General features: G+C 39.9%; 4 protein-coding genes across 7 annotated transcripts; 1 reads left to right on the forward strand and 3 right to left on the reverse strand.

Moving 5' to 3' along the window:
* Nucleotides 1–623: 623 nt before the first annotated feature.
* si:ch211-1i11.3 (mitogen-activated protein kinase kinase kinase 5) lies at nt 624–17185 on the reverse strand. Its single transcript, XM_034112750.1, has 28 exons — nt 16733–17185; nt 16509–16648; nt 15566–15753; nt 15267–15435; nt 14481–14587; nt 14135–14305; nt 13815–13927; nt 13140–13299; nt 12840–12990; nt 12512–12616; nt 12156–12205; nt 11451–11546; nt 10086–10170; nt 9765–9898; nt 8895–9022; nt 7800–7936; nt 7565–7670; nt 7299–7456; nt 6357–6558; nt 5994–6153; nt 5499–5664; nt 4513–4698; nt 4311–4416; nt 3969–4218; nt 2615–2727; nt 1594–1691; nt 1415–1491; nt 624–1219 (listed from the first exon to the last, which is right to left on the reverse strand). Exons 1-28 carry the CDS (start codon nt 17067–17069, stop codon nt 1123–1125), a joined length of 3990 nt encoding a protein of 1329 aa, XP_033968641.1. The 5' UTR covers nt 17070–17185; the 3' UTR covers nt 624–1122.
* Nucleotides 17186–17940: 755 nt separating this feature from the next.
* Nucleotides 17941–20809, reverse strand: snip1 (Smad nuclear interacting protein). The gene is made up of 4 exons (XM_034153457.1): nt 20484–20809; nt 20144–20276; nt 19050–19645; nt 17941–18880 (listed from the first exon to the last, which is right to left on the reverse strand). The coding sequence occupies exons 1-4, from the start codon at nt 20642–20644 to the stop codon at nt 18622–18624; spliced, it is 1149 nt and encodes a 382-aa protein (XP_034009348.1). The 5' UTR covers nt 20645–20809; the 3' UTR covers nt 17941–18621.
* On the forward strand, nt 20211–23249 carry dnali1 (dynein, axonemal, light intermediate chain 1). Of its 4 annotated transcripts, none has more exons than XM_034153460.1 (6): nt 20211–20315; nt 21270–21358; nt 21822–21958; nt 22038–22207; nt 22448–22626; nt 22893–23191. In XM_034153460.1, the coding sequence occupies exons 2-6, from the start codon at nt 21278–21280 to the stop codon at nt 23157–23159; spliced, it is 834 nt and encodes a 277-aa protein (XP_034009351.1). In that variant the 5' UTR covers nt 20211–20315; nt 21270–21277; the 3' UTR covers nt 23160–23191. The 4 variants fall into 4 exon arrangements, with proteins under 4 accessions (XP_034009351.1, XP_034009352.1, XP_034009350.1 ...); XM_034153461.1 differs by lacking the exon at nt 20211–20315 and having other exon boundaries at nt 21000–21358; nt 22893–23057; nt 23160–23249; XM_034153459.1 differs by lacking the exon at nt 20211–20315 and adding an exon at nt 21000–21133.
* Nucleotides 23250–23297: 48 nt separating this feature from the next.
* On the reverse strand, nt 23298–35325 carry gnl2 (guanine nucleotide binding protein-like 2 (nucleolar)). Its single transcript, XM_034153456.1, has 16 exons — nt 35103–35325; nt 33644–33728; nt 33444–33538; nt 32735–32874; nt 30468–30652; nt 30051–30117; nt 29792–29950; nt 29577–29690; nt 28189–28317; nt 27196–27300; nt 26707–26865; nt 25849–25956; nt 25213–25748; nt 24807–24877; nt 23895–23974; nt 23298–23756 (listed from the first exon to the last, which is right to left on the reverse strand). Exons 1-16 carry the CDS (start codon nt 35164–35166, stop codon nt 23613–23615), a joined length of 2241 nt encoding a protein of 746 aa, XP_034009347.1. The 5' UTR covers nt 35167–35325; the 3' UTR covers nt 23298–23612.
* Nucleotides 35326–71684: the final 36359 nt, after the last annotated feature.

Consider the following 71684-nt stretch of genomic DNA (forward strand, 5'->3'; position numbering starts at 1 on the left):
AAATGATGACTAAGACATTAAAAATGACTAACATTGTGATTAGAAGCCAGGCCCAGTCTCTCAATGAAGTCATATTCCTATTAGTGCTGACAACGAGCCATGGTTGAACTTATCAAAATACTGAACATCCTCTTATCTCACACAGGACCACTGAGATTACTAGGCAATAATGATACACTGGAAAAAGTGTGTCTTTTTTTAAATAGGTGTGAAATGTTTTTGCTGACAGCTCAATCCCACAACATTTTGATCCTGACCTTTCCCTCCTCTTGTATTACCATTTCTTACATTACTTAAGCCCAACTCGTGAATCCTTAAGCCTAAATGTAACACTGTTACCTTGAAGTGAGGAGTAGTACAAATGATTTATGAGGAAAGCAAGAAGTCTGAGGCTCAAACAGTAGACCTACACAGTAGCACAGCTAAACAATAAAACACACACACACACACCATGTAATAAACACAGACACACAAAGCCTGTGTTGCTGTTTCTAAGGAGATGTCAACATTGTGAAAACAGATGAGGGAACATGTGTGGAATTTTTAGACTTTTCACCGCTTCGTCACACCTCCCAACCTACATGACGCTGCACCCACTGAAACAAATGTAGATAACAAGTCAGTCCAAGAGATTTTAAGTTCCTGTTTATTGCGCATGAATACTAACAGGATGTACAAACAATCAGTTTTTTCCCCAGACATTTGACTTAAATAAAGTATGCACTCAAAATCTTACGCACAAGTTTTCTGTAACACAGAGTAAAATAGCATCATCAACAGGCACCGTTAAGACATATTTATCATGTTTTTTGCAGATAAATAAATACTCTTCAAGACAGCTGCTTTAAAAAAGGCATAATAAAATCCCACTTTTGAAAGCCCTGCAAAAATATGAAATATTGGAAATATCTGAAATGTAAGTGAAGAATTTGATGTGCACTAAAACTGCAAGAATTAGTCAGTCTCTTTTTAAGAAATTACATTCACAGTTCAACAACATGACTAACATCTATTCTGCTTTACATCACATCCCTGTATGTCCACCACTGCCTCTCATCCTCCAGATGAAACAGGGCCAGCCCGTCAATAAATCTGTCCTTTGATGTTCAACATCAGCAGCCATTAAAGAAGAGTGTCCTCACTGTCCTCATTGTGTGTGCTGAGCTGTGTCTTCCTCCGAGCTCTGATGGCGGCCCAGATTCGACACAGCATGCCACTTCTGAAAAAGCAATTTTGGACAAAATGAAATACAGTGTTACAAGCGTGCCATCTCTAACACCACCGGGGCTTTTTGATGAAACTCAATCTAACGAGGTAGACTGCATCCTTTCTACGACACCATCTCTGGGTGAAATCCCCTCTTACATTTCTGCATGGAAAGATAGAGTGAGGGTGATGCGTGGCGGCAGCTCACCTTATTCCACAGTACATCAAGTCATCCCTGGAGGCCATGAAAAGGAGACAGTCCAAGGTGAACTCATGAGAGAGCAACTAGAAAACAGGATCACACAGGTTTGGATTAATCATGTGTAAATGACTAACACCTAGAAGCTTAAGGAGTAAAGAAAAGGGCTTATTTTAAATTGAGTTTACCTTATTTATAGTGTCTTTATCTACAGGGACAGACTCGAGCCAGCGCACCAAAGCCCTCACTTCTGGATTTGAGCCTTTCTGTTTAGCCAATCCACCGTCTATAATGTAAACAGATGACAAACATTCAGACTGGCTGGTGCCAATTACAATATATTATGGTGTTAATGTTACAAACTATAAAAGCACTTGTCATGTTTCTGCACGCAGACTCTAAAATCATTATCCAAACTGCCAAGTCAAGTTTGATCACATTAGCTGCCGGTCTTAAGGTCTACGCCTCCGACAAGAACCAGTCAGGCAGAAATCCAGCGCCTGAAGCTGAGGTGTGGCGGGGATTCACTGGTACAAGTGTTGAGAAACAGTAATGGGAATCACTGAGTGTATTGATAATCCAAAGAGGGCTTGGTCCCTTGATGCAATACTGGTCATGCTTCAGCTTGCACGTTTAATCGTCTGACCTTACGCTGAGCTCTTACCAACCAGATAACGACTCCTTACATTAATGGCACACGACTTAAGAAACACAAAACAGCAAAATGACTCTAAATTTTACAAGCAGGGGAACCATAACACACATGCTGACTTTAGCTAGATTAAGATGGTTGATATGGATGTTTGACCTAGATAAAATCAATAAATATTCTTGAATGTTTTTTAAGAATGTGATGTATTGGATTGGTATGTTTGTATTGACTTAAGTCATTCAAAAGATTGGATAAGTTGTTCAAGCCCATTTTATATATTAGATATTGATTGATATTACAAAACTGCTGTCTTTTAGTAAAAATTCCCTTTTTGTGTTTTCATCAACACGTTGTTTACTGGATAGGTGTCCTGTGTGGAACATTTCCATGAGAAAACACTGGCAATAAACCTACATAAAAGGTACAGACTTGATTTCGCCAATTCAATCAACAAATTAGCTTCTCTTTTTTTAACAGAATGTGTATTTTTCAAAGTAGTTGTATTAACTCGTCTCCTTTAGCCATAACCCTCTCAACATACATAACAAAAACGTTACCTTCAGTGGCTGCTGCTTTCATCAGTGCATCTATCTGTTCCTGCTTCCTCCTGACAGAGTTCCTCAGTAGCTCCTGATACTCACTCTCCTTCTCATGCAGCTGACTCAGCAGTCTGAAACAAAAACATCCATCATTACTCAGCAGAAAGCAGTGCCAGCCTAAAATCGCAATAATCACTGTGTTTGCTTAATAGAGAAGCCGGTGTTGGAGGTATTTTTTAAATGGTCAATAGCCTGCATTTATAAAGCGCTTTTCCAGTCCCATCCACACACACACACACACACACACACACACACACACACACACACACACACACACACACACACACACACACACACACACACACACACACACACACACACACAACACACAACACACAACACAAACACACACACACACAACCACACACACAACACACACACACACACCCAACACACACACACACACACACACCACACACACACACACACACACACACAACACACACAAACACACACACACACACACACACACACACACACACACACACACACACAACCAACACACACACACACACACACACAACACACACCACACACACACACACACCATCACACACATCACACACACACACACACACACACACACACCACACACACACACACACACACACACACACACACACACACACACACACACACACACACACACACACACACACACACACACACACACACACCATTTGGGGTAAGGTGTCTTGCCCAAGGACACTTCGACATTTAACTGCAGGGGCTGTGGATTTAACCATCGACATTCTGATTGGTGGATAACTACTCTACCACCTGAGCCACGGCGGCCATTGTATATTTCCACAGCAAAAACGAATACATTTTACAATCCAAATGTCAGTTTATGTAGCCTTGTAATGCTACAGAATAAATGTACATTATGATAATACAAACTGCTATTCACAGCTCGGTGGAAGTCTTTCAAAAAAAACTCAAAACCCATGTGTACAATGTAGCCTTTTAGGAAGCAAACTCCTGCTTTGTGCTGCACTTTCTCAATGCATTGCGATGCATTTTAACCTGTCATCTGATGGTGTGTTGAATTTGCATTATCCTCCTTTTAATGCACAATTTCATCGTTGTACCTTTAATCTAAAGGTATTTTTTACATGTCACATGATGTATCACTTGTATATATAGACTCTTATGGCACTACTTCTATTTTATTTTATTGTATTTACTTCCACTATTTTATCTGTTTTATTGTGTTGCACTGTTGGAGCAACATCTCTCAAATCAACTAAATTGATGCAGCATGTAACAAGAACATAACATCTTATACATTTAGAAAACACCTGAAAGCTACCTGCTGGTCTCTATCCGCATGTCTCTCAGTTTCTCACTGAGGGGACAGTTGCTGTTGAGGACCAGGTCTGTTGGGGAGTCGGGGCTTGCAGTAGGCAGGATCTCATAAATGGAGGCTGTTGTCTGCTGCATGTCTGGTGGGGCCCACACCTGGTCCGGGACAATGACTACAGGGGTGTCTGGGTCAGCAGGATGCTCCTCAGAAGTGCTGTCTTCAGTCTCAAAGGAGGACTGCAGCTGGATTTTCAGCTCTGAGAGGTGGGAGGAATGGAAGAGGCACAGATGATGAGTAAATAAAAAAATAAAAACTACTAAACTCACACAGTATAAGATGAAGGACTACCTGGTAGCAGCACAGTGATGGCATCCTGCACCGCCTGTCTCAGCAGATTGTCCAGAGCAAACATCCAGTGAGGCTTCACCTGCTGTTGCCTCAACACCTTCTTCACCTGGAAACAGAGCAGGAAGTTCAACATGATTGAAATGTAACTTAGTCTATAGCTCACAGGAGTGTAATCACCATTGTTGACTCTGAAGGAACTTACTGCATCTTGGAAGCTGAACAGCACCGCCTGCAGGCCGTTCAGTAACACTGCAGCAGCCAGCAGGGTGGCTCTGAGGCGCAGCAGGCTGCTGGTCAGCTGCTTCCTGTCCGGGGAGCGGATGTTGTCTCCCAGGCAGTGAACGAGCTCAGTGATCTGATCTGCAGTCAGCGATGATCCCTCGCCATGCTTGAAACAGAAATAAAATGTTGGAAACATAAGGAAACACAAATTCTTCATGCCATAATACAATACCACCTGCGTGCTTTCCATAAAACACAATAAAACAGCATTAGCACAGCACACCATTAAGATGGCATCAAAAAAGTTAATTTGGAGAAAAATAAATATTCCATAGTCATGGCTGGGAATTTATAAAAAAAGATTTCATGTTTTTATGATTTTTTTAATTTGCTTAATAGGTTTTCAGAAATAAGCGCACAAACCCATTTCAGATGTTAGCCTTTTTATCAGTATGATATTTAAATTAATATAATAACTCCCTGCTATTATCTCTTCAATTTACACAACAGAGTATTTTAGGTTATTCTTTGACATAAAACAAATGTGAGAGAAACCGCCTAAGCTTACAATTGTCTTGCTGTATTTGTTCTGGGGGACATAACAGCTCTGGAGATATGGAAAACAAATGCCACACCCAAAAGTCTGGACAATTTGTGTAATATCCAACTAAGATCATATCCAGAGATTGTCATTTACACAGGAATGTCATTGCCGATTACACAGGAATTTAATTATTAGTGAACCAATAATGGTTCTAACACTAAGAATAGTTTGAAACGTTTTTTGGAATTTGTTTATTTAATCTTTTAAAATGAATTTAAAAGCTGAAAGAGAAACTAAATATTAGTGAGATGCCCTATACTTCATAGGAAATCCTATGTAGTGTATATGTTATGAAGGAAGCCATGAAGGTTATATATTTGACAATGTTTTGTCTCTTGTTTTTGTGACTTTACTTTACCCACCTGGGGCACAGACTCCTGTATATGAGAGACAACATGGCTGATGTAGTCGGTGAGGACTCGGTGTAGTGTGGCTCTCCTTTCGCTGTCCTTCCTCAGCATAAAAAGACCAACGCTCTCCTCTGTGGTGGCTGGACTGCCCATGTCTAATGGAGAGTCCTCTGGTATTCTGGACAGAAGGGGGCAATAAAGAGATCAATCACATCAGATCAACAGATTAAGATAGTTATGTATCTAGTGAAATAGAAATCACACTAAAAAGAAATAAAGATAAGACATTGATGATTCATTGTGTAAGTTATACATTGACTTTTGTAGACTGTGGCATTCGATACAGTGGCATTACACCCTTTTGACGCCTACACAGGATGTAGCCTCACAAGACTATATGACTGTAACCTTTATGTGGTTTGCCCCTGATCTAAGATCCTGTAAAACAATTGTTGATGTAGAGATAGTACATTTTTTATTTTTCTGTTGAGCAATAATGTTACTCACGACAGAAAGCTGTTGGTACTCTCAGAGGTTTCAATGACTCTGAGGGGGAGTTGGTGCATCCTGAGGTCAAGGGAACAGGACAGGTCAATCGAACCCGAGTACGAATCTGTGTCCTCCACAAAGATGGAGATAGGTACAGACAGGCTGCGCTGGTAGTCAGCTGCAAAACCAGACAAGATTGTGGTTAGATACGAGTTCAAGATATCTGACATTAACCAGGTTACAACATAAATGTCAACAAACATGTATAGAAATGACAAAGCGTTTCGTAATGGGAACAAAGAAAGTGAGATAAACTGGCTGATGAAGAACTAACAATATATGTGAGAAAGAAAAGCAGTAAGTGAGTGTTAAGTCTCTCACCAGCAGAAAGGTATTCTTTAGGTTCTGATTCCTGCGGGGGCCTGGCCTTCTTCCTGGGGGACGACCTGAGGAAAGTGTCATTCAGCAGCTCTGCGGCCGTGGCTCTGTCGTCGGGGTCCGGTAGGAAACATTTCATCATGAAGGCCTTCGCCTCATCTGACATGCACTCTGGCACCTTGGGGTGGATCTTGAACATGCCCACCTTGAAGGGATAATGTACATGTTACTGACAGAGTTTGATCAAATGTCATTCATACTTAAAAATATTTGTTTTATGTTTATTTAAACGACAATAAGTTATTTGTATTTGTTGTCCTGTGTGTCCTGGCTCTGTAAGGCTGTACTGATATTGTGTTCACGCAACAGTAATTACAAAATTCCGACCTCCGAAAAGCAATCACGTCAACAAACAAGTCTTCATTTTGACTGGGACCTTTTTACGCAAACTCGTAACTTTATAACTTAATTGGTAATAAATAATATGGAAGTACCAACAAAACAACTCGTATCAAATATTACAACAGAAAAACCCAAATGTATGTAATATAATTTATGCCGATTTCAATGGTTATTGTGGCGTTTACATCATCATGCTAACATGTTAATGTTTAACATTATCACCATTTGAGTTTAATCTGTTAGCATGCTAGCATTTGCCAATTAGCGCTAAACAAAGTCAATTCAAATTTTGACCTGATGATGGTCAAAATGGTCATAGTCATTACAACTCATCCTCCTGGTGACATTAAAGTATGTAACACCATCCATCCATCCATCCATCCATCCATCCGTATGTAACACATTTCATGGAAATCTATCAAATACTTATTAAGATATTTCAGTCAAACACCATCATGTGGGACTTTTTCCTGAAAGCCTGGCTAGCATGTAGAGCTATATATGTATAAACATCAACCTAAAATACAACTTTCTCTTATTTACCTTGAACATGGCTGCCTGCGGACTTCCCAGCTCATGAAAGGGTGGTTTGCCCGTTGCCATTTCTATAGTAGTGCACCCCAGGGACCAGATATCAGCCGGCTTCCCATAACCCCGAGGCCCCTGGTCTATAATCTCTGGGGCCATGTACTGCAGAGTTCCTTTTGAAAATAATCATAAAGGTGATCAAAATGCAACCACTGTTATCAGTCCACAGATAAAATGACAGTATATCCTTCTGATTGAGTTCAAAGTAGAGAGCATCTTACCAGCAAAGGTCTCAGTGCAGGGGTTAATCCCTGCTAACCGCTTGGAGGTTCCAAAGTCAGAGATCTTTAACACTCCACTATAAGTATTGATCAATACATTGTCACCCTGCAGCAAAAACAAAAAGCCCACATGATTTTACTCAAATACAAAAATCTTAAGACAATAAAACAAGGATGAAATTGTTCATTCATTGTTGGCCATTTGTCCGCAGAAGTCCCATGGTGCTCCGCTCACCTTAATGTCTCTGTGGACTATCTGATTGTCATGAAGGTATTTGAGCCCCTCTAGGATCTGCTTGGTGTAGAAGATGATGGTGGCTTCATTGTCTTTCAGGGGACCCCATTTGGAGCGGAGAAGAGATGACAAACTTCCTACAAGCAGTAAATATCATGTTAATTAAGCCGATTCATACTTTCTCACATCTACATGAAGGCAGTGATGGGAATAAACATAATTTCTTCTGTTTGTGCTGGTAAATGCAATATTCTGTTTTTGTTGAATACGTTAATTCTCAGCAACATGTGGCAATATCAATCATGCCATAGTCTGCAGAGATTTTTCTTCAATGAGTAGGATGTGGGAAACCGCCCACTTTCTTAAAACTGGCTTCCAGTTGATATTACACAATCACAACTCCACTGAACACAAGAGAGACACTCAACTTCCTTAAAACGGACTGTAATAAGGGCATCATCCTGTTACAGGGTCACACAAACACTAGGGAAATAAAACTTGAAAGAAGGGGCGGGTTTTCCTTTTGTTGGCACTTTTTAAGGAAGCAGGGCATGACTTCTTTGTAAGTCTATTTTCATTCCAGGGAAAGTATCAAATAACATTGTTTCATCTAGTGACACAAATTGACTTATGTATAACTATTAGTTTGTAGATCAAATGAAAACAGTTCAACACTGATGTAGAAGTCTGGGCCTCTTTGGGAAATTGAAAAGTGAAAGCGGAAACATTGAAAAAGCATGAGTAATTGTATAAGCAGAAGTGAATGCATACAAATAAAACAGAATTAGATTAAATTATCACATGTGTAAAGTTGGTCTTCAGGTTTTTAATGTTTGCATGTAGCCAAATATTAGCTTAAGACAGCATCAGTCAGTTCTAGTGACTTTCCTGTTTTTTGAAGGTGTGTGTGTTTAACTTTGAATTTGAACACCTTATTTTATATATATGTATAGCCTGTGTGTGTGTGTGTGTGTGTGTGTGTGTGTGTGTGTGTGTGTGTGTGTGTGTGTGTGGATTTGGCCAATGGTATCCAGTAATGGACAGTTACCCTCTACTGCTCTTTGAAGCCAAAAGTGTACATTTCAGGATTCATACCTCCAGGTACTTCGTCCATGAAGATCTTGATGAAACCATCCTGACTGACAGAGCCCAGGTACTGGACAATATTTCGGTGTTTTAGCCTCTTGTGCAGAGCTATCTCCTCGTGGAGGGGCTGGGAGTACCTGGAAAATTACAAAGCATGATAAGTGGAACAGTGAGGTAAAATCATTAGTAGAAAGGAATTTGGCAAAGTTGAACTATGATTTTTAGATTTATTACTGTATAAATAATGGTCACGGGCAGTTTAACTTCTCTAACTAAAGCCTATAGATTAGGGATAACGATATTATTCCAATATCTGTACACATTTGAATAATAATGCCATCAGTCAAATGTTTCTTCAACTTTGTTTAGTGTGTGTTTTTGTCTTTTTGGCAAATGAATCACATAAAGTAGGAGTGTAAGGAGGCGGAGACTGTGCATTATTTCCCTTTTTCAGTGTCATGGTGAGGTCAATACCGGTATGTCTCAACACTCCTTATCTGTTAACCTCTGCCCCTACTCATTTGACACAATATTTCCCAATTTGTTTTTTGCCAAGACCACAGCTTTATAAATACAAACAAATATTGTGTTGTGTCTTTGATACGAATGCAAATGCTTAAAAAGTTATTTAAATATTTCCATATATTTAAATAACAGATGAAAGAGGAACAAACAAAGAATGAAAAGTCGGAAAACTCATAAATCTCCCCTAAGATTCGTAAAAAGCACTGGGGATCCATAGCATGCCAGTGAGGAGTCTCTCTGCCAAAGAATTTCCCTTTAAGGAAAAAACCTTCTTGTGAGAAAAAGTGCAGCTTAAAGTCTGCCAGAAAGGGACGACTCTAGAGGAAAAACAGTAAAAGTGTTGGTTTCTCATACGTGCTGTCCTTCTCAGGGATTTCCTTGATGGCGATGCGCACTTGGTTGCTCGGGTCTCTCCCAGCATACACCACACCGTACGTGCCTTTACCCAGAAGCACCTTGTCGCCATTCTCATTGGTCTCGTAGACAAACTGTCCATAGGAGTGAAGACAGCATGAATCAGAAAGTATGAGCATCAGGAGAGATTTGAGGAATTTCACACGCAGGATAGAGAAATGTGAAGAGAACAGATGTTTCATTCAGGGACTTTTGGTCTTTTTCTAACTTGTTGAGGCAACTGAGACCTAAAATAGAGAGGAATTAAGGACTGTGACTGACCTCTAGTACTCCCTCTGCTACATGGTTCAGGTCCTGAGCGGGGTCTTCAGCCTGCTGCAGCAGAGAGTTCACCAGCTCGCAGAAACTAGTGACAGAAAAGTGTAGCGAGACATTTATATAGACGAGAATATGCTCTTATATGGTTAAAAAGGAAAGAAATACCAACAACATCCAACATGGTCCCCTGGTCTGGCCCTGTCCCCCCTATTTCGAGGGCCTAGGCCCCTTGTCATGTCTGCCGATATCTGTTTTTCTTATGTCTGTTTGTTTTAATCTGTGTCTATGTTGTTGTCAGTGATGTATTGTCTTATCTTTTTAAATGCCTTTGTGATGTGCTGCAACCCATTTTCCCCTCAGGGACAAATAAACAAATACTACTACATGCCCTGAGACTTCCAAAGAAGTTACCCATGAAAGTTAAACCCGATATGTGGAAGTAAACATAAACTTCATGAATAGAATCGACTTCCACAGGCTTTGACCACAGTGCAATGATTTACAAGTGTGGCCTTTTTGTTTATATAGTATACAAAAGCATACATGCACGAGTGCGAGCATGCGGGCGACGATATACACAGTCCTGAACGGTTGCCTTGATCAACAGTTGCAGGCGGCAATCTTTATATATACAGTCTATGGTGGAGGCAATGGCAGTGAAAAAGAAGACTAGCAACAAATCATGAATCTGTACAATGCAAAATGTACAATACTTTTAAAAGTTGGCTTTGCAGATGTTCTATGAGGAAGGAAATGTACTAAGTCTTACAAGTCTTGTTTAACGGAAACCTTGAGGGTATTTTTAAGGGATCAGTTGACCAAAATCTCAATAAAGCAATCATTCTCTTCTTTAAATAGCATTCAGCTATGCAGAAAGCTTCAGTTTTACTTCCCTTTTTTTGGAAGAGACTTCCGAGGGGAAATATCTACAGTCCTAAATTAACCAGGATATTGTATGAGGAGTTCTCTGAGGTCACTCCGTTATATTAATGAGGCAGTTAAGTTTTAGCAGTGGGTCGCCCGAAACTGAATCTATCAACAGAGGTTAGACATTTTTTTATTTTTAGTTGGCTTTGACTCTTTAAGTCGGAGAGAAAAATATGTAAAAGGGGATTTCCAAGAGTAAAATAAAGGAAACATGACTCATTCAATGTTATTGCATTAAACTCATCACGTAGCAACCTACTGTACCTTAGTCTGCAAAGGTGAATTACCTATTTGTGACGTCTGATAATGTTCCTGTTCCCTGTAATTATGGGCTGTTTCTCTCTATGCAGCCCGTCAGTTGGTCGGTGAGCAAGTCATTCGCATTGCCTCACTTCACACACTCTGACTGGCTGTGTCTTTGCCAACGTTTTAGTGACTCACCCTTTGCAGTGAAGCTCGGAGGGGAAGCAGAGCTGGAAGTCATCCGAGTTGTAGTGGACATACAGGAAGCAGCTCCGCTCATCAATCTTTGAAGCACTTAAGAGGGGAAGAAGCAAATAAGGATTTGAAACATTTATACTCCCTTATTCAATTGTTTAGGATATGCATTGCAGAGCAAAAACATAGAAGTGTGCTAACCGTAACCGCTTAAAACAGACTCAATCCCTTTTCTGAACCAGCAGCTAATGTTTGCAATACAGAGGGTATCAGTTTTGATTAAACAGACTCACCATTGATTCATTCAGTAAATGCTGATGAGTAAGGCCCTTCACAAAAGAGAAACATGTTTTTCTCGTATTTTCCCCAAACATTTACAATCTGATAAGGTTGTTTGTTTGGTGTTCTTTAGCGACCCAGCAGCTGACTGTCTTGGGTATTTGCTGAAAACAGCTCAAGTGGCAAATCGGCAGACAATACAAGGCCAAAGTACACAGCGGCAGTGATCAGTAGCCAGAGGGAAATCAAAGGACTATACGAACAACAAGGAGGCAAAGCCTGCCACTATATCAACAGAGCAGAAATCTGACAGACAGCCAAGGTTTCCCAGACAACCTTTGTGCTGAGGGCTTCGCTGCAGGCTTGAACACACCCAGAACTCAGAGCAGATATTTGAGAGATGTTAGCACATGCTGAATCACACTTTACCTCACTCCCCGAATTGCAGAGGCTGGGAAAGTCCAGTGGTGTAAGCCTTTCTGTGGAATCAAGTAGGGAGGATAAAGATTGTTGACTGCTGAAACACATGCATAGCTTTTATTTGCATGCATGAGAAATACAAGAGAGGGAAAGTAAACGGTCCTGAGGTATGAAGTAGGTCATTTTTCCCACACAGTGACGTTCATTGAACACACCCACAAAACTCATCCTATTAAACATTCACTGGGTCATGAATCAGTGTGAGACTTGCTTTCACAATATCATTTTTTTTGAATTCTGTTTGTATTGCAGGAAATATGTATCCAGATAAGAATGTGGTTCTAACAGAGGAGGGGTCAACATACCTTTAAGGGAGTGACGTGTCTCAACTGGACAGTGCGGCTTTCATCCTCCTCGCTCACACACACAATAGCTGGTTGGAGGATTTTACTGGGCTCCATTATGAGCACCTGAAAAGCAAAAAAGTCAGATTATGTTACCAATATTTTAAATAACCAAAAAACAATCCTTTATTTCTTATTAGAGGACAACATGTTCTCTCTTTTTACATGTTTTCTCTTTCTGTATCCATTCATTACAGCACTGAGTGTTGACCTTAAGATGAAATGGACAGAGGGTGCAGGAGAAGTCTGATGTTTACAGTAAGGGTCAACGTTATCAGTGTGGTCTTACTGGGCAGTGGCCTGTGGAGTCGGTGGGTTTACAGGTTTGCAAAAGCAGCTCCATCCAGAAGTCCAAAGTTTCCTGTTTAGGAGATTTCACCTCGGGAAGCTTGGCAAATTGACGGTACAGGATATACGTCTCCATGATGGATGCCACATACCTGAAAGAAGTATTAAACTCATTAATCCACAAAAACATAATATGGCTATAAAACCAAAATCCCTCTGAATGCTTTCTTATTCACAGGGATTTAGATTTTTTAATCCAACAATGTACATGATTACCACTAATCCAGAATTAAGGCCTCACCATACAGGAGCCTTGAGTCTGTAAAGTTTATCAGAGGCCATGATGACTTTCCGATGTTCGTTAGCGAGGATGTTTGCCCCAAGGTAGAAGCCGACATCCCAGTAATCCTTCATCTTCTCCAGACTGCCCTTTCTACCGAGCAGAGTGCTTAGAGTCCCACCTGAACACCAACACAGAGCAAAACAATTCATTAACAAATTCATACGAAATAACACATATATTTACAAACTAATAGGCTTATAATGTGTATCAACAGATGATGGATCTGTGTCCAACTATAAGCTCAGTCATTCTCTGGGGTGCCGAGCGGGTATATATAACAAAAGGCAATAGTGATGTAATACTACAGACATTCTAAAAATGAACAAATAAATAAATTAATTAATGATGTGTATTGTGAAATTGACATGAAATAAGCTTTTCAATGATTGGTTTTTGTATCTTAAACATTTAAAACCTAGCCTGAATTGTGGACTCTCACATTCAAATAATGGATTGCATCATAACTAAGTATAAGGGTAATACACCTACAGTATAAAGTGTAATGTGCAAGTAGTATAAACTCATTGACACAATAAATCCTTAGACCATAAACTTGTATTCCTGCCATATTTGATCAAAGCTGATATTTGTCATGGATTCTATCTGATAAAGAAAGCAGAAAGGAGTAAGCACCTATTTTGCGCAGTTCAATAGAAGTGTCAAATTCATGTCCAGCTGCCATCAGGAGGACCACGTTGTTGATGGCCGAGTGAAGAGTTGGCTCTGTCTCAAACCCTTTTGCATACCTGACAAATGATATAAAAAGAGCAATAATGGATTATAATAGAACACTGCCAGATAGGGGGAATCAGTTACATCAAAATAGTCATTCAACATAAACAGAAAACACATACAAGCAAGTACTTTTAAGTGGAGTATGTAGTAAAGTACAGAAAACATACAAATGCCACTTTTAGCAGTTTGTAATATGCACAAACACAAAGCGTGTGTACCAATAGCAGGCCTGGTCTCTGCTGCGCTCATCAGTGAACCCAGAGCTCATGAACATGTCTTTGTAGATCCTTCCACACAGGCAATAGATGTCTGACGCCACTTTCACCCCCGAATCCACGATGGGTAGAATTGCATCCAAAGCCTTAGCGCGATCTCCAGGGCGATTCCTCCTGAAATATTTGTTGATATCAGCTGTGATAAGCTTGAACAAAATCCATCATATCTACTATTCATACAAGACAAATACAAGCTACAGGCTGGGAATGGTACAACATTGTTGTATGTAAACAAGAGAAGAGACTATAATACAACTAACTATAAATGCAATGGGGGCTTTATGGGTACCTGTTTAGAGCAAAGATGTAGTTAAACTTGATATTCTGATGTCTGGCTACCAGACACATGGGCAGGTCATTCAGAGTCTCCACCAGTTTGATTATGGCATCGTAGTCCTGAGAGGGTACATAATTACAATGCATTATTGAACATGCATCTAATTACATTTAATAATGTATATGACTACTAGATTTATCAACAATAACCATTGAAACCTTAATTGTGGTCTACATCACACCTGACATGCAATCTGATCATGGGTTTTGGGTCATATCTGATTACTTTTAAGGGAAACATTGCTGATTTTCAACCAGATTTGTAGTTTCTACTGTTGCAATGTGGATAGTTAATGTGCATGTATAGAGGGTTCAGCTTTATGATACTGGCAACTGGAGTTACCCGCTCATTTGCCAGCTCGAATGTCCTTAACATTAATATTTTCACCACGAAACACTGGTTTTTATTGTGTTTTAAGCAAAAATTCCTTAAATGTAGTCAATTAATCAGTTAATGATCCATAAATCCCAAACATGTTGTGGTGTGATTACGTGAAGGTGTGCAGTTTTGTTATTCACTGAATCTTCAATATTAGGATAATTGTTATTTTTCTCAAACAATTGTAATATGACATTTTTGGCCCTGAAATGAATACATTTCTCAAACTAAATAATTTGAAAGATGACTAAAGAAATAGAATAACAACTGGTTGTAGCCCATAAGCTTTTACACACTCCATGTCAGAGCATTTACTAATATGCACACGTAAACCGTGCAGTCTATGAGGTAAACACACACCTGATTGTCTCTGTAGGACAACAGCAGGTTGGTGACTATATCAGGGGTGAGCAGCTCGACACTGTCCAAGCGTTTCTGGATGCGGCTCAGCTCCTCACTCAGGGCTTGGCCACTAAACCGCTCCCGTGCCATACGGATCTCGTGCCTGATCGACTCCCGGAAGTACTCACTGTCAGCACAAGAGGAGAAAACATTTTAATGTCTGTCTACAAATCAGCAAATGCATGTGCAATCTTGAGACGATGACGTTTTTGGTAAAGCACACAATGGTAGACAAAGCCCTGCTGTGTGTATCTGACCTGGACTGAACGTGCACATTGTTCAGCAGATGCACCAGTCTGTCCACCAGCGGGGTCAGCAGGGGCTCCAGCTGGAAACTAGGCAGCATCAACTCATTGATACCGTTCATCATCGCAGCATCACAGGCAAACACTTTTCCCTGAGGGGACACTACGTAAGGGAGGAACGTGTAGCTTCCACACTGCTCCTAAAGGGAAAAAATACACAATCATGCAGGGTTCAATACACACTAGGGGACCTCGATTGGGCTGAGGAATCATGGATGTGTTTTTGCTTTTAATGTTTAAGGTTTCATTTCATTTAACTCTATGAAAACAATGGATTTGGTTGTGATTTCAAATTCCTTTATCATCTACATAGTATTTTTCTATAAAATCTCTTTGTATCTATAACATTTCATGAATTACATGATTTCCTTTAGAGGTATTAACTGTTTTTTTTTACATAACTGTGATTAAGTGCCATTGGCCTGAAAAAAAACTGAAAATCATGTAAACATTCATTTGAACGTTAGTCACCTTCATTGTTAGGAAATAGTGATGGTCATTTCTCAATAATTTCTTACATTTTAAACACAAAACCATTCATCGATTAGTCATATCAGCAGAATGATGAATAATTACATTATTTATTAGTTGCAGCCATGTCCAGATCAACACACTTAGGTGAGTTTAGGGCAAAAATAAATTGTGTGTCTCTGTTGGCTCCATTATCTCACACTCATTAACTAATAATGGAAGACTCTCCTCAAGCGCCTCTTTAAGTGGTGCATAGTATGCCACACATTATCAGTTATTATTCCAATTATCAATATTAACTATTTTACACAGTGCACCTGCTTTTTTTTTGGAAGGGCAGTTTGTAATCCATTGATCAAGCCCTGGTGAAATCATCACATTGATTCACAACAAAAATGTAAAGAACGTGTTGCCATTAAGGTACCTTAACAGCCGGTAGATCACTATCTTGCTTGTAACAATACAGTATTATGTTATTGTTCATGCTGAAACTTTCTCTCACTCCCAGGTGGTAGAACAGGGAGGGCTGGCAGAAAGTGTCACTCATCTCCACCACTGCTACATCTGGGGGGGGTTAAACAGGACGGGTTAGTCAACGGGGTCGGCCTAGTGCTTAAATTACCCCGCAGTCAGCATGCCTGCACTTGCCTGCGTTGTAGAAACTATCCAGGATGTCCGTGGTGCCCAGGGATATTCTCTCAAATGGGATTGTTTTGAAAACTGCCTGTGCGTCCGCGCAAGCTTCCTTCAGACATTTCAGGGATAAGTTCTCCTCAGTCTGCGGCACGGACGCGTCCTCGTTCAAGATGTATGCCACGGAGACAGCCCTGGTCCGACTGCGTGGGGAAACGATCGGTCTAACCGAGCCGTTGGCAGTCAGCTCTATAGCCAGAGAGTCCTGCCACAAACTTCCAGCAGACACCCACACTGGATCTTTCCTCTTCAGCTCGCGCAGGCTCATTCTCCTGCGCTCCGTTGTGTACATGTTGTCACTTATCCCGCAGCTGAAACTCAATGCATGAACTTTGTAGTGACAACTTCCATTAGAAATCTAACAACACGGTTACTAGTTCTTGTAATTCCCCAGGTGTGTCAACGCCCCCGCTCACAGCACATATCCACTACCATTCCCGGACTCTTCCCTACTCGACCCGCCCTCTCCCTCCCTCCTCTCCTCCCCTGCTCCGCCCGCTGACATTTTCAGACTGACACTGAACGCCACACAAGCCTCGACTCTCGCATGACCTCTGCTGTGAAAGCTGTTATTCAATTCCGATGGTTATAGGTGAACACTGATGGGATGGTTGCTGTGTCCCAACAATAATGCAACATGTTAAAGATAATTATTTATTTCGTTCAAATAATGTCTTCTTGCATATCAACAATGAAAAAACCTGTCTTTGATCCGTTTAAAAAAATATATCAAGTTAGAGATGCAGAAAAAACATGTTATTTTGTAATTTCTCTTGCTTCTTCTTCTGTTGACCTGTCTGATTTTTCTTCATGTAATTTACTTCAAACAAAACAAACTAAAAGAGAGAGCATTCAGGGGTCAGGGAGAATTGAATATTATAGCTGAACAAGGTTTGAACATGTGGACATTTAAGGACAGATTCTTAAATATTTACTTTAATCTGAGGAAAGCTTGGAGTTCAGTTCCAAGCCCCGACACAGCTGCGCTAAACAAAAAGTAGATATGCTGAAAGAAAGTTTTCCACGAAATGTTCCCAGTAAATGTTGAATCACAATTTACAAGTGCTTAGTCTTAATGTTTGGTAATCTTACATTAAAATTGTTGACATATAACATGGAAATCTCTCTGATGAGGCGTCTACATTAAAACTCTCCAGACAATCCAAATGTTCACGATCTTTATTCAAAGTACATAGATGGAAATTTACTATGAATGCTGTCGGCTTCAAAAATTAAAAAAAATTAAAACAGGGAGTCTGTAAATCCACACAGTATTGGTGAAAGGAAACACAACTGAATCAACTAGTTTTCCCCTGCTCTACAAAGCAAAAAAGGCAACATCATTACAAGAATGTCTGTAATGTTTTTACTCTGACAATAAGCAATGCTTATTTGACATGAATCTAGAGAACACATTCCACGTATCGTACATTGATATATACAGCCTGGACAAAGACAAGAGATCAGTCTTCTGCTAAACTTTGTACGAGTGCTGTGATCCAAAAATATAAAATTAACTTTTTTTATTTAGCAAGAATCTTTATCTGGCACCGAGCACTTTGTATAGTGAGCGCTGTCAGATGTGAGATCAGTAACGCTTACACAGATATTACACAAACAACCTGAGAATAGGAAGTCTTCTCTGAGACAGTTGTGGCAGGTTTAAGCAACAGTTCGGTAATTACAGAATATACAAACCAGCCTTGTTCCATTATTGAAATAAAGTCCAACATTTACCAGTTCCATTAATTGTTCCATTCCCTGCAAAAACAGCCATTTGCTGAACACTAATGCAGATGTTATCTACCCTTAATGAACTGAACAAATGGGTTTTTGAGAACAATTTACTCATCAAGGCCCTCATCATCATCTTCCTCTTCCTCCTTGGTGTCCACCTCGGTTGTGTCTGAGAACTCGTGCAGGAGGACGTACTCGCGGCTGCTGAAGCCAAATTTGATAACGTCTTTTTCTTTGAGCTCGTAATAGCGTTGACCTTCGATGCGCTGGTTGTTCAGGTAGGTGCCGTTGCCAGAACCCAAGTCAATGATGTAAGGCCTCACCCTGCGGCCACTGGTGCCGTCTGCACGTGTAAACGGCATCAGCCTGCAGAGAAACAGACAGGAAGGAAGACCAGTTTAAATCATGCAACACATTTTTTTTCCCAAGTGTTATGCAGCATGCAGAGGAGTTCTATTTAAATGACACAGATTGAAATAGGAGATGTATAGCACAGCAAAGTAAAAAACACATAGCTGATAATTGTTACTCTTACCTATACTGGAAGACTGCATGCTGCTTGGAACAGGAAGGGTGGTCAATGGCGATATCAGCAATTTTTCTCTGCCGCCCCAACAAATAGGCACTCTGTCTGTGAATGTACATGACTGGAAGGGGTTCATCATTCTTGAAAGGGTACAGTCGCCATCTGCGCTTGGGAATGCGAGCCTCAGGTGGCTCATTGTACTTGATCACCTCCCCCCGGAATGTGTTGGTATCTTCCGTTAGAGCCCCGGACAGTCCAAAGTTGGGCTTCTCTTTGTCAGGAGGCGGGTCATCTGGGTCTTCAATTCCTCCTTCAGACTGTCCAAAATCCTGTTCTTGGTTTTCTTCACGCCGCTGGCGGTTTTCTCTGCGCCGCTCATCGTGTTGCCGTCTTTCATCTTGTTGAGAGCCAAGTGCTTCTTGCTCTTGCTGTCTGTCTCTGCCACGGTCTCTCTCTCGCGGTATGTCTATTTCCCGCGGTCTGTCTGTTTCCCGTGGTCTGTCCGTTTCCCGTGGTCTGTCTGTTTCCCACCTGCTCCGCCTTTCTTCTGGCTGCTCATTTCTTCTCCTCCTATCCTCCCCACTGGTCCGTGGCTCATCCTGCTCCTGTGAGATTATTTGTAAATCGACAGTTAGAGCAGGTAATCATGAGTTGACTTGCCTTCAATAACCATGTGTAGTCATTCTTCATTGGCGAATTCCCATGTGGTAGCTATGCTATCGGGCCCGATTAAACCAAATTCTGGCTCTCAATGTAGCGAGCAGAGCCAAGTTTGAACTACAAAAACATTCAATTGTTACGTTTTTTTAAAAAGTGTATTTGTTTATTTTTATCAAGTAGAAATAGCCATTGAAATAATATAATTTAAATGAGCGAGCCAGTGAGAAGTGGTATCTGTCGCAGGAACATAGTTGACATACTCTTAGGTACTATGCCAATACAGAAGCAGCTGTTTAAGGTGCAAATATAAGATAAACACTGGTAGCCTCCACTTGTATGTGCCACTTGGAAAGAAAAAGTGGAGTAACTTAAACCTCTGAATCAAGAAATATCCAATGATAAAAGCTATATGGCATGTTTCTAATAATGTAGGACCTAATCACCCGCTTTATTTTGACATCAGCACCACGTTGTGGAGGAGTGCGACTTCTTCTGTTTCTGGTGGATCTGCTTGCTCGTCTGACGGGAGAAGTCTCTCTTCTAACTGGTGAACGGTCTCTTGTCCTGGCGGGAGACCTACACGAAGAACACAAAAAAAGGCCCTACATTAACTTTGTAAAGACGTTTACATAGCAAACTAACAAACGATTGCCGTTCAGATGCAGCTAATATGTGCTAACGCGTTAGCTGCGTTTGTTCGGAAGGCAAAACATCTTTAAACTCACTGGCGAACGCGTATGTTGTGTCTGTCAATGTAATAAAATGACTTAAAATAGAAAATACCTGCTGGTTCTTCTCCTCTGTGGACTGGAGTGGCCGCTGGATCTGGACCGGGAGCGGCGTGTTCTCTGTGGCCTAACAGGGCTCACCTGCTCCTGCTTTATCTTAACTTTGGGCTCCCGCTCCGGGGATTCCCGTCTCCTGTGTCGCTTTTCTTTGGTCATTCTAATGTATGTAGACTAATCCAACCGGTGTGTAACTAATCAAACATCACCGTTCGCCCAACAGCATGTAAAAAAACAAACAAAAGCAAACTCCAAAACGTAGCGATTACAAAACTTCGACTATTATGCTCAATTTGGAAACTTCCGTTTCCTGTGGTGTACCGAGAAATGACGTCGACGTGTTGACTTACAGGGGTCTATTTTGGTTCCGTATGACTCAGTCTATCATTTACGTTACGGTAACATCTTAAATAAAGCTGGTGTTGTGTAAAATGACAGGACGAAATATTAACATTTTTTACAACGAGTATTTCAATTAAAACAGCGATCTCCCTTAAACACATACACAAGTCGTAAAACGGGCGTATAATTCATGTAACACCAAGTACAGTCTTTCTTCTTTCTTCTAATTAATGTTTGTCCTAAATATTATAAACGAAGATTGTGTTTCTGAACCAAACCGCTGATCCCAACCGGACAAATCAAAATGTAACACCGATACGCTGTTGTCATAACAACGCAAACAATGAGCATTTTATTCGGAACCACACAACGGTATTTCTGTAAGTGAAGCTCACAGCAAGACCTTTATGATTTAGTGAATAACTTTATTATTTTTTTATAGTTGACAGAATGATTCCACCTGCCGAGTCTCTCCTGAAATACGAGAATGCTGTTTTGGTCAGCAAAAGCACAGACAGAAAATCACCAAAGGTAAGTTCAACCAGAAAACCGAGTTTAGTTAACACCTTAACTGGCTAAAATAATTTTGGATTGAGGATTGAAGTGGTTGCAGTCAGAAAGTGATGAAAAGTATGATTGTGTTACACATTGTAGGCTATATTGTTTTTAGGTGTTTGGTGTAGTCTGAACTTGGCTTAAAAATACATATTAAATAAGATCAATCGTCTATTGTAGGCTATTCATAATTTAATATTTTTTTGTTTATTTAAAAGTGGATTTAAGTCTGAAACAGGAAAAATATTATATTGATCACTCATTCACATTACACCAGCTAGTATTTTGTCTGTGGCAACATCAGCATAACATCTGCAAGAATACTACTGTTATCACTTTGCTTTTAATGCACGACTAAGCAAATGTATTGGTCATTTTCAAAACATGATTTAATTGAGAAATGTAACGTTTAATGCAACTTACATTTTGTTCACCACAGGGACGGCCTTTGAGAGTAAGCCCTCAGCAGCCTGCTGACTCTAGCCCTGTTCCCCAACCCCCAAAACCAAAATCAGCCTCTGCTGATGCCACCAAGCAGGAAAATGATGAGATCCTCAATTCCATCCTTCCACCCAGGTATTGCTTTTCCCCTCAACATGTTTTGCTTAACAAGCTCAAACCATGCTTTCATTAATCCAAACCTCTACCATTGCAGGGAATGGATGGAGGGAAACGAATTGTGGGTTCAACAAGTATCCAGTGCACCTTGTACACGAGCAGATGTTATTCGCCTAGAGGAACTGCTGGACATCAAGATGCAGCAGAGGCAGGCCAGACAGACAGGAATCTGCCCCGTCCGCAGGGAGCTCTTCTCCCAGTGCTTTGGTAAGAAAGAATCTGAGATGCTTGCTGGTGACTACTGAGGTTACAATAATAGATGTATACAATGCCTTCCACACACATTCAGAGCGTAAGGCCAAGGATTTTATCTAGGTTTTCATACACCGCTGGATTTATATCCTTTGTAGTCTTACTTCTGATGGAACAATGTTCCTATTATCAAATGAAGGCAGTTTTCACTCACAACATTAACTTAACTGTCTGATTTTCCAACTTTCTTTTAAGATGAGCTAATCAGACAGGTGACCATCAATTGTGCCGAGAGGGGTCTGCTTCTGTTGAGGGTCAGAGATGAGATTCAAATGACTATGGCCGCCTACCAGACACTGTATGAGAGCAGCGTGGCTTTTGGAATGAGGAAAGCACTGCAGGCTGAGGAGGGCAAGGACGACATGGAGAGAAGAGTAAGGACATTTAATTATTTGTTATGACTTACAACTGCCAAGACAATAAGGGGCACAAAGACCCCCAAATCTGAGAGTTTTGCAACATGCAATAAGAGATTTACTAGTTTTCCACTGATCTCAAGCCACAGGAACAGCTCAGTAAAGTATCCAGCAGAGGGCACCATTTCACTTTAAGAGTTATTGTGAAATAAGGACGGCGGTAGAACCTTCGAAATATTTTATTCTGGAACTAAATTACAATTGTTTCTTTTCACATACCCTAGATCTCTGAACTGGGAGATGAGAAACAAGAGTTAAAGAAGCAATTGAATGAGGAGAAAGCTAAAAGCGTTTCCATTGAAAAGAGAGAAAATGAGAAGCGACAGGTGGAGGAAAAGAAGCACAGTGAAGAGATTCATTTCCTGAAGAGAACCAACCAGCAGCTCAAGGTATGGTTTATTAATAAAACAAGAAAAGCACCTTCTTTAGATTTAACACGGATAGTAGCCGTGTTGCCTGTTTTCAGAATTGACATTTTTCTTTCTATTTAGAACCAACTGGAAGGGATCATTACGCCAAAGAAGTAACTCCGCCAAACAAGATGCGTTACCATTTCCCAGTACACAATGTTAGTAAATGTGTCTTTTGTCTTGTTTCTAAATGATCAATTGAATAAACAGAAGTGAGTGTCATTAGCACGTTTTTTTATTACAGCATGACATGACACGTACAGTTTTCTTTAAGATCAAGAGAGCATTACACCTGTCCTGTAAATGATGAATGAAATGTCATTCAAAAACAGTTCTGGGCTGAAGGGGAGAAGGAGTTTCAAAAGGCAAGATAAAAACAGTCATCAAGACAAGGCAGCAAGTGACCACTTGATACAGACCATTTAATGCTAAGTTAGCATTCCACCTTCTGTTAACTCCACACTTTCAAAAAAAAACTTGGCTTTTGGCAAGTTTAAATAAAGATTTATTACAAATGTGTTTCACGATGCCAGTCTAGTGCTTTCTTCTTTTGGACTTCTGGCCTTCTGTGGCAGACGCTGGGGCCTTTCTGTCCTTGTTCTTGTTTTTCACATTGGCTGTTTCGTAATAGCGCACGCCAATTTTCTTCCCCTTCTGAGCACGGTCAATCGCTCTTCTCTGTAGAAAGGGATAAAGATAAAGAAAAAAAATTAGATTTTCAACTCCATTCCTGTCTCATCAGTAAGAGAAATCCTTCACCTACCGCGTCGACCCAGAAAGACCTGTTTGACGCCAGAGAGAACAAACACTGCATACCTGTTTAGACGTCAGCTTTTGGACTTGGTTAGACTTCTCTTCCTCCTCAGATCTCCTCTTCTTGCTTCTCTGGATTACAGCTGAATTCAAACAAAAATTGACAAGTCAGTTGAGTGCCTGGATGGATCACAATGTCCGAGTACTTTGCCGTACTTAGTTCCCAGCACTTAGTACCCCCATGGACCTAAAGAGCAGATCGCGTTCACACCGGAATAAGTTCCCTGAGGGAAGATTACGCAAATTAAGCCGCTGACGTCACTTCGTCTTCTTCTGCTTTGGGTTTACTGGCAGGCCGCAAACAACTTCACGGCGTATACTGCCACCCGAAGTCCCCGGCCGAAGTCCCCGGAGTTGGGGACTGGCTTCAGTAGAAGCTGCTGGGACTCCCAGCAGCTTCTACTGAAGCCTTCCGAGTAAATCGCCAGAACGCCGACACCTCCTCATCTCCACCGCTCCCAGTTTTTTTTTGTGTGTTGCCATAAGTTATTCTCTCTCCGTTGGTGCGCGGGGCTAATGCTAATGCCAGTAAATACAATGGCGGTTTCACAAAACTTTTCAGAGTTTTACGGGGTGTGGTTTGCAATTCGCCCAGCCAATCAGAAATTGGAACTTTTTTCTCCCCAGGAAAGTACCACCTCTCTAGCAGGGACTGAACAGTTCTCAGGAACTAAGTTCTCTTCTTGGTGTGAACGCAAAATCCCAGGAACTATCGGAACTAAATGGGAAAAGTACGGGGAAAAGTACTCCGGTGTGAAAGCGCCTATTGTCAGCCTGACCAGCCCAATTTGTATGGCTTCTATATTTTCGATTTTGTTCACATGAATGTTCCTTTGGACCTGAACAACAAATGTCATACCTCTGATAAAAACATGCGATCAGCACCATACAAAGTCATACATGTGGATAGAATACCTTTAAGCTGTGCTGCAGCTTGTTTTTCCTTGATGTCTGCGAATGCTTTTTCAGCAAGTGCCTTGGGTATCCTGCGTAGAGAAGAAGAAAAAAGTGGATCATTAGCCAACAGAGCAAACAGTTTACTCCTGTTGGTATCTGTTGGAAATCAGAGTGATTCAATATGGCGCAGAGTGTCTATGCACTGTGTTCTTCAGTGTGTCGGCTGGAATTCAACAACAGATCAAATAACATATTAGTGTGCCAAAGTTGAGCAAAAGAAAAGTTAAAGTGACGACTGCTAGTCCTCAGGGGTTTAGCGGCTGGTTGAAACGGTCAACTAATCATGCATCTCTCGGTCTGGCAACTTCATGTTTAAAATTAGGGCAATACAGAAAATAAATAAATAATGTGAGTGTAGTCTTACCGGATTGATGAGAAGCACTTGTTTTGGGCCCGGTCCAGGAAATGCTTGTACTTGTTGATCTTTTCATCCAGCTGACGGATCGTCGCGCGTGGCTTCTTCTTTGCGTCTGTCTTGCCGGTCAGAGCGGTCGTGGGCTCTGGGGCCTCAGTCTCTCCATCGGCTGGTTCCACACTGGTCCCGTCTTTCCCTTCTTCTTTCCCTTCTTCTTTCTCTTTCCCTTCCTCCTCTTCTTCTTCATCCTCCTCCTCCTCCTCCTCTTCACTGTCTCCCTCTCCTTCCCCGTCAGAGCCTGAGAGGTCAGACAGTCCCAGGTCAGGCATCTCCACAGGAACCAAGTCTTCTTCATTGAACTCTGGGGCCACGTTGATCTTCCCGAAGTTCTGTTTCACACTAGAGATAATCTTCTGGACCCGCTCCTTCTGTCTCTGCAGCTTTTCGTCCTGTTCCTCCGGGACGGCAGCAGGATCGTCTGTCTGTTCCTCCATCACAACCTCTACTGCCTCTGAGGGGCCTTCAACTGGCACTGGCGCCTTGCCCTAGAGAAATACAGAAACACAACACAGGTCAACAACATAAGGCACAGTCAAAATGCCGTTCACTGATCAACCACAGGTGGAGAATTCAGTAAAGTCTCACCTCGTGTTCCCCATCAACACCGGGGGGTTTTACAAAGAAGGGGATACGTCCTCTCTGCCAATCGTTCAACACCATTTTGGCGACTGTGGAGATGTCCGGCTCACCGCCCTGTACAATAACGGGAATACATTGATTTAGTTTAGGACTCAAAACAGACTTTTACATTTGCTATTCAGCTTAAAATAAACCATTTGTATTAAAGGTGGGGTCGGTAAGTTTGAGAAACCGGCTTGAGATACACTTTTTGTTATATTCCATGGAATGCTCTTAACATCCCGAAAGCAATGAATATCTTAAATGCTTTGACAAAAAATCCATAAAAAAATGTAATCTGTGGAAGCCGTAGCACTGTAAAAAGTACGACCAATCATTTTAGCCGGCCCGGCTAAAATGATTGGATGGCCTACCTGCCGGTCAGCCTTCCATCGGGGCACAAACTTATCTCGTGCCCTCATTGGTCATGTGCGCGTTCGTGTGTGTTGGAGGAGGGGCTCTGTAAGGAAGTGGCAGATTTTTTCCGGCTGTGTATTTTCAAATTCTAGCACACTCAAGCTGGTTTCTCCAAAATTACCTACCCCACCTTTAAATAAGGATTCACTGTTGGACTTCCTAAAAAATGGACACTTTTTAATATATCATAGGAAACATTTGTTGAATATCCACAAATGCTTTAACTGAATGTATGACTCGTACTGATAACGAAGTCTTATTGATAACCATATTCACTGCTTGTTAACCGGAATTATTCGCTACGTTTTTATGAAAAAAATGAATAGAATTAAAACGTACGCGATTAACAGCTGTAAGTACAGACAGTTAATGTTCTGCAAGCAAGACAAATGAAAGGAACATGCACACCTTCATAAGTTTCCCGGTGCGGAAGGCCAGCTTCTCCAGGAAGTCTTCAGCAGAGTTCCAGGTGGGGATGCGGTACGTCTTCTGAATGTATTCTGGCTTAGCCCGCTCCAACACTGCCCCGATGTGCTCCTCCGGGACTTTGATCTTCTCCACTTGAACCTTTGTGATGAGGGAAAAGATGTGAAAAAGATGGACCTGCAAACGTTTCATTTACGGGGACTGCATGGCCTCCATGTTAAACCCCAATAACTGGAAAAGGCATCTGGAGGATCAGATTAAAGCATTATCTAAACAAGCTTATTAAAAGCAAGCTTATGCTTCAAAAAGCCAGATCTTTGCAACTTTGACATTTCGCCTGATCAGATGTTATTAGGAAAACAATTGAAATTGAATTCACCTCACTTGTATTCTAGTGATAGCATAAGTATAACAAAAGGCAAATATCACAATACCTTGGTAAACAAAAACAAAAATATAAGGGAGACTTACAACTCCTTTCAGGACGATATCAGACTCGCTGTCTTCTGACGGATAGACGACACCAGGACAGTCAATGAGGAAGATGCGTCTCATCAGAGTGATGTACTGCCACACCTAAAAAAGGAAGAAGATTAATGTTATCTGTAGAATCTAAATATTTCCGCTTCACATGCCATGTTCAATAATGTGTGATTTGACTTGACCTTGTTGGTATTTAATGATATAAAAAGAAAGTCAACTATTCAGATAAGGGAAGCGAAACATTATTGAACATTATCTTTTGATGGAGCTCAGCAGAGACTGTTTGGCTTCCCTTTTCTGTCTTATGTTACACACAAAACCTTTTCCAATATTGGTTCATCAGAAGGACGGTAATGAAACGTCCAACTGAAACATAAACACATATCAGGTATAACAAAAGGGAGCGTGAGGGTCACAGCGGTGCTGCGGATCATCAGACTGTTTTCGCTGTTAAATAGCGTTGACTGTGAGGTGAGAATCAAAGACAAGGTGAGCGATAAAGGAGTGTTGGCCACAGGCCCATCAGATTCATTGGCAAGGTGTTCAAGATCCCTCTCCTTTTGTAGACACTGCTTTTCACACCCTCTTTCTTCCAAACAGGATAAGGATAAAAGGCTTGTTGTTCTTTCTCCTGTTAGTCTTTTCAGTTATGTAGTTAACAACTCAGTATCAACTACTTCTGTTGTTCCAGCTATAAATAATAACCAAGAAGGAGGAAAAACACATTTTCACCTCACATAACCTTCCCTTGGAGCCAAAGCTTGTCTCACCTTTCCACTCACATAACGTCTTTTTGCACCAATACCTTTTTCTAGTAGCGTTTATGTACTCTTTTCATATTCTTAACATTGTCGTGAGTGTAAAGTCAAACCTGATTATGACTTTCTTTCTTATTATCATTTCTCTTTACGAGGCACATATTCCATTGGTCACTTTGCACGGTTGCATGTCAGAGGTCTGCGTGGCTGAGATGACACTCACCTTGGTCTCTCCAGCGAGGGGGGCCACATTGCAGACTTTCTTAGACCGCAGGGTGTTGATGACCGAGCTCTTTCCCACATTAGGGTAGCCAATGAAACCCACACTAATCTGTTTCTTGTCAGTGTGGAGCTGTGGGAGACAAAGAAAAGTCAGAAGGTTGTGTTTCCATTGAAGTAATTGTAGATGGGTCTCTGTTGCCATTTGCAATAAACCAAGTGAACTTGTCACAAGTCCAGAACTACAATGTAGTTTGTTCAAAACACAAAGGATATCTTAAAAAGGGTTTCTTATGTAAACACAACAATCACGCAACCTTTTAAAACAAGGGATATTTGTTCATATCCCTGGAGGTAAACCCTAAATGCTGTTTTGGAACAGGCTATTTTACTTTGTTGTCTCACGAATTCTGGGTGAATGTGGTGCAACAGAGTACACTGTCTGTTATGTCAAATTAAATCCAACACGAATATAAAACCCTTTTGATTTCTTGACCTTTTAGATCTTTAAAGCCCCACTTTCACATATCCGTTCCATTCCTTAGCCACTGCGTCATGTTTCTTGTTCAGGTCAAGAAAACCTTTATTAATGTCTGTTTATTATTATCATCAGGTAACTAAACTCAAACGTAATGAGGGTTTTGAAAATGTGAAAATAGGATGTTCATGACAAAAAGAATAAAAGCAGCTTTAATATAAACCTTTCCTTACTGAGGAGCTCTGAATTATCATATGGATTGTAATTATTCCCGGTAGTGGCTCAGTCAGTAGGGGCTTGGACTGGGAGCTGTAGGGTCGCCGGTTCAAGTCCCCGACCAGACACACTAAAAATGGAGCGTGGACTGCTACTTGGAGAGGTCCTAGTTCACCTCCTGCCCTGCCGTGGTGCCCTTGAGCAAGGCACCGGACACCCCCCTTCCCCCCTCACTCCCATTGCTCCCCGGGCGCTGTACAATAGCTGCCCACTGCTCCTAGTACTAGACTCCTGGTACTAGGATGGGTTAAAAGCAGAGAACACATTTCACTGTGTGCTGTGTGCTCTGCAAGTGTGACCATTAAAGAGGGGTTTCATCCCTCCCTATTCTATTCTATAGTAAAATTGAAATAATAAATAATACTTTATAATATAATAAAATAAGGACTACAGAGAAGAAAACCCAAACACTATCATACAAAATGATAGCAAGTAATATAAATCAGTAAATAAATAATACATTAAAAAAGCAAACACATAGTTCTGTTGCACTTAAAATGATTCCACTGACTGAAAAATAAGATCAGTGACAAAAAGACAGAACTATCAATTGTATCTGGGGTTGTTATTGAAGCAGTAAATGTGTATCTGCTCTTGACTAATCACACATATGTTTTGAAGGTGAGGCATTGGCTTACCTTGCCAAACTGCCGGAGCAGCTGGATGAGGGAGCCTTTACCAAACGAGTTGGTGAGGCTGGCATGGAAAGCCAGAGTGGGGTACTCTTGGGATAACAGGGCCACCCACCGTTTCTGGTTTCAAATTGAGTGGAGAAAAACAAAACACATATAAGAAAACAGACACAAATCACTCCCACTTGAACAAAATATGAACATTTTTGCACATTTCTTACCGTGACCCAGGTGGGGATGAGGTCACACTTGTTTAGAACGAAGATCAGATGTTTCCAGGATTTCTCTTTCTTCATGTAATTCTCTATGCTTTTAGAGCGTGTTCCCATGGGGTCTCTGGCATCCAGCACTTGGATGACGACATCAGAAGAGTCGATTACCTATATAAGTCAAAACAGAGAGGAATGCAGAATGACCCTTCGGTATACACGCTCAACATTGACACAATTCAAAGAGCTGAGACGAGGATGGAAACAATACCTTATAAAGTTCTCCCCAGATCCTCTTGGACTGACCCTTTTTGAAGATTTCGTCACGTACCTCCGCCCTGTTGCAGAAATAAGGGGAAATTAAGCATTTCTAGCTTCAAGTATGACAATTCAACAACTGTGATTATAGTCAGTAGAGTGTATTAATGATTAGCTGCAAGGATTATTAAGTCAACAGAGAAACATATTGCTAACTCATTTGGTAATCTTTGAATTAGAAAATTGGTTTTCAGCTCCTCAGAATGTTCTGCTCTTGGACTTACAAGAGAACATTTTCAAAGACATAACCTCAGACTTCAAGAAACTGGGATGGGCAGGTGTCACTATTTTCTAACATTAGATTAATTCATAATCAACATCATTGTTAGTTGCATGCCATGTTATTCGTAGCATCTTCTGAGGCTCTTACCGGACCCCTGTGTCCTCGACCACCAGGTCTTTGTCCTTGTCCTCACTGTAGGTCAGGCCAGAGGACTCAGCCTTCTCCACGAGATCCTTCATGTCCCCCACCATCAGACTGGGCCTCTTCCTCTGAGCCTTGGGCCCAAATGTGGTCTCAAAATTCTCCGTGTCTAGAATGTGCACCTTGGAGTTCTGCAGGTGTAGAAACAAAAACAAAGATTAGACTTACAGCTCCGACTGTTTCTTTTAATCAAACAGTAAGCCTAGAGAGAGCCCCAGTTCAAATAGTTGTGTTCAAGATTAGGAAAAAGGATTTAAAAACGGTATTTTATTCATGGTTTTTATTATCATTTTTCCCCTTTCACAATACAGCTACACTGCATATTTAGCCTAGAGTAGGATTACATTCAAATGAATAGTCATATGATGTCTTTAAAGTAAACTACTAAAAAAGTTAGGACATTACCAATATATAGTCTTACTTATATATTATAATGTCCCTTCCTGTGGTGGATAATATCTGTGGAGGTTTTGTGATTTGAGGGTTTGGGCAACCTGTGTTCTTCGACAGCATGAATGAAAAGCAAATGTGGCCACAAGTGACTTATGGATTGCAAAAGTGATACCTGACACATACAGTAATGTTGTATTTAAACACATAAGCTAGAGGAAAGGTAATAGTCTATATTACAACCAATTCTTTACACAGTCGTTCCAGGGGATTCAAGCAGTATCAAAAAGCAACTAAAGTGAACAGAACACCAAGGTATGCAACAACTAAGCCAAGGAAACAGCCGAGCATGTGCCAGGAGGGATTATGTGTTCCAATGATTTTGATCAGAAGTCACGGCTTGATTGCAACACATCCATGAGGGGTGAAAGGGAACCAATGGGTTCGTCAAAAACACTAGTGGTAAAAGTTTAGGTTGGCCTCACTATCAGCCCAGATCCATTACCGGTTATTTGAAAAACATTTCCCCAACAGACCCACAAACTCTGTTTTCGTAATAAATTCTGGCCAATCAAATGTCCGACATCCAGATTGAAAAACATTGCTTTCAGTTACCTAGTAGTGTTGTATCAAAGTGTTAACGGAAAGAACACACCTGGGTGTAACTAATGATAAGACGGTGATTGCAATATGACATGTGCTATTATGGCTACTTGTCAATCAATCATTAGACATACATGCTAAAGAATGAAATCAGAATCCCAGAGAAATAACTTCCAAATTCCATGAGGAGCTACAGTGTATATAAAAACTAAAAAGACTGAAACGGACCCCATATGTTGGAGAAAACAAGATTATGTGTTTGATTATGAGATGGAAAAGTAAAAGGCTGGCAAACTGCAACTCTCCAGCGCCAAGCACAGAGCCAGAACACTCACAGGGGCAGAGTAGAGCAGAGTCAGAATTGAATTAGGATTAGAATGAGAGTTCATGTATATCACACCTCATTACATTCCTAGAAACAAGCCATCGAGTAAAACAGAGGCACGATTCTATTTTGAACTGAATAATTTAATCCAGGTGTTTATTTCGATAGCTTTAAATGCCAGTACATGTACAATAAAATGTATAAAGGGTGCTAATTCACAACAACAACAAATGCACATACTAGGGCTGAACGATTAATAGATTTTAAAATCGAAATCGCGATTTTAAATTATGCAATTATCAAATCGCAAAGCCTGCGATTTGACATTTGTTTTGTTCTTCTTGTGTGTCAGTCATCCACACCAATCAGAAGTGCTGTGCTCCACATGTACCAGCCATTGTTAACCAATCAGAAGTGGCCCATGATAGAAGGTGATAGACAGATTGATCCAATCACCTGCCAAGTATTTTTGAAATACTTTTCCAAATGGCTTCCAATGGAGCTTTCCTAGATGGTTTGTTTCACCAAACCGTCTGAGTCAGGTTAGTAATGCTCCATCACATGTTTCTATTACAGGGTGAATCTTAAACTGAAGCTTGACTTTAAAGCAACCCAATGGAAGCTTCATGTAAGTTTAGTTCTTTCACTCGTAGCTCCGGCTGCGGGGGTGCTAGAGACGGGAGCACGTTGATACGACCTTCCTAGCCGGAGATATGGCCGCATTTTACAATAAACTTCCGTTGGGTCGCTTAAAAACAAATATCGCAAATCGAATCGCAATATCTGTCAGAAAAATCTCAATTAGATTATTTCCCCAAATCGTGCAGCCCTAGCACATACTATGCACATATTTCCTTCTTAACAGTAAATACAGCATTCTGCCCTTTATACTCACATGGGCTTTGACTCGATCATGCAGGAGAGACATGGGGAGTCTGCTCTGTCTCATCACCACCCGATATGGATCCTTCTTAATTTTCCCCATCTCTTCTTGAAACTTCTGGAGGGATGACTGCTTGATCACACGGGTATTTGCTGAAATAAGAAACAGATTTGAATTTTCTCTTCACAATCACTGATGAGATATACAAGGTATTTAACATTTTCAAATAAGTGATCCATTACAAGAACATCACATTGAAATGATAATTAGGCCTGGGTTTGAAGCAGCCGTCAGCTGCCTTAAGCACAGCTCAAAAACACTGGTGGAAAGGAACATAAACTCTGACACAGCACCGCTAGCTTTTAGCTTGGCTGTCACTATAAAGAAATCGACGAGTCGCTGGAAGTGCAATGGAAGAGAGGCTACCAACACTTTACAGAATCCATCTTTCTGTAAAATGATTAATAGAAATCTCATCAAGCCTATAGTGCTATAGCAACTAGTTGGGAGCCTCGTAACACTAACATTTATGTTATTATTAATAACTTTTAGAAACATTGGATGATATGGAGCCAAAGTCAAAATATGGAAATGCACCGAAGAGAAACTTTGAGTTATGTGGTTCGTCTCCACAAAGCCAGACAGAGCAAATACAATATACTGACAAATGGCAAAGAGAATACTGCTGTAACATACACAACAGTTGAGAGTGTGAACTTACTAAACCATTTGATGTTCGGTTCCACTCTGGCCACAGTCCCTGGAGCCACTGTGGACTGGTACGATAGAGGTCGGATGACTTGTCCACGGTCATTACTGGGAACAGAACATCATTGTCAGTGGGAATATTATTGTTATGTATCTGGCACTTACACAATCTGCCTATAAAACATCTCACAAGAATAATGCACAAGGGATTACCATCGTTTCTTCTGCCTGTACATATTCAGACGTTTGATGGTGGCTCGGTCCCTCATGTTGTTGCCTCCAGCCCCTTTGACTCGATCTGTGGAATACATGTAGGGTTAGAGACTTTCATCTATTCAACAACAAAAACATTCAATCTATTTATGTACGCCAGAGATATTTGGGAAGCAGTGATGTAAAGTAACTAAGTACATTTACTGAAGTACTGTATTAGTACAATGTTTGAGGGACTTGGCTTGGGTATTTCAATGTTTTGCTACTTTGTACTTCTACCCCACTACAATTCAGAAGTGAATCATGTACTTTGACACTACATTCATTTAATACCTTTAGTTACTACAGATTTAAATGAATGATGTGAATTATAATCAACCTTTAAATAGGACTTTAGTTCCACCTGGAGTAAATTCTACCCTGCAGTATACAAAGTCATTCAAACTAGCTGCACCTTTACCAGCTTTGATAACACTTGAATGATCAATAATTATAATCAAAACATACATTATATTATTCTGAAACTGGCCAATCTGTACAATTTTGGTACTTTAAGTATATTTTGATGCCAACACTTTTCTACTTTTACTAGAGTAACATTTTGACTGCAGGACTTGTACTTGTAACAGAGTATTCCTACACTCAGGTACTTCTACTTTTACTTTAGTACATAATCCGAGTACTTCTCCCACCTCTGGTGTGAATACATCTTATGGTTAGACCATTTCATGAGCAACATATAAGGAAATGTAACTTTAAGCATCAGTTTGCACGGACTACGTTAAAGCAGATGTATATCTCTGTAGTTAACTTTAAGCTGTGTAATTTTAATATTTACCATATGATTTAAAGGGTCGTAGGGACATGTTTAGGTTTAAGAAAATGATAAAAGAAAGAATCATTAGACATTATGAAGATGTCAGGTAACCTGTTTGGCTGATGGTAGATTGTTGTGTTGACTTTTGATTGTGGTTTGGAGTATTTGAAGCAGCTGTGACCTACCATCGATTTTTATTTGTCATCTTTGAATAAGGGGCAGGTCAAATAAAATGTCTTCTCCATGCATGCTCCTTTCCATCATGGGCTACACAACTGCTTAAAGTGTACATGTGTTGTTTTATGAAGTGTACGTGTGTAGTTTCATAATAATCACCATGAGTGGAATAAACTAATAATGCATCAATTAATAATAGCAGCTTTTTCAAGTCCACTTGACACAAACCCCCCTGAAGTGAAATTAGTTCAGTGTCACATTTAAAAGGCCTCACGTTAAATGGTGTCTCATTTCTATAGCCAGTTATCTTTCAGTCAACATGAATTATGCGTTTACATTTGACTCATTGTACTCTAAATATCAGCGACTAGTTTAAAAAAAGGATACTACCCGTTTTGTGTGTATTTTAAAGAGCATTATATCACCCAGCTCGCAGCATGTAGCATTAGCTGTAAACAAACTCACCAGGGTTGCTGCTGGACGTCGAGGTGTTTATGGAGCTTTTCCCCTTGAATCCGGGCTTCACCATGTTGACGGTTTAGTCGGCAAAGCCTACACCGAAAAGAAAATGAAAAGAAAACACAACGGTGTGTGAAAGCTGGGGTTTAGTTGCTGTTATTCCCTGCCGCTCGACACTGTACACCGCACACGTGTTGTTACGATGAAACAGGAAGGACGTCATCAAAGGAGCGACGGCTCACCAACCAGAGGAAAAAAGAAGAACAAATAATCAGACAGTTTACATTATGAATATTTATTTCATTTAGTTGTTTTTCAATTTATTTGTAATCCCTTTGTTTGATTGAATGTATATTAACCTGTGTCTGTTTAATTTTAGATATATGTCTGTATACTGTACTCTTCTTAACTGATTAAAAGCTTTATATATACAGTCTATGATTAAAAGCTGTTTTATCAGAGAGCTCCACTGTTATAACTGTATAATGTAGAAAAAGGCCTTTTGTGAAATTCTTAAAATGAATTTATATGATTAGCTTCACGTTTAGTATGTTATATTATATTGTGTTCTGAATTTAATGTAGAATTTCTGTAATTGTAGATGTAAATGATAGATTGTAAAAGTACAAGAATGCACTAAATCAGGGGAGTCAAACTCAATTTCATCGCAGGCCACATCAGTGGTTGCACTCAAAGGGCCGGCGGTTACTTTAAGACTATATAAAAATACATATATAATTATTTAATATATATAAAATAATGTATTATATTATAGTATTGCCTCTGCATTGGATTATTATCGGATAGGGTAATAACTTCATAATTAACTATGTCTGAAAGCAGAAGTCTGGGGCAAATAACTGCAAGTCTCTTCAGTGCGCACGTCACAAAATGATTTAAAAAGAAAAGCCAAATTCTGGAAAAATAAAAAAAATAAGTGAATTTTTTTGGGGGGAGAAAAAGTAACATTCTGAGAAATAAGCATATTTGAGATGCATTGTGGGACATGTAGTTTATGGGCAACGTGCTTCTGTAAATCGGCATGATGTAACCGTATAATAAACCGTGCCTTGAGTTTGACACCCCTGCTCTAAATAGACGTGCTGTTAAGGTGTCTATAGGGAAATAGCAGGTTAATGTAACAGAAGCTGGTGCTCAATTACTGCCCTTTTATGATTTCCTATTGCCATACTATTTGAATTCCAGAAGAGGGTGCAATACAATACATATTAGGGTATTATCATGTGCATAGAAATTGCCAATTTGGTCCCCACCGCTTTTTAAAAGTATAACTTATAAATCTTCTGGGGGAGGATCCCGATCTCCCCATATATGGAGGACGTAAGTATAAATAAATGTATGAATAAAAACATGAATAAAGAAATAAATACGGCAATAAATACAGGAACAAGAAAATAGACTAATAAATAAATGTATAAATAAATAAATGTGGAAATGAATACAGGAATAAATAAATAAAATAATAAATAAATATGGAAAAAAATAAATGAATGTATGGATAAATACATAAAAGTTGAGAATAAAACAGAACACACATTATTATAAATCTTTAATACATTTCTACATTTACGTTCACTTACATTAATTTATGTATGTATTTCTGTGTCCGTAATGAGCTAGGCGGCCCTGACCTCAGTCTGAAGCATGTTCAAAGAAAATAATCACTTCACACGTCTCCTAACACTTCCCCTGGTGGGTTTACTACCCTGATAACATCTGTTTAAGGTATAAAAGCTTTTGCATCAAGGATTTCTTTTTAATTGTATTTAATTCTTATTTTCCTTTCTTAATTTTTTTATGTTAAAAAAAATCACATTAAATATCTTAATATATTTTTATCCAAGTTAGTTTATATGATTATATTATGTATTATTTTATTTATTTCCTTATCATTTTATTTAATTATTTTAATTATTATAATTATAATTTTATTGTTTTCGTTTTTGTATTATTTTATTATTATTGTTTTTAATATTATGTATTTAAAGATTATTAATATTTTATCAATATGAATTATTATTTAATTATTCATTGTTTATGTATTGATATAAATTGTATTTTTACTTGTCATTTTTTATTATCATTATAATTTTGTGTGAATTTTTTTCATTTTTTTATTATTATTATTATAATTGATTAAAATTGTATTTATTATAATTTTTTGTTATAATTTATATTTTATTTAAGTCCCCCGGCAGCCCCTCCTCACCGAAGGGGTGAGGTTTTGATTAACGCAGAACTGATGCAGGCCTTCAGAAGGCCTGTTTGACACCATAAAGTATGTAAGGCCAAGTTTTGTCTAGTTGTGATGATGCTGCCTTTATAGTGTGTATGATATGTTACACAAGTGTGGCTCAGAGCCAAGGAGGCAAGTTCATATAGAGACTCTGGTCTGGAGAGGCGCCATCCAGTATTCAGTTTATACAGCAGGGAGACCAAGGAATGTTCTCTGTTCATTTTCATACAGATGAAATTGGAACTGACCTCATCAGCATTTTGCTACGATGAATTATTTTTTTAAATCTGAAAGGATTTTTTCCTCTTTAGGCTGAAATATATGCGGAAGAAAAGTCAAGCAGAAATAAAACAAAAAGAAATGTTTACACTCCATCCAAACATTTCTTCCATACATTTACAATAGAAAGGTCCATCTAGCAAAGTATATTTATGCAGACAGGGGAGAAACAAATGCTGTCAAATCATTTTTATTTCAAGCCAACTTCAATTAAACACAAAATCGTACGGTTGCAGCTGCGGACACAGATTGGGGACCCTTCCAAATGTACCATTCTTAATATATTACCTTAAAACCCAACTATTTTCCAAGTGGCGGGATCCCTTTCTGTTCCTTGAAGAGCGTTATGTTAAGTTGTAGAGCCATGTCTGTACATAAAGTGACTTCTAATTCAGACTTTGTTATAAAAACCTCAACACTGGTTTAATAATTTGTAGCAAAATACTGAAATTAAGATGTCTTCCTGTTGGCCTAAGGAAAGGTAGTTTCCCCCCATAAAAAGCCACCACCAGTTATACCCTCTTAAATCAGAAGAAGCACTAAACACAGTATACACTATGGTCTTTGCCATTCTTTCATCAGAATGAATGCAAGTTATATTATGTCTGTCTTCGCGTCTCTAGTCCGTGGTTGTGCATTTTATAGCTGCGGAACCATCAGGTTGGCTGAATTTCATGTTACCTTAATTTGCATGAAAGCACGTAGTTAGGCAAGCCACCGCCACCACAGAGAAATAGGAATAGATTAGACATGCATTAATCAGAATTTGCATGCAGGAATGCAACGGAACAAGGATGGACCATGTATGGTGACGGACCGACCACATTTATGATTAATGCTCGCAGCTGTAAAAAAACACAAAACTTGAGTGAGGCTTAAAGCAATTTTAAACCAATATAATTCATGACAGGGTACATAAGCTGCTTGAACAAAAATAGAATATAACAAATTTGCGTGCCAGGAAGTAGAAGACAAAATGGAAATATATGAATATGGTGCATCAGCATTCATCTTTTTGTGCCGACATACTAATAAATAATAAGAAGCTCAGAATTACTTCACTACAATAAAATGTTGTATCACACACCATTTTGATACAAACAGCTTTCAAAGACCAATATAAGGTTGAAAACAGATTATTGTTCTTTGGCCTGCATCATGGTGCTGGAGTGAGAAGTGAGAATACTTAACAGATGAAGTGAACATTTGTCTCTGCTCTTCAGTCTGGCGTGGAACATGGCAGGGAGAGCTTGTTTTTAAACTGCATGGGGAGCCGATCTTTGAAGTCACAGCATTCATTCTTCAGGTAGATATTCAGTCAGCTGATCAGTCACCGTTAGTGTGACGGCTCAGGAGTTGAAGGGAGTGCGGCGGCAACAGTGAGCACTACGCCTGTGTTTGATAAAGGTGTGGCGGAAGCTTGCACTGATTGATACTTCAGTCCCAGCATGTGCCTTACATATTTGACATATTCAGGTTTATTTCAAGATAAAAAAATACTTATGAGATGTCCATTGTATGAAATACTGACCCAAAGGAGATGTTTCAAATTTAGAACAGGGAAAAGGCCTAACACTTGCTAGAACAAGCTATTATTCAAATATATAATGAAAAAAATGAATAAATGTCACTTTGATCCTGTTGAAATAAAACAAATCTAGCAAAAATATGTTTAATAAATGGAAAATCATGAAAATCTTACGAGCAAACAGCTACACATTTATTGAACAACCACATCACTCAAAAAAGTACACTGTTTCATCATAAACAATCCAATTAAGCAAATTCTCCGCTGTTGCTTGCATGGTTATTATTTGCTGTGGCAGAGGTTCTTGGCTTTAAAAGTGCCCACCCCAACATACCCCAATAACTTGGAGAGAAATACCCGATGCAAAGAATTTCAGTAAAGGTTATAGAGTTCAACAAAAATGTTTTATCTACAATTTACAGTGAGACGGGAATAAATAAAATGTGGATAGTGTCACGAATGCTGTTTCACAAGTCAGTGGCAGTGTGTTGAAGCTCTAAACAACTGTTCATGTGAATGTGTGCATTTGTGTGTTTGAGCATAATATTTCAGCCTGGCTCACTTGCCGTGTCTCTGTTTTGAATCAAAATTGGAACACCAGCTAGACGACGGAGAGCAGCCTGCAGCCGGCCTGACAAAACAAAAAGAGAAAAATTGACCAAGGTCTGAAGGTCGCTCCTCCTTCTAGCCTCACTGTTTAGGAGGTTTGAGAAGTAAACCTTCATTTCTGCTGTGAGTGCTTCACTGATGGGCTACTGAAGTGCAGAAGGCTGAGGGTCACTGTTTTGTCATGAGCCATTTTCATCAAGTTCTTCTGTACTTAGACAGGGGTCACTGCTTCAAAAAGTGTTTGATAATGCTGAAACATATTACATATCCATTTTAGATGGAAACAAGACAGTTTACAGCAATGCTAGCAGTTCAGACCTTAGCAACAGCAGTGCTCTTAGCTAACACAAGCATGCTAACATGCTTTAAATGACAGTGCTATCATGAAGCTGTTAATCAAGTACAATGTTCACCAATTTCACTATCTCAGTTTTGCGTGGTAGCATGCACTTAGCACAATATAAAGCAGAGGCTGGTAGAGATATCATTATCTGCAGGCTGAAGTTCTGATTTAGTGATGGGACTAGATAGGGTACAAGGTATACCAAAGAGATAACAAATCTTCCCGAAGGTGACACAAAAGTCTGTATAATATTTCTTGGCAGTCCATCCAATTGTGATCAGGAGACCTAGCTAAAACCCCAACATGTCAAAATCATTTTGGCTCTAGAAGTTAGGAAATCACCTAAGTATTAAATCATGGCAAACAGTAAATTCTTACTGCTCAAGGGCACCACGGCAGGACCCAGGAGGTGAACTGGGACCTCTCCAAGTAGCAGTCCACACTCCATATTTAGTACTGGTCGGGGACTTGATCTGGCGAACCTACGGCTCACAGTCCAAGCCCCTACTGACTGAGCCACTGCCGGACTAATATCAAGACAATACATGTGCATTTCTTTAAATTTAGGCTATGACGACATTTGGAAATACTAATCTTATTACAAATGATGGATTGTTTTGTTTCTAACAGAACTTTCTCCCATCAGAAAGCACTGAAGCACTGAAGCACTGAAGGACTCTTGCCAGGAGCTCCTGTCCAGATAGCACCCGCACCTCATTTGTATATAGAGATACTATTGCCAGTTACAAGAACGGATTAGACAGATTTAAAATCACATTGTGGCAAAAGAGGGAATGAAGTGGGAACCATGAATCATAAGACAAATGAAAACCACACCTGGAAAAACTCAGCTGGAGATGAAATGATGGGATAATGTTCTTCAACAGAATATTTATCTCAAATGCGCAATATCCTCTGTGTTTATTTTCACCAAATCTTCCACGTATTTAGTTCACAGCTTGTCGTGGCCTCAAGTTTCACACCACATAAATCATAGCATAATCTGTTGGCAAGGACCTTCTGGAGGCGTTCTCTAAACTCTCTATTGAATGGTGTTTATGAGTTCTAATCTGTGGCATGTAAACAACCATTTTAGGTAGAGATAGGACGCAATAAGGTGAAAATAGATTTAAGTGTGTTCATTACAGGATTTACACTCACTGAACTTGTCTCACAGGTCAGTTTCCACTTGTTTAATCAGTGACCTTCAGTTTGAGATGTACTATCAATGTGAAACCAAAATATTTACTTATTTCTAATGTCACTGGGAACCTCCAAATTGTTAAAAAGTAGGAAAACATTTGCAATTTTTAAGGTGGACATTTCTGATTTGGAAGAAATTCATGAACGGTAACTTAATATTTGTTTTATAGTTCATGTTAGTAGTTTGTGTGTGTGGGAGTGCGTATGTGTGTGTCTGTGTGTGTGTGTGTGTGTGTGTGTGTGTGTGTGTGTGTGTGTGTGTGTGTGTGTGTGTGTGTGTGTGTGTGTGTGTGTGTGAAATGTAGTGAGGAAATCAGTTCAACCATTCCACAAAACAAAAGCGGTGTCAAGAAGTAGCTTCTTTTTGGCGATTCAGTGCTGCGCATGCAGAGATCCTTGAAGTACCCCAACGTGCGTTGACTTGCGAAGGCCCGTTTATCGTTTATCTTGAATTTATTTTGATTTCTGGTAATTCATGGTTTAACAAGAAGTTGTTTGGTTACCTACAAAAATGTTTTCACTTAAGGTTAGTATTTTGCCTGATAAGATTTATATCTTTTGAGAAACATGTGGGAACGATTACAGGGAAATAGGCCTGAAAGTTCAAAATAACCGGGATTTTAAAGGATTTTAAACAGCTTTAGGGGCCTCTATTACGGTAAACCACAGTGCACGAGTGACCTAACAGAGACAATCTTGTGTCCTATAGTTCCCATGGAAACAGAGCATCAACGAAGAGTTCTCCCTCACGTTAAAAGAGCGAAATTGAAGCCTGTCTTTCTTCTTGGTGCCTAAAATAATCTTGTGGCCTGAAATGTCATATACAATTCTCCAAGAAAGGCATGAATACAAGTTATCCCACTGTGTTAAACAAAACAATTAAATAACATTCCGATAAGATAAATATGTGTCAAGCTTTTCTCAGAAACGTAACACTAATCTTTAGTGAAATGCATGATTGCTTCTCTGCCTGCAATCTTGATGTAACAAACCAGCTTGGTTGCTGCTCAAGCACTTGCTCAAAGAAGCTGGCAGCAGGTCTGTCTTTAGTTCAACCAAGACAAACACAGTCCGCTCGCTCCAAAGTCCAGAGATGAGCTGCCATGGAGTTCAGGCCCGTCTTTGCACCGTGCCTCTGCATCTGGTCCGCAGCACAAGCTTCACCTTGCCAACATAGGCTGTTCGTGCACAACGTTTGGACCTCTACTACACTTTGAGTGTCAGGAACTGGACCGTGGTGCGGCTATGATGTCAACTTGAAGGGTCATCTAAAAATAAGTGTTGCATGGCAAGTTTCAGGTGGGCTGTGTGCCATAGTGCTTCTTGCCAACAATCTTCTCCAGTTGAATCGAAATAGTGTTCACCGGAGGCGGGCACCACCTCCCCTCTCTCCTCTCTCTGCTTGTTTTTATGTGGCTCACCAAGGCAGCTTGTCTCTAACGTTTATCTGCTGCCCTGTCAATTAGATAGGGACAACGGAGAAGCCTATTTTGACAGAGGTCTGTGTCACCTCAAGGCTATGGTTGCCACTGCTGAGGTCATGCCATGAAAGGGAAATGGAGAAGTACTGTTTCCCCTGACCACTCTGAAACACAAGTGATTACACTGACTGATCTGTACAAGGGACCCTGGTTGTTGAGGATCAAAGGCCTCTGGTAGACCACCTTCAACTTCTCTTGGCAGTAGACTTGGCCTGTAGAGGGATGAGAGGGTCTGAGAAAAGAGGCAGAAGCCCAGTGCCTCTCGTTCCCATCCTGATCTTCGTGAGAACACAGGCTCTTTGTGAGGAACCTCCTATGCTTCTAATGTGATTTTTCTAAAGCATTCAATGTCACATCAAATTTAATATAGCCTTGCATTTACTTTGGTACAAACTAAGAAGACTCGGGTGGGTCGCCAGTTAAACAATTGGTCTCTGTGGTCTTAACACCCTGGTAGGTCTTCCTGGGCTCATGTGAAATCTGGATAAACAAATTGGGACCAGGCACAGAAACGGCAGAACAAAGTCAGAGAAACTGCAACCACATATCAAGCTAATGTCCCAGGGCTCAGAAATATCTAATGTTTTAATGTTTGTATTACATGTACATATGGTATAATCACATTTTAGAAAGAATAATTGAATTTCCAATATCTGAAGAAGAAATATAGACACGTACTGCAAATCAAAGAGGGATGAACAAGAATAAGTAAAATGTTGGAACAATTGGCTCCTAAATTCCTATCTATTGGCCAGTAGTGTGGTTTGGTGGAAACGTTACCCTCTTTCTACCCGATGACAAACATTCCCAAATGTGTACTCAGTGCAAGAGAAAAGACAGAATACATTTGCTTCTTGAATTGCCGGTTGTGTTAACGGTCAAGAACTCTTCAAATGCAAGTTGCACATTGGAAAAAATAAAATAAAATAGGTTCAGAAAGTGTTCTTAGTGGTCTGAAAATATGTCTACACATAAATTGATTTTACATTCTGACAGGCAATGTTTTGTACATATGTCAGAGGTTTACACAGTCCTCATGACCATGAAAAACCCCTTTATTTAGGCCAATGCCAAACTGTCAAACAACATTTTGATTGCATGTTATTGTGGTGGGATGTTTTCTTAGTCTGTTGCTTTGCAGGCAGGACGTTTGTGCTCAGCATTTTATGAGCAAAGAAAATAAAGTTGTGGCAAGTTCAATAATCTATAAAGTCTACACGAACTGTGAAAGTGAGATTTCTCAGACCTAATGGTTTCCTTTGTTTCTGTAGCCGTTGCATTCATCCATAAATCTGAGGTAGATAGCGAACTAGGTTTGTGTGACTGAACGCCAGCGGAAGTAAATGCTTAATATCTTCATAATACCAATGGAAACAGACATGGGATGTTTGTTTCCACCAGCTAAGGTTTTTAATGATCTGTGTCTCATGTTATTATTATATGTGATTGTTTCCCAACTATGTCTCCCTGGCAAACAATACAGTGTCACCATGGTTCATATGTTACCTTTAAAGGACACAGCAGCTTACAAGGAGCATCGGGGTTAGTTTCCACCCTACCTCCCTTGTATCTAACCTGCAGCCACCAGACAAGACAAGAAAAAGCAGAAGGACTTTATTGGCGCCTTTTTACATAGCTCTAAGACATGTTTACCAAAGAGCTGTCTAGGTTCTGCTATCTATGATGCTGTTGTTCCGGCTTCAAGGAAATAAAAAACAAGATCATCCACTTGCACAATGTTTGCGAGTAGAGTTGAGTACCGAAACCTGGTGCTAATATGGCACCGGTTCCTTTACAAATGGTACTTACCTGTAAAGCTACAATGCAGATTTCGGAGCTTCATGTTGGTGTCTTTTAAATACCTGAGGTGTTTGGTTATAGAAGCATAACGGTAATGCTAGTTAACAGCATTACATACAATTGTTCAGATGGCAGCAGGTAGCATACGGTTGGTAAACAGCTTGCAGTGTGGGTGTACCTGGCCCTGGCCATTGCGGGGAAGATTATTGATGTTGACGACATCAGCGTATCCTCAGGTAAGTAACTTAACGTTGATTGCAAATGTTGTATTTAGAAAGTACTAACTAATCATCAAGTAATGTAGAAATGACATAGCTAATATTCATATTTGTGGCTTTCCAGCTACTACAGAGACCCCATTCACCCTGGCAAAGGAGGCTAATTTATATTTTGACCCCCTTTTTTAGCTGATTAAATAACAAGATTCATTGGGTTTCTCTTCTAGCACCCCCATAAAAACTCTGTACTCTGTGACCTCCTCCTGGTCCATTGGCCAAATGTCTGCTGATCACATACCACTTTATGAGAGGCTGGATAACAAATAGAAGAATTGTACTTTCATACAAATTCTTAAAGATTATAAACTCTAAAGCCTGTCAATATGCATTGCCTTCTGTGCGTGCAGTGATGTTGGTCCAAAGGAAAAGACAAACGAGTTTCCCTTTCATCACTCAACAAAGTTTGGCAATGCATGCTTGGTTAACAATGCTAACAATCCTCTCTAAGAAGAGAGATAACTGAGTTCACTGCCATCTGAATGCACCAGAAATGTATGCACTCGAAATAATCAACTAATGATACACTTTGCCGCAGTGGAATTTGAATAGCAAGTGCTAAATGGGACTAGAGCTAATGGGTTTTCTAGATTTCAAGGTCAAGGTTCAAGGTTCTTTATTTAGTCATACGAACATAGCTACAGTGTAGTTATGCTGATGAAAATCTTGTGTCACAGGCTTCTCCAACAGTGCAACACAAAACACAGATAAACAGAAACAATATAGTGCAAGTAAATAGTAATACAAAAATAAAAATAGTTTTAAAAAAGTGAAATAGTGAAATAGTGCAATAAGAGTCTATAGCAAGTTATTGAAATAGGATATATAGGTAAATAGATAAATAATTTTCAAATAATTTTTAAGTAGCAGCCAGATGAATATTAGGGATGTTGTTTCAACTGTTCAGGTGTTTAACAGATAGATTTTGCTTCAACAGTTCAGTCTTATTGCCTGTGGGATGAAACTGTCTCTGAGTCTGGTGGTTTTAGTCCTAATGCTGCGGTAACGCCTGTCAGACGGCAGCAGACAGAACAGTTTGTGGCTGGGGTGATGGGGGTCTTTTATAATCCAGAGGGATTTCTTGCTGAGGCACTGGGAGTAAAGGTCCTCCATGGATGGCAGCTCCATCCTGGTGATGTTCTGTGCAGTTTTCACCACCCTCTGTAAAGCCTACCCCTAGATTCCACCGGGTCTGTCTGCGTCGCGTTACGGCGCAGCCGCGGCGTTTGCACAGATCGCGGCCACTCTAGTCAATAGCCGCGTTCACACCGCAGTACTTTTCCCACTTTAGTTCCGATATAGTTCCGAAATGTTGCGTTCACACCAAAAAGAGACGGAACTAAAATTAGTTCATCAGAACCTTTTTTACCCCCTTTTCCGTCCCTGCTAGAGAGCAGGTACTTTTGTGGGAGAAAAAGGTTCCTATGTCTGATTGGCTGGGCGGATTGCAAACCACACCCCGTAAAACTCCCAAAAAGTTTTGTGACGCCGCCATTTTATTATCCTCGCATTAGCATTATTAGCATTAGCATTCGCCCAGCGCACAAACGCAGAGGGACTAACTTATGGCAACACAAAAAAAAACATGGGAGCGGTGGAGATGAGGAGGTGTCGGCGTTCTGGCGATTTACTCGGAAGGCTTCAGTAGAAGCTGCTGGGAGTCCCAGCAGCTTCTACTGAAGCCAGTCCCCAACTCCGGGGAATTCCGGCCGGGGACTTCGGGTGGCAGTATACACCATGAAGTTGTTTGCGGCCTGCCAGTAAACCCAAAGCAGAAGAAGAAGAAGTGACGTCAGCGGCTTCATTTGCCTAATCCTTCCCCAGGAACTTATTCCGGTGTGAACGCGATCTGTACTTAGTTCATGAGAACTAAAGAGTTCTCATGAACTAAGTTCTCATGAACCTTTGTGGGAAAAGTACTGCGGTGTGAATGCGCCTAATGGGTGCTATTCCACCAGACGCGCCGCAGAAGCGTCCCAGAAGTGTCTCGGCTCTGGGCTCCGCTCAAAATAGGATGCAAGTCTATTTTCGACGCGACGCTAGGTGTTGCAGAGGCGCCGGGCAGGAAGTGGAACGGTCAGAGCATCCGGCCCATCCCCAAAATAAACTAATTTTGCAGACCCTAGTCTTTCAAGTAGGAGGACAAATGCCAGCGTTCTCCTCCGGTTTACAGGCACTGTGTAAATTATATATATAGAATAATTATGATGATGAATGCATTTTTTTACCACTAAAATACAGCAACACATCTTTGATTCATGTTGTTTATAACTGGAATATTACAATTATTATTAACTTTGTCTGTACAAAGTAGCCTGTCCAGGAAATATGCCCAAATCAACAAAAGCTGCGAGCCGGCAGGTCCGGTCCTGTCGAAAAATAGTGAATCCGTCAGGAACAATGGCGGAGTCCGGGATAGCGGGGTTGAGCCAAGTCTCGGTGAGAATGAACACGTTACGACTTCTGAGTTCATCTAGCTTATTTTCAATCGATTGAACATTAGCCAGAAGAATACTCGGAAGAGGGGGTCGGTTTTCTCGTTTTCTCAGTCTGACCAGCAGCCCGGCGCGGGTCCCCCGCTTGGTCTTCCTACTACGTCTCTCAGGACAACAGGTAGCCATGGCGAATCTCCATTGTCTTTCGGTGGGCTATTGTCCACAAAGTTTTTGATGTGAAGAAGTTCTTCTCTGCTATATTGTATAGCAGAGTTGGTGCGGTCGGCTTGCATGTTGCGAACCATGTTAAAAGCAGACGGCAAAAAGTAAATAAACACTGAAAAAATACGAAAGAGGGCAAAGTTGGAGAGGAGCCAAAAGACAATGCGGCCATCTTTCACGGTGCAGATTTCACTTTTCCGTTGTGTCTTCAGACACTGCAATTTCACAGAATAAGTCAGGAATGACATGCAAACTTAAACATCACAGACACTTTTTTGGCCTTCTTGGTTGGAGCTAAGAGAATTGTCCACAAAAATGCAAAAACAACGATTTGTACAGCCCTTTATACCTAAGGCCAAAATAAATATTTGGCACCAGACAGATTAGCAAGACAGTCTTTTAAGAGAAGGTCCTAAGGGGAGGCTTAATTCATGCCTTACATATGGCAGGAAAACTACACACACATTTTAATGGACCTTATCTTCTTCTAATAGCGGTCGGGAATTAATCCGCAAATGATAAGAAGTTAGTATGCCGGCCCCCTGCCATGAGCTATATGAGATCTGAAATATTGGCTCCGACATGGGGAGTTAGGATAAAGAGCCAACCTGTGTCTGTCTCCAGGAGGAACTAAACCTGAGTCTGAAGGAATGTTCCAGACCATAGAGAGTTTCTGTGGTGCAGATCCAAACCCAGACGTGCAGACTATTGTGAGGGGATTATTAGTTCCCATGTAGTCCCTATGCCCTCTCACCCCCTTCTTCCTTTTCCACACTCGTCTTTGTGCCTGACTCTACTCCCTGGGTCCGTTGAGCTGAGAAAATTAGGTTCTGCTATCAAAAGATTCATGTACTACATGACTCCGCATTTGTATAGTGGTGGTTTGATGTGTAGGTAGGTTGCAAAAAAAAAAAGCCTGTTTCCATGACATTGGCCTGCAGACCAGACTTCAAGACCACAGTTATTTTACTGCATTGACCTTCTTCTCTAATTGTCTGAGTTTGACCAAAAGTGAAAAGAACATTTTGCCATTGGCTGCAGTTTTGGCGCTCAAGCATCGGCAGCCAACCACAACACACTCTCCGTGGTGGACCTGAGGACCTGTAAATTAGACAACATCCCCCAAAGTCCCTGTTTCTTGATTAATCGACAAAAGAAATCTAATGATATTTCCTAACTGGGCAGGCAAAAACGGCTGATTTGGCATCGACCTGACTGTCTCGCTGTGCAGGGCCTCGTAAATTTTGCACTGAGTTTTGGTGTTACTGAGTTCGATCTGCCTCCTCTAACTCTGTCTGTCTGGAAGATGAGGAGAAATGAAGACACTCAACGTGTTCCTGTGTTGTTCTACTCTAGGGCAACGTTGCATTGAACCTCTCCCAAATCCGGGGCCTGGTAGCCTATTTATGGGCTCTTTCATGCCTCACCTACTTTTAAAAACATTCCATCATTTGTGCACCATTTAGTTTGGTGTAGATGGATGTGAGATTCCTTAGATCACTCTTTCCAGTCTCCCAATCTTGGATGCAATTTTGACACGTTTGTGATTGCATTTTTTCTTTGTGGTCTCACAAAAACGTTGGTGAAGACGTTTATAGACAGTATCTGGTCAATATAGCTGTCCATCCATCCACTGCATTTATAGTATATATTGGAAGAACACCAGGACAAAGATGATGGCATTTTTAGGAGAGGCATGATATAATGTAGTTGAAAAGCTGTAAATCACTTACATAATCCCAGTCTACCCATTATATTACATCATACTTTCCAAATATCTGTCTCTTTCCTTGAAGCTTTACATAGAGGCTTGAAGACGCATTGCACTGACATGTATGGGTGTAGTACAGCGGATAAGCACAACAATTGTGCATTTTATGAGAAAAGCATGACATTTCTAACATAGTTAGAGCATACCATAAGGTTTATTTTCAGATGTGGAGGGAAGTCAGATTTGACCTGTGAGGACCGTGAGAGGTCAAATCCAAGATGGCCGCCAGTCTCTCGGGTCAAATGTTCAAACACGCTTAATTTTGGAACCAAACATTGTAGAAAAACATTTAAGGTGTCATATCCAACTAAATTAGGGATGCCCAATCATTTGGTGATACTTTTGAGATCGCCAGAATTCAAGAAAATGCATTTAGGTGAAGATAAAGGTAGAAATTGACCAAAAATAAGCTGTCAATCAGTTGAAATTTGGTGTGTGTGTGTGTGTGTGTGTGTGTGTGTGTGTGTGTGTGTGTGTGTGTGTGTGTGTGGTCACCCAGCGCTAGCATTAATACAGAGACTGGAGGAATATGGCTTTACTTGGCACAGTCTGCATGCTGAAGCAAACATTTGTTTTTGTCTTCAAATACATACTTACATGATTGTGACGAGCATAATATTTGCTCCCCGCCCAACTCTCTAAGTGCTTGAACTCCGTGACAGGAGGATGAAGTATGTATAAATGGATAGAACTATCAACAAAACAACAGCGTTTTATTCCCCAATGTCATATTTAATAGAAAAATAATGATGCACCACTTATTGGAGAAAGAAGAATGGGGAACAGAAAGGTTTAGAGAGGGACAACATGCTGAAACCTTGCAACTTCAGTGCCAGAGAAAAAAGGTACTGCGAGTACACTTGTGGTTATTGTCCTCATGTTGCACATAGAAAATTCAATTAAGATGTTTACCGCATGTGGGCAAAAATCCATCAATCTTTCAATTTTCTAAAACTTGTTATATCCTTAGAGTCATTTAAAATGAGTTTTTTTCTCCATGCCATGGAGTCTAAATGGGTAAACCTTTGTATTTGTAATTGTACAGCCATGCTAGGACAAACAAATCCCCTTTGCCAATGTTCTCTCTGCCACACACACAACATACATAACCCTTTCTTTGCATGACCTCTAAATGTCCATGTGAGCCACTAAAGAACAGAAAAAAAGCTGCGCTACCTTGGCTTTATAGGTGGACAGGCAGGGAATCGAACCCCAACCCTCTATAAGTGGAAAGGGACAGCGGTGAACCTTATAGTTGAGTGCAGCCCTTTGTTAACAGCGAGGGTTAAGAGAGCTGTTTGTGCTCTACATGGAACTGTTTTCCATCTCCCTCTTTGGTTTACATTATTATTATTTTTCTATTAAATATGACATTGGGGAATAAAACGCTGTTTTGTTGATAGTTCCATCCATTTATACATACTTCATCCTCCTGTCACGGAGTTCAAGCACTTAGACTTAGAGAGTTGGGCGGGGAACAAATATGATGCTCGTCACAATCATGTTAGTATGTATTTGAAGACAAAAACAAATGTTTTCATCAGCATGCAGACTGTGCCAAGTAAAGCCATATTCCTCCAGTCTCTGTAGTAATGCTAGCGCTGGGTGACCATAAATCCACTGGAATATACCACACACACACATTTAGCAAATTTCAACTGATTGACAGCTAATTTTTGGTCAATTTCTACCTTTATCTTCACCTAAATGCATTTTCTTGAATTCTGGCGATCTCAAAAGTATCATCAAATGATTGGGCATCCCTAATTTAGTTGGATATACCACATCACACACACACACACACACACACACAAACACACACACACACACACACACACACACACACACACACACACACACACACACACACACACACACCAAATTTCAACTGATTGACAGCTTATTTTTGGTCAATTTCTACCTTTATCTTCAACTAAATTCATTTTCTTGAATTCTGGCGATCTCAAAAGTATCACCAAATGATTGGGCATCCCTAATTTAGTTGGATATGACACCTTAAATGTTTTTCTACAATGTTTGGTTCCAAAATTAAGCGTGTTTGAACATTTGACCCGAGAGACTGGTGGCCATCTTGGATTTGACCTCTCACGGTCCTCACGGGTCAAATCTGACTTCCCTCCACATCTGAAAATAAACCTTATGGTATGCTCTAACTATGTTAGAAATGTCATGCTTTTCTCATAAAATGCACAATTGTTATAATATGAGAGCTTATCCGCTGTACTAATAATAGAACATGTTGCTTACTTCCCATTGGAATTAATAAAGCATTTCGATTGTTTACATTTCTTTATATTATCTAAACACAATTGCGTTGCTAGGCAACAGCATGGTTCCATTCTTACTTCCTGTCAGCTGATGTCCTTCACTCCTTATTTGGAATGGAACCTTCAGAATTATGACATCATCTTTTGCCTTCATGTAGAATTCTGAATTCTGCATTGATCTTCTAGAATTCATCAGAGCATCAGAGCACCAGAGCAGCAGGCAGAAGCAATTTGTCCAGCTAGTGTCAGATCATTGCAGAAATAGGTTTTGTTGCAAGCAAACATTAGGGATACTTGCAGTGTTTTTTAGCGAGATAATCTTCACAAGTGAACTCAACTTTTGTGGGATTTTTGTGACGTTAATTCAGTCGAACAATTACATTTAGTTTGCTAAACAACAGGTCATTTCGTCACAGCGGTAGAGATGGAGATGAACAATAGAGATGAGCTGGCAGTCAAGCTCGAGATTCTGCAAAAAGAAAATCAGGAAATGAAGTTGTTGCTGGAGCAGGAGAGGACTTTAAGGGATAAGCTTGAGATTGAAGGCACTAAAAATAAGGAAGCGATGTTCAAAGCATATACAGAGAAATCACCTTTGCAGTTGAAGCACAATGTGAAAGTGAAAATCCAGGAAATTGAGCAGAACGTCTTGCGCGTCAACAATGAGGACCTGAACATGAAATACAGAAACCTCCAGAGGTCACACAAGAAGGTCGAAGCCGAGATGGCTGCCTTGAGAAAGGCAAACCAGGAACTCAAACAACTGAAAGAACCCTGTGTTGAGGAGCAAGGTGTAGAGATGGCTGCTTTGCGTGAGAAAAATCAGGAACTCCAACAACAGAAGCAGCGTTGTGTGGAGGAGAAGGATGCAAAGACGGCCGCCTTGCAAAAGACTAACCAAGAACTCAAACAACAAAAGGAGCGTTGTCTTGAGGAGAAATCTGTAGAGATAGCTGCTCTGCGTGAGAGAAACCAGGAACTCCAACAACAAAAGGATCATTGTGTTGACAAAGCTGTAAAGATAGCTGATTTGCGTGAGAGAAACCAGGAACTCACAAAACTGAAGGAGCGTTGTGTTAAGGAGGAGGCAAAGATGGCCGCCTTGCAAACAACAAACCAGGTACTCAAACAACAAAAGTTGCGTTGCGTTGAGGAGAAAGATGCAGAGATAGCTGCTTTGCTGAAGGAAAACCAAACACTGAAGCAAGAGAAGGAGCGTTGTGTTGAGGAGAAGGTGGACAAGAAGGAGGATGTGGAGGTGAAAGTGGAGGTGGAACCAGAAGTGAGGCATGATGTTAAAATGAATACCCTGAAAATTGAGCAGAAAGTATTGCGCAGAAACAATGAGGAACTGAACATGAAATATGGAAAGCTCCTCAAGATGCACGAGAAGGACAAAGCAGTGATGGCCACCTTGAGAAAGGCAAACCAGGATCTCAAACAACTGAAAGAACCCTGTGTTGAGGAGAAGGATGCAGAGATGGCTGCCTTGCAAAAGACAAACCAGGAACTCAAACAAGAGAAGTTGCGTTGTCTTAAGGTGAAACATTTTGAGATAGTCGTTTTGCATGAGAGAAACCACGAACTGGAACAACAGAAGGAACGTTGTGTGGAGGAGAAGGATGCAGAGATAGTCGCTTTGCATGAGAGAAACCACGAACTGGAACAACAGAAGGAACGTTGTGTGGAGGAGAAGGATGCAGAGATAGTTGCTTTGCATGAGAGAAACCACAAACTGGAACAACAGAAGGAACGTTGTGTTGAGGAAAAGGATGCAGAGATAGTTGCTTTGCATGATAGAAACCAGGAACTGGAACAAAAGAAGGAACGTTGTGTGGAGGAAAAGGATGCAGAGATAGCGGCCTTGCTGAAGAAACAGCTGAAAAAACCACCAAAGGCACCCTGCGTGGTGAAGGAGGAGCTTGTGGAGGTAAAGGTGGAGTTGGAGGTGGAACAGGAAGTGAGGGTGGATCCACCTGAGCAAACCAATGAGCCGATCCCAACAACGCAGAGGAGGACAACACCACGGTGGAGAAGATTCATCAATTCCTTTTCTTGTATCCGCCCAAACATCAACGATGACTAAAAAGGAAAACATAAGACTCAAAGGCAGCCCTGACATCGGCTTTAAAAACTTTAAAAAACAAACTCACAACATCAAAAATTAGTAAGACATTAAAACATTTCAAGTACAGTCTAAAGCTCAAAGTGAGTGAGCAACAACATATACTCACAGCCAGTCAGGATATATATTTAAACACTTCACAGTTATTAGATCTGGTTAGACATCAACAAAGGTTCCAGAAGAGACTCACAGTGATGTGCAGTTTTAGCCACTAGGGGCAAAAAAACAACCTTAATATTAAAATAAATAAACTATTCCTTTGCTTCTAGCACCCCTAAATAAGAGGAACATTTAGTCATTACAAGTTATCAGGTTTATGTTATATCGTCATGTTTGGTTTATAGTGTTCATTTTCATATTTAAGTTATATTTTTCATATTTACTTAATAGTTCATTTTTATATTTATGTTATATTTATCATGTTTAGTTAATAGTCAATTTTTATATGTATCTTATATTTTTCATATTTACTTAATAGTACATTTCTATATTTATGTTTAGTCCATTGTTTTCTTGTTAAGTTAAAGTCTTGTCAATCAATAAAAAAATAATAATCATAATGATAACAATACTGACACGTTTGATTTATTTCACGTTTGTTTCTCCTGTCTAAGTTTAGCTTCTTGCTTTTAATTTCAAGTCACCAGAGATTTAGTCTGAGAATTCAACTAATAATAACAATCAATACAAAGACATTCAAATTCAAAATAACACTAGAATTCTTTCTCGTTTGTTCCTCCTGTTTTTGTCAAGTTACCTTTGTATTGAGTGACTTTAGCTCACCTGGCTCTGCCCTGATCAATACACTGACTTAAAGCTACTTCAGTACTTACTTTATTACCTTGTTTACATTCAACAATTATCATAATAAATATAAACAAATGAAAAAACAACACTATGTATTTGATTTCTTTCAAGTTTGTTTTAGTCAACTATTTGATTTTAAATGCAACAGCACCAGCAAAAGTAGATTTTTTTTTACATTTCTGCTGATGTCCAGGTGTACAGTATATCAGTATGTAGTGTCTCTACTTTAAAGAGTCCTCTCCTGCTGATGTTCAGGTGTATATCAGTATGTAGTGTCTTTACTTTAAAGAGTCCTCTCCTGCTGATGTTCAGGTGTACGTAGTCCCTCTACTTTAAAGAGCTCTCTCCTGCTGATGTTCAGGGTGTACTGTATATCAGTATGTAGTGTCTCTACTTTAAAGAGTCCTCTCCTGCTGATGTTCAGGTGTATATCAGTATGTAGTGTCTCTACTTTAAAGAGTCCTATCCTGCTGATGTTCAGGTGTATATCGGTATGTAGTGTCTTTACTTTAAAGAGTTCTACAATTAGATGGAAAACAGCTGCAAAGAGACAGAAAATTACAACAAAGAGACAATTAATCACCATAAAAAAATATTTTAGTAGAGAAATGTTTTCATTGAAGTTAATGTGTTGAAGGGAATCCTGTAAAAAAAAGTTGTATTCAAAATGGCACTTTATCAAAATGCAATTGAGTGCAACTTCAACGTAACTGTATTTTTGGTTCCTATTAGATAAGATGTACTTTATTGATCCCAAATTGGGAAATGTTTGCGTTGCAGCAGCATAAAAAACAAGGCATTGCACATCATTAGAAATTAAAAGAGTAGAAATAAACATTTCAAAAATTTGAAACATATCAAAATAGAAATAAAAAAGTAGAAAATATGCATTTGACGTGAAGATGAAACATATAGTACAGCGGATAAGCACAACAATTGTGCATTTTATGAGAAAAGCATGACATTTCTAACATAGTTAGTGCATACCATAAGGTTTATTTTCAGATGTGGAGGGAAGTCAGATTTGACCTGTGAGGACCGTGAGAGGTCAAATCCAAGATGGCCGCCAGTCTCTCGGGTCAAATGTTCAAACACGCTTAATTTTGGAACCAAACATTGTAGAAAAACATTTAAGGTGTCATATCCAACTAAATTAGGGATGCCCAATCATTTGGTGATACTTTTGAGATCGCCAGAATTCAAGAAAATGCATTTAGGTGAAGATAAAGGTAGAAATTGACCAAAAATAAGCTGTCAATCAGTTGAAATTTGGTGTGTGTGTGTGTGTGTGTGTGTGTGTGTGTGTGTGTGTGTGTGGTAACCCAGCGCTAGCATTAATACAGAGACTGGAGGAATATGGCTTTACTTGGCACAGTCTGCATGCTGAAGCAAACATTTGTTTTTGTCTTCAAATACATACTTACATGATTGTGACGAGCATAATATTTGCTCCCCGCCCAACTCTCTAAGTGCTTGAACTCCGTGACAGGAGGATGAAGTATGTATAAATGGATGGAACTATCAACAAAACAACAGCGTTTTATTCCCCAATGTCATATTTAATAGAAAAATAATGATGCACCACTTATTGGAGAAAGAAGAATGGGGAACAGAAAGGTTTAGAGAGGGACAACATGCTGAAACCTTGCAACTTCAGTGCCAGAGAAAAAAGGTACTGCGAGTAGACTTGTGGTTATTGTCCTCATGTTGCACATAGAAAATTCAATTAAGATGTTTACCGCATGTGGGCAAAAATCCATCAATCTTTCAATTTTCTAAAACTTGTTATATCCTTAGAGTCATTTAAAATGAGTTTTTTTCTCCATGCCATGGAGTCTAAATGGGTAAACCTTTCTATTTGTAATTGTACAGCCATGCTAGGACAAACAAATCCCCTTTGCCAATGTTCTCTCTGCCACACACACAACATACATAACCCTTTCTTTGCATGACCTCTAAATGTCCATGTGAGCCACTAAAGAACAGAAAAAAAGCTGCGCTACCTTGGCTTTATAGGTGGACAGGCAGGGAATCGAACCCCAACCCTCTATAAGTGGAAAGGGACAGCGGTGAACCTTATAGTTGAGTGCAGCCCTTTGTTAACAGCGAGGGTTAAGAGAGCTGTTTGTGCTCTACATGGAACTGTTTTCCATCTCCCTCTTTGGTTTACATTATTATTATTTTTCTATTAAATATGACATTGGGGAATAAAACGCTGTTTTGTTGATAGTTCCATCCATTTATACATACTTCATCCTCCTGTCACGGAGTTCAAGCACTTAGACTTAGAGAGTTGGGCGGGGAACAAATATGATGCTCGTCACAATCATGTTAGTATGTATTTGAAGACAAAAACAAATGTTTTCATCAGCATGCAGACTGTGCCAAGTAAAGCCATATTCCTCCAGTCTCTGTAGTAATGCTAGCGCTGGGTGACCATAAATCCACTGGAATATACCACACACACACATTTAGCAAATTTCAACTGATTGACAGCTAATTTTTGGTCAATTTCTACCTTTATCTTCACCTAAATGCATTTTCTTGAATTCTGGCGATCTCAAAAGTATCATCAAATGATTGGGCATCCCTAATTTAGTTGGATATACCACATCACACACACACACACAAACACACAAACACACACACACACACACACACACACACACACACACACACACACACACACACACACACACACACACACACACACACACACACACACACCAAATTTCAACTGATTGACAGCTTATTTTTGGTCAATTTCTACCTTTATCTTCAACTAAATTCATTTTCTTGAATTCTGGCGATCTCAAAAGTATCACCAAATGATTGGGCATCCCTAATTTAGTTGGATATGACACCTTAAATGTTTTTCTACAATGTTTGGTTCCAAAATTAAGCGTGTTTGAACATTTGACCCGAGAGACTGGTGGCCATCTTGGATTTGACCTCTCACGGTCCTCACGGGTCAAATCTGACTTCCCTCCACATCTGAAAATAAACCTTATGGTATGCTCTAACTATGTTAGAAATGTCATGCTTTTCTCATAAAATGCACAATTGTTATAATATGAGAGCTTATCCGCTGTACTAGTGTAAACATATCACTTATAACGTAATATTGACAGAATTTTACCAACCAATTATTGATGTGCTGAAAATAACAGTCAAGCTGACATAAGGAAGTATACATCAAGCCTTCTTGACAGATCTTTACAACTGCACAACATAATATTTATACATATCTATACTATCTGACTATAAATAGCTAAAAAACATATTTTAATGATAACTGCGTAAATTATGGTTAAATCAAAACATTTGGGGTTTTGCACCTAAATTGAGTTAAATATTGCCATATTGTTAGTTTATTTAAGCCGTTTCCAATCCAACAAATGACAAACGTTTAAAGGTGGGGTAGGTACATTTGAGAAACCGGCTCGAGATCGCTAGAATTTGAAAATACACAACCGGAGAAAATCTGCCACTTCCTTATAGAGCCCCTCCTCCAACACACACGAACGCGCACATGACCAATGAGGGCACGAGATAAGTTTGTGCACAGATGGAAGGCTGACAGGCAGGTAGGCCATCCAGTTATTTTAGCCGGGCCGGCTAAAATGATTGGTCGTACTATTTACAGTATTACGGCTTCCACAGATGACATTTTTTTATGGATTTTTTGTCAAAGCACTTAAGATATTCATTGCCAGAGATGGGGTCGTTACTAAAAAAAAGTAATATATTACATATTACATATTACTTTAAAAAAAAGTAATATATTACACTACTTCGTTACTCTCTACATAAAGTAACTCGTTACTTTACTCGTTACTTTACTCGTTACTTTACTCGCAGGGCCGGCCCGCCCCTCCCTACAGGCAGATCACGCAGACTGCTAAAGTTTCAAATGTTCTCTTTAGTTCAGTTTCCATTGTCGCATAAGACTGATCCAGATAGCTCTGACTATGGCTGTCCTCTGTCTCCTGCTATCTCTATTTTGCGCAGTATATCTCTGAACGATGCGATGGTGATTCCACTGTGCAAATGGGCAACATTACCTCTACTATGAAGGATGCTACAAGCCTATCCATCTCTGCTTTGGTTACCGGTCCTCCAAATTCTAATTTGTGCCGCTTCGGAGTCGGCGGCGGCGCACTCACAACATCCTCACTCTGGGTTCGGGGGTCCGGTCCTTAGCTATTAGCTTCACCTTAGCATGTGTTCTTTGCAGGTGTTTGTTGAGGTTTGACGTGGTGTTTGCAGCAGTGGATAACAGCTTCTGGCCTGGACACAGTTTGCACCTCACCGTCACATTCCTGTCTATTCTTCGGACGAACTCAAAATAATGGGCATACCCAGGGCTGCCAACATTTGAGTTCAGCTTGGAGTGAGATTTTTTTTTTTGGTGAACCGAAAAAAGAAACGTCCATGTGTACAGTGTTACAAATGTATTGAACAAGTACAAACTAGGGTTTCCCATTAATGTACCGGGCGCTACAGTGGAGTACGCACATACACAGTGTACCCGCGACTCTTACAATGAAGGCTCGATAATCAGCTCACAGCATATAAATTGGCATATAGGTGTAAGCAGGGGTAAAGTGCTATTTTATAAGTGGGGGTGGTCCTCACCTCCTCTAGGGGGGTCCGGGGGCATGCTCCCCCGGGAAGATTTTTTTTTTAAATATTGAAGTTAAATGCATCAATCTGGTGCACTTGGAGAGCAAAATGAATTTAAGGATACATCTCTCAACACCCATATGAAACACAACTTTAAACAGATTTTCTTTTTCTTTATGTAATTATTAGGGCTATACTGGCACTTGTTAGCATTAACTTTAATTAATTAAAAAAGAACAAAAGAAAATATTTTTACTTTACCTGTGGCGCGAAAATATCTTATAATATATTCTCCTTACCTTCTCTTATTCTTCTCATCCTCCTTCTCCTTCGTCTTTGCTCAGACCCCCCGGTATACCCTCGTTACATCCAATCAGTGTGCAAATACCATACAGCCAATCACAATGCGTGACGCTGTCCAGGTTGCTAGGCGGCAGTGCTACGGACCGCGGGTGTCAGGTGACACAAACAGGAAGTCCTCCGTAAGCCTGACCGTCTCATTTCGTAGACCGCTCGGTTTGCTGTTCCTTCACTTTATTTTTTATATTTATATACATTTGTTGTGAACGAAAACTTAGCGTGAGGAAAGGCATGTGTGGCGTGAGTGTGTGAGATATGTGTTAATTGCGTGACTCTCACGCTCAATGCGTGAGTGTTGGCAGCCCTGCCATACCTCCACCCCTCGAAAGTTATCGCTGACTCTGCCATGTTTATGCAGCACTGCACGTGGAGATGTGGACTCGCAAGTCGCGCAGATTACGTACATATAAACCTGCGGCGGAAACCCCTCTTGTCTGTCAGTGTGATTATGACTGATTTTATAAAAGTAACGAAGTAACGCGTGTCAGGGCAATGTTAGTAACTGTAGTGTGATTACTGAATTATAAAAGTAACGCGTTACACTCCTCCGTTACCGACAAAAGTAATATTATTACAGTAACGCGTTACACCCAACTCTGTTCATTGCTATCGGGATGTTAAGAGCATTCCATGGAATATAACAAAAAGTGTATCTCGAGCCGGTTTCTCAAACTTACCTACCCCACCTTTAACTCTAAAAAAGCACAAGATCTTTTTTAAGGTTCGATTTATTTCTTATCCTCGCGCTGGTTCAATTCATTACTGTCATTACAATGTGAAAACAGGTATTTTTTGGGTAATTTCTACATAATTTGAGGAACGACTCCTTTACCGTGGTCCGTGACCTTTGCATATTAGTGTCCTTTTGTGTATTTTATATATCTTTCTGATCCGATCTGAAATAGAGAGATAAAAAAGGGGTGAAGCTATTTATTACGAGCTTAGAAAATAGTTTTATGGTGTGTGTGTGTGTGTGTGTGTGTGTGTGTGTGTGTGTGGGTGTGTGTGTGTGTGTGTGTGTGTGTGTGTGTGTGTGTGTGTGTGTGTGTGTGTGTGTGTGTGTGTGTGTGTGTGTGTGTGTGTGTATAGGGCAGCAGAGTGTATTTGCCCCAGCTTCTCCACTCACCTCCCACTTGAACCACATCTGGAAGGGATCAGCTGGAAGGGCTGGAGACCGTGAAAAATTAAGAAGCACTTAAAACCGAGCAAAATATTTAAATTGAGCGAGCAGATAGGATGTGTGAACTTCACCTCCTTGCACTGCAGGAATGTGGAACCGGAGAATCTGTGGAACATGCGTCCCAGTTTCCTCCTCCTTCCTCTCTCCTGTGCTCCTTCATTGTGTTGTTCTTTAATACGTACTCACAATGTTATTGCCCTTAAATGAAAAAAATGCTTTGTTTTTGTTTTTTAATTATTTTCCACCAAATACTGTCAATTTTCTTTGGACATTTCTATATCAAAACCTCCCCACTTTCTTTTCCTTTTGAAGTGTCAGTTTTATGTCTAAATTCTATCCAATAAACTGCGAACACAGATTTATTCCATTCCACTGATCTTGTATAATATTATAAAGTCATAACATGATGTTAAAATCACACACCTGTTAGATATGGATGTGATGTGTCCATTCCACCTCATTCCTTTATTCCCCAACCAAACACAGACATGCTACGGGATTTTCCCCCACATTGGAAATTACAAATGCCCAACTTTTCAAAGAGAGAGTTATACTCAGGTGACCAGAGTAAAAAGTGAAGTCCACAATGCTGACAACCCTTCAGATAACATCAGTCCATGCTAAAGGAAGCGCAAGGTACAAGGTCTGCATGTGTGACATGTAAGAATGCTTTTGCAGTCTATCAAACCCACATTACAGGATATTGAATGTTGTCTTTAGCAACAAAACAGTGGTTCCATTTAAAACAGCTGGAATGAATTTGGAGGAACAGTGTCCTATTTGTTGTTGTTCTTTTGAGTACAAGTGTGGGATTTCATGATGACCCATTCTTTCTGTGTTTTATTAAGTGTCTGCACTGCAAAACTATACATTTTCACATCACCAACATAAATCTGTGCTTGTCACTTTCAGTCTTTGTTTGATTTAGAAGTGTCATTATGTTGCACAGTTCAATCTGTGATCAATTGTGCAGGGTTTCATGTAGTCATGAGAATCTCTCTGGTGGTTTTCAATGGCTTAAATTCTTGTCAAAAAGCTGACAATAAGTTATGCGTCGAGGCGATCTGTACTCCAAAGCATTCTTCAGAAGTCGGGCAACTGTATCTTCAACCACAGCAAGGGCATTGTCGTTGCCAATGGGGATGATATTTCTCCCAAACGCAAAAGGAATTGCGAATCTGTGCCATTTATTTTCTAACAAAAACAGATCCTTTGGTTCCCTGACAAATCTCCACTGGCACCCTCAACCTTGTTGTTTGATCCTCCTTATGGGTCTGTCTCCTACTGCAGCACTTGAGATCAATTGTTGGGCTCTGAACAATTTGTAGACAGTTTAACTGACTTTCAAGCCCAATGGGAGAAACCAAATGCTTTCAGAAATGTTTCTTCTTCTCTTTTCCTTTCTCGTACTTACACAATCACATACAAAGCAAATCAAAGTCATTCTTCAAGGGTCAATTAGGAGTTGTTAGGACAAATGATGCGTGTGTATTTAAGGGCCATTGGGGGTTCAAGTGTTCGCAGTAAATGTGTGATCAGTTCTGATTTCTGAGCAGCTGGGGGGTCACATGGGGTTTGAACCATTGTGTTTACTGCAGAGTGACAAACTTAATCGCAAGCACATTGAGATTTCCAACACGCAGCTCGTCCTTTGTTTTACTTTACAGATGGGAAACAAGTCCCATTATTGACTTCTGCTACCAAACATATAGACACACGTGAGTCTGCAGCAATTTGATTATGTATTTGTTCTCAAAACACACACGTACATACTAACATGTCTAAGCTGGTAGTCATTTATTTTGAAGTTAAAATGGACCTATCATGCTATATTTGAATAGTATAGTGTAGGACCATACCTATATAAGGCATATTTATACTTTTTTTTTTTCAAAATACCAAACAGATCATGCATTTTAGCCATGCCTCATTTTGCTCAATTTGACAATTTCTAGCTCTTCATAGCAAGGGCAGATTCAGTGAGAACAGCACCACCTACAGGCCTGGCATATGTACTACAGCGTCTCCAGCGCTTTCGAACGGCAATGGCCGTGGCTGTCTCCTCCTGATTGGTGGAGTTGGCCCAATAGCCGTAGCGCCTCCGTCCTGACGTCAGGACAGTGTTCAAATCTGGATCAGTTTTTATCAGATCCGTTGCAGCCCCTTTTTTAGAGATTTGGGTATGGAGGAAAATAGAGAGGGTTGTGTTTTCTGACACTTGGTGAGTTCCCTGGAACACCGGGGACACATATTCATGTATAAAAGACGTACAAAAGTGCATTTTGCATGATAGGTCCCCTTTAAATAAGTCACGTTGCCAACTGTATAGAGATTAGCTTAATTAAGATTGTTTTCTTGTGAACAAGTAATAAAAAAAAAAACCTTCTATTAATTAATTAATCAGGCACTAAACATGCCGTAACTCCTCTATGAAGCAATATCTGTCATATGTTTGATCTAATGGCTCTAGCTCTCAAAACATTGTCTTGACATCACAGATGCAGAATATACACTGTGAATACAAATGACTGTTTGACATGTCTGACACCTGTTCCGCATGCAGAGAAAAAGGACAGCTGTGAAGAAGGACAGCAGTTTCAAATAAAACATTTTTCAATGCCTTAGAAAACACCATTACCCCTCTCCAAATTGTGATCTTGTTTATAATTTGATGAGGAAATCTACTCCATATAACTCTGCAGGTACTGGTGCGGCTACCACAATGCTAAGGACTGTGGTGTGACTCCATATGTTTTTCGTGTGAATGTGTTGAAAGGTATATTTATTGAACTAAGGCTAAAAGAGTTGTTTCAGGTGGTTCCGATTCATCAGCCAGATTGGACATCTGTTTCTGACTGAACAGAAAAAAGGGACTTACAAAAATGTATTTATTTTGGAGTGTGTTTTCAATGGACTTTCCAATCCTAACAACTTATCAAGTTTATGCAACAGGCAGGTAAATTGCATAGTGCTGCCCCTAGACCTGCTCAATGACGTGATCAAAAAGCATAAAATATGCTCTTAATGCAGTATGTTAAAATAAAAAATGACAATAGGGCTGTTAGATATAATGTCATGGTTATAAAAAGGGTTCTACTGCTTAAGATATTTGTACTATTTGGTATGAATCATATTAACTGTGTCATTTTGAGAGAGATATCTTTTCAAAGCAGGACTGATCTATTCAAATTAAACAGATTTCAAACTCTGATTTTTTTTTTTAAATGTTGAAATGTCATGTGCTGTTGTTATCAGTTAGGATCATTGGGCAGAGAACAAAGGAATAGACAGAAAGGGTACAATTGACCCACAATAAAGGACCGATTTAACCCAATTGAGGTTTATACCCCGTATCTGAGAAAATAATTAGTCAGAATAATAACTTCCCTTAAGTGTGCTGTGCTCCATTAGCAGGGCCGTTTCCACTTCACAATCAGTCATTCCTTATCACTACATTAGCAACAAATCGTTTGAATAAATAAATTCTTCCTATAATTAACAGCTCAGTTTAAAAAAGGAAGATATATTATACTCTTTCTGACACAAATCCTGGATGAAAACGTTTTAAATAGTGAATAATAAGTTAGCAATTTCTAGTCATATCTGTAAATCACGACTGATCAACAAACATACATCCCCAAAGCCACGCCCCTGAAGGGCTAAAAATAAACACAACAGTTCATGTTTTTTAACCAAATGTTTTTCCACAGAGTTGTTTAATACCAGATGACGATGGAACACATTTGGTTCTGGCAAAAACGACCCAGTCATGAATCTTCTCATGTCACCTTCAATAAACAACTTGAAAGATGATATTATCCATTTTCTTTGAATGTTATGGTTATCTTTGTGAGTCACGTTGTGCTGTTTTCATTGTGTGGACTTTTTTAAAAGCCTCTCTTTTCTTTCAAAATAAAAATCTGAAATCAACAAATACATTGATTTTAAGACTAGCTTTCGATATCTATAAACGTTTGTAAAATGTGGAAGATATAACTGACAATCCAGTTACCATCAGTGTCTCCGGCCAAAGCTAAAATGAACTCAAGACGCTGACAAATTATTTCTTTATTATAATCATGATCCTTCTCTAGTTCCTTATTTTTAAGGGGGGTTAAAAATGTGTATCAGGAATACCAGTATATCTACAAACAGGATCATTCTGGAAATAGAGGGCACATGAGGATACAGATGAGCCAACGGTTGCTCCACAGTTTTACTGAGTCGGTCAGTTGTAACACTTTATCTCAGCAGGTGCTATTGGACGTGTTTGACCACAATAAATAAATTGACAACGTGTGATAAATTGAAGCGTTTGAATCGCAGCAGATGCACTTGTTCCATCTGGATGCTATTCTATAAAACAGTTATTGAGTGTCAACGGTTTTTACAATTTGATGATGGGTGGAAATGTGCATGCACCGCAGCTGACCTCAAACAGATGCACGCTTCTATGATTTATCTTGTGGGCAATAAACGGCAGTAATCGATGTGAAATAGAACAATTCATTTTAAATTTCAACAAAAGTCTATTTCCATGTCGAGAGCATTGTAAGTTCACACCTAGCAAATGTGCACTGTTTCCATTCCTTTGATATCATCTTAAGATCATAGTCCAAATACAATTTTGCTATATTTCCTCTTGAATCCAGAATAATCACAGCTGTAATGTAACCCGATTGCTCTCTCAATCTGATTCTGATAAACTTAACTTGTAACTTTCTGTTGAGCTAACTGTATGAAAGCCTTGGACATTGATTTTACAGCAGTATCTGTCAAACTGCATGTCTCTGAAAATCCATTTTGCTCTCTGTTAACCGCACAGTGCCTGGGGGTCTGACCACAAATCCAGCAGCCATGACGTCTGTCCTCATTGCTCCCTAAATCAAAATTCAACCCTTAAAGCTTTCCGTGCATAGCTCACAGAACCGCAATGAAGACCAGACCTGCGGCTTCTGGTTGTCATTCAAGCTAACAGAGGTGAAGGTTACCTAACTGCAGCCTATTTTGTAAAGTCACGCAAGACAATCAAATGTCTTTATTTTGACATCCTCAGGCCATGCCATTAGATTTTAATCAAAACCTTTCTGTTGGGTTTTGGTTGTTTTCTTGTCTGTTTATTGACTGCAGTTTGTCACAAATCTCACAGCTGCTCGTGTCAACAGACTAACTCTCTGAGCCAATTATTGAAACATTATTATTTTGTCTGTTTTTCATTCAATCTCAGAACTACAGACCAACAGTGTTCTTCTGAGAAAGACAACAGTGAAACAGTACATGTTGACCAAGACATTGTTACAGGCTGTGGCTCAGTGAATATTGTGCTGGACTTCGAATCAGGGGATAGCAAGTTTGAGTCCCACTGCAGCCAGCATGTCGTTGTGTCCCTGGGCAAGACACTTCACCCCAAATTGCTCCTGTGGGGATTGTCCACAGTACTGAATGTATGTAAGTCACTTTGGATAAAAGCATCTAACAAATGACATGTAATGTAATGTTACATTTTTAATTGGGACATGTTTTTTTTTTAGACTTTGTGTTCATGGGAATTGTAATCCCACAATTAAGTTACATACAGTTAGTATTTCTGAAAAGATGGGTATCTAGAATTTACAATGAATGTATTTGTCCTCACCAGAGCTTGTATGCATAACATACATACGTAATGAAGAAGCCATTAGATGTTTGAAGGAGTTAACCAATACTATAACGTATTCTAAAGAGGAGTAAAGTAGAGCAATTGCTGCATCATAGTTTCTGTGTCTAACGTGCTGTTATTACTCTAAAGTATAACTTACTTGCATTAAGATACTCAGTATGGTTACAACTCATATTGAAGCGAGTTTAATCCGATCTGCATTATTCAAATGTTTTATGTGCAATAGTTTGATTTGTGACATTCTTAGGATTGTGGCATTGATAAAGGAATTCCAGACAGAAATATGACTACTTTACTACTTTACCAGTATTGTTGCCTTATATTAGCAATGGCAAAGAGTGACCAAAAAATAAACTATTAACATTATTAAGGCATCCGAATATAAAACGTTTAAAAAGAAATCCCAGGCATCGTACTGGCAAGTCCTTACTTTTATTACTTAGGATTTTTGATAAAACCCTAGGATATACAGTAGTGAGTGATGCCTGCACTTAAAGTATTTCGTCTCGTCAGTTTATACACTTTAAGAGGCCCCTTTCAGTTTCAAGTGTTAATGAACTCATTAGCCTCTGGATGGGAAAAACACACCCGCCTTATAGAGACGTTTGGGGAAGGTTGAAATGACGCCAGGCTCCTTTACACCACAGAGGACGTTACTTGTGATTAACACCCTGGACAGTTCCAGAACATCTGTGGGAGGCGAATCATGGTCGAGTGAAACATAAACAATATCGTTCAGAGAGAAGAAGCATGACTGGAGCTGTGTAATCCATGCACCATGCAGGGAAAGGGGATGAGAGAGAACAGCAGAGAGAGTGAAGGAGCAGACGCTGAAAAAAGGAATAAAAAGCTTTGTAAAAACGGAGAAATAAAGCCTATTACCTCCTAATGTGCCCACAAGTGGCTCTTAAATTGTTTAGGTTTGTTTTTGAGTGCTCTACTTAACGAAATAAGAAGGAATTTAGACATAATGATTATTTTCATGTGATTAAATGAAACAATTGATATGTTGCCACTACAAATCCTTCTCAGCTGCACGGCTCACTGCAGCCATTACTGAGATTTGACTTGATCCGAGTTTGTGAAATTCCAGTTCCAACAGCTAATGAATCGATTTTTATTGGAGACATTTTTTTTTTAGCATGTAACTATAACAGTGGGTGATTATGCGTCATCGTAGCAAGGAATCACTGTAAAAATCTTAATTTACACAGCATTAATCCGCTGTGAAATTACTTTGTCAAAAGAATGGCAGCCCACAAATTATGGTTTTATCAATAATTTTTTAATATAAATATTTTCAGGGCTTGTAATGGCGAAACTGAGACGTGGACTAACATCAAACTTAAGAACAGACAGTTTTAGTTTCTTAGAGAATTACAATCAAAATGAAAAAATGACTTTCGCAAAATTAGATAATCATTTCAAGCATTTACTGCCCAAAATCATCCAATTGTATGATCTGATGCAGACAATAAGTATTTCCAAACTTGGATCTCTTATTGCTTTTTGTGTTTATCTGTAGCACATGTTTTCTATGGCACAGATAAGCAATTTCTGGTGATGGCTGTAACCAAATTAAAAGAACATCTATCTAAAGGTTATTGGATCAAATCAGCCTTTCTTCTGAAACACCTGGAATATCCTCCTGTAAAATACAACTAAATATGGAGATTGCAACAGCACTTGTTGACACAGTTATTAAAACCCCATCCACAATAACTATTAAAGGCTCATCTTACATTTTAGTTTTTATGGTTAGGATTGCACTGTCAAAAATGACAAAATGTTGGCATCTGATTTTGGCAGTCCTCTGTTACATGCAGGCCGCATAGCTAATTTGATTTGACTGTATCAAATGTAACATCATACACAACTGATACACTTTGATAAGACTTAATAGGTGTATCGTTTCAGACAAGCAGTCTGGATTTAAGTCCTTTACTCATACCACAGTGGCACAAATCCCTTTTTTTATTTTCATTGGATTACATTTGACCTGCCATTAGCTGTGCCCTCATCAATGTTGAATAAAATCCAAGAGGACAAGTGTTTTATGTTTCACAGGCTATCATCTTTTCGTTCACCTGACAAAGCACAACAGCAGGTTTATGGCATTGACCTCAACGACCATGCTCAATTTAAAATACCTTTTGATTTTTTTATAAATGTGCACCCGATAGTTCTAGCTCATCCTACTTCACCCAGTACTTATCTGTTATAAGTAGCAGATGACTTATTATAATAATTGTTTTAAGAAATGTCCTTGTGTTTAGGAAATCAAACTACATGATTCTAAGGATTTTAGTCCATCTTTTATTTCACAATCATATTTCTAAGAGAAAATATGCACTTTTTTATTTGAAAACTCTTGGATTTATTTAACGGTTTTCATATCATGTGACCTAATAACTCAAAATCAATGGAAAATTCTATAACTACATAGAACAAATAAGACACACCTCTTTTGATTGTATTTGTAGAGACTGGGTCACATGACAAGGACGGTTTGAAAGACAATCTAAACTTTTGAATGGAGATCTGATGAATGTCCATGGAAATATTCAGAGAAAATAGAGTGTAGTTAAAAACAAATAAAAGACATTTGTCTTATTGGACCGCTGTAGTAATAATATCTGGTATGGATTTGCAGTCACTGGGTTACATTACAAATGTATTAGGTATGTAGGTATTGAAAACAAAAATCGTTCTGCTTTGATAAATATTTAAATACATTTAAGGGGGACTTATTATTGGCAAGTTAGTGGCAGAAGAACAAGCTGCGAACACAACATTTACATATATCAGCAGCAACATAAGAAATATCGTGAATCATGTTTCTGTCACACTCTATTTTTTATCTTCCCACCAAATCCTTAAAAAAACTTTGTATGATAAATGATGTATCAAATCAAATCAAATCAGGTTTTATTTATATACCACATTTAAAAGCGATTTTTGGTCGAGCCAAAGTGCTGTACATAAAAACACATTACTACAAATCACAATAAACGACAATAAATTACAACAGATATATCTTAAAAACAAAATAAGAATAAAACACACAAAAGTCAGGAGTCGTGCTCCGCTCTAACTAGAAAGCCAGAGAGAAGAAGTGTGTTTTTAGTTTAGATTTAAAAACCCCTAGGGTCTGGGCCGACCTCACATGGAGGGGCAGAGTGTTCCAGAGCCTAGGGCCAGCTGCTGCGAAGGCTCGGTGCCCTCTGGTTTTAAGCCTGGTCTTGGGCACTACCAGCAGCAGCTGGTCAGCAGACCTTAAAGCTCTGGCTGGGGTGTAGCGCTGGAGCAGTTCAGCTATATAGGCCGGAGCCAGCCCATTTAGTGCTTTAAAAACAAATAAAAGGATTTTAAAATCAATTCTGAACCGAACTGGAAGCCAGTTAGAGGCCAGAATTGGGGTGATGTGGTCACACTTTTTGTGGCCAGTCAGCAAACGTGCTGCAGCGTTTTGGACTAGCTGTAAGCGTTTAATTGAGGCCTGGTCCATACCCACATACAGAGCGTTGCAATAGTCCAGTCTCAAGGTTACAAAGGCGTTAATAACCCTTTCTAAGTCATTAAAAGATAAATACGACTTGGTTTTGGCCAATAGTCTTATTTTAAAAAAGCAGGATTTTACTACGGTGCTGACCTGCTTGTCGAATTTAAAAGTGCTAGTGAAGGTCACTCCAAGGTTCATGACCGAGGGGAGGATGTTTTTTTTGATAGAGCCCAGAATATCAACCGGAGAGGCTGGAGGTTGCGGTCCAAAAAAGATGACCTCAGTCTTGCTCTCGTTGAGGTTGAGAAAGTTTTTGCTCAGCCAGGATTTTATCTCTGCTAAGCAGTCCATCAGCTGCTGTAGTGAGTGTTTGACATTTGCTTTGAGAGGCAGATAGATCTGTACATCGTCGGCGTAGCAGTGGAAGGGAATGTTATGTTTTGTGAGAATTGAACCTAGGGGCAGTATGTACAGTAGAAAAAGGATGGGGCCCAGAATCGAGCCTTGGGGAACCCCACAGGTAAGAGGGGCTTTGGCAGAGGAGAAGGCACCTAGCTGCACTGAGAAGCTACGGTCTGTCAGGTAGGACCTGAACCATGCAAGTGCAGAGCCTGTGATGCCAGCGGACTGTTCAAGCCGTGACAGCAGGATGCTATGGTCCACAGTGTCAAAGGCAGCTGTCAGGTCTAACAGCACCAAGACAGCTGGGCTACCTGAGTCGGCGGCTAGGAGCAGATCATTAAAAACTCTTAAAAGGGCTGTTTCAGTGCTGTGCATGGGTTTGAAGCCAGACTGAAACTTTTCATGGATTCCATGGATGGTTAAAAAAGACTGCAGCTGGGCGTAGACTACTCGCTCCAGGGCTTTTGATAAAAAAGGTAGCTGGGAGATGGGCCTAAAATTTGCGAGAATGGAGGGGTCGAGATTTTTCTTTTTAAGGAGTGGCTTAACCACGGCATGTTTGAAGGCAGCTGGGACACATCCTGAGCTAAGAGAGGTGTTTAAAAGTAATAAAATACTTGCTCCAACTGAATCAAAAACATCTCTGAGAAGGCGAGAGGGAATGCTGTCTGAGGTGCAGTTTGTCGGCCGCAGGTGCTTGACTACATCCGAGAGAGAAGAGAGGGATACAGGCTCAAAGTGGTCGAGGACAGCAGGGCACAGAAAAGGAGCAGGATCTGGGGTAGCACTAGTGTGGGCTAGCCTAAGAGCAGATACCTTTTCAATAAAAAATGTAAGAAACTTATCACAGAGAGTAGTCGATGGGACAATAGAAGAAACATCACAGGGATTAATGATCGAGTTGAGGACATTAAAAAGAACCTGAGGTTTATGGCTGTTTTTGGAGATTAACAGAGAAATGTGCTCTGTTGTGGCTGCTTTGACTGCCGTCTGGTAGTCAGAAAGGCAAGCACGAAGGATTTCTAGGGAGACATGGAGTTTATCCTTTTTCCATTTTCTCTCTGCACGCCTGCAAGCTTGTAGCTTATAAAACTAAGGTATAACTCTAAGAGATTCTTTAAAGCTCCATAGATAAGGGAAGATGCAGTGATTCTCTGCAGAGATATAAAGGTGTGCACAGGGTCATGCTGTGTTATCAGAGGTGAAACTGAATTTTAAGAAAGGGCAGTAAAACACAGCTTTCAGCCCGGTGTTAGGTTACTCTTTACAAAGCTACTCTGTCAGAAATGCCACATGAGAAGAATATCTGTTTACAGTGCACCCACACAAACTGTGGGCTGAGAGGAGTTTGAGAGAGTACTACAATGTCTACGGTTCACATCTGGACGGTTCAAACATCTGTTGCAGTCGAGCTATTCGTCTTGTACGTTTGCAGG

The sequence above is a fragment of the Trematomus bernacchii genome, unplaced genomic scaffold, assembly GCF_902827165.1.
Source record: "Trematomus bernacchii unplaced genomic scaffold, fTreBer1.1, whole genome shotgun sequence".
Lineage (NCBI taxonomy): Eukaryota > Metazoa > Chordata > Actinopteri > Perciformes > Nototheniidae > Trematomus > Trematomus bernacchii.

Excerpts from the sequence above, each read along its gene's own strand:
- si:ch211-1i11.3 (XM_034112750.1), bottom strand. The coding sequence starts at position 17,069 with ATGTACACAACGGAGCGCAGGAGAATGAGCCTGCGCGAGCTGAAGAGG. Across the intron at positions 15,754-16,508 it reads GTGATCTACCGGCTGTTAAG|GAGCAGTGTGGAAGCTACAC; the intron begins GTACCTTAATGG and ends TTTTCCCTTTAG. Across the intron at positions 7,937-8,894 it reads CATGGACGAAGTACCTGGAG|GAAGTTTGTCATCTCTTCTC; the intron begins GTATGAATCCTG and ends TACTGCTTGTAG.
- snip1 (XM_034153457.1), bottom strand. The coding sequence starts at position 20,644 with ATGACCAAAGAAAAGCGACACAGGAGACGGGAATCCCCGGAGCGGGAG. Across the intron at positions 20,277-20,483 it reads CAGAGGAGAAGAACCAGCAG|GTCTCCCGCCAGGACAAGAG; the intron begins GTATTTTCTATT and ends TTCTTCGTGTAG. Across the intron at positions 18,881-19,049 it reads CATGCAGTCTTCCAGTATAG|GCTGATGCCGTTTACACGTG; the intron begins GTAAGAGTAACA and ends GTTTCTCTGCAG.
- dnali1 (XM_034153460.1), top strand. The coding sequence starts at position 21,278 with ATGATTCCACCTGCCGAGTCTCTCCTGAAATACGAGAATGCTGTTTTG. Across the intron at positions 21,359-21,821 it reads CAGACAGAAAATCACCAAAG|GGACGGCCTTTGAGAGTAAG; the intron begins GTAAGTTCAACC and ends TGTTCACCACAG. Across the intron at positions 22,627-22,892 it reads AGGACGACATGGAGAGAAGA|ATCTCTGAACTGGGAGATGA; the intron begins GTAAGGACATTT and ends CACATACCCTAG.
- gnl2 (XM_034153456.1), bottom strand. The coding sequence starts at position 35,166 with ATGGTGAAGCCCGGATTCAAGGGGAAAAGCTCCATAAACACCTCGACG. Across the intron at positions 29,691-29,791 it reads TCATCCCCACCTGGGTCACG|AAACGGTGGGTGGCCCTGTT; the intron begins GTAAGAAATGTG and ends ATTTGAAACCAG. Across the intron at positions 23,757-23,894 it reads AAAAGCTGACGTCTAAACAG|AGAAGAGCGATTGACCGTGC; the intron begins GTATGCAGTGTT and ends CCCTTTCTACAG.